The sequence below is a fragment of the Syzygium oleosum genome, unplaced genomic scaffold, assembly GCF_021117445.2.
Source record: "Syzygium oleosum isolate NSW1041296 unplaced genomic scaffold, Sole_v2.1 Sole_v2.06, whole genome shotgun sequence".
Taxonomy (NCBI): Eukaryota; Viridiplantae; Streptophyta; class Magnoliopsida; order Myrtales; family Myrtaceae; genus Syzygium; species Syzygium oleosum.
In genome coordinates this window covers 2332415-2404503 of record NW_026607490.1, presented here as the reverse complement: position 1 = coordinate 2404503, position 72089 = coordinate 2332415, and the positions used below count along the sequence as shown (strand labels likewise).

Genomic DNA, 72089 nt, shown 5'->3' with positions numbered 1-72089 from the left:
GCAAAGCCCAAAAATTCGTGCAAGTGAAGTAGTTTTTGTTCTTAAGAACGTGCTGAGTATCAAATTGAGTTCGACATTTTTGTCAGCCCTCTATGGGCAAAAGAACACTACAAGTGCCATAACTTGTGTACGGCGCTCACTTTGGTGCCATAAGTTTTTTTTGGATCACTTTAGTGCTAAAATTTTTGAAAAATGATCACTTAAGTGCTAAAATTTTTGAAAAATGATCACTTAAGTGCCAACTCCGGTGCCGTACACAATTTTTCGCCGGAAATCCGACGCGGCATTTTTTGTATTAATTTCTGAAGCTGACGTGGCTCGCCGGAGATTGGCACTTAAGTGATCGTTTTTCAAAAATTTTAGTACTTAAATGATCGTTTTTAAAAAATTTTAGCACTTAAGTGATCGTTTTTCAAAAATTTTAGCACTAAAGTGATCCAAAAAAAACTTATGACACTTAAGTGATCGTTTTTCCTCCGACTTGGCACCAAAGTGATCCGAAAAAAAGTTATGGCACCAAAGTGATCTCCGTACACAAGTTATGGCACTTATAGTGTCCTTTTGCCGCTCTCTATGTGTGACCCTTATGTTTCCATTGATAGTCTTCAATGGATGTTCACTTCATACTGGATGATGAAAGAAAACCACGAAAAGTGATCATACTTTTGAAACCCTCTCCCTTCTTTTTCCCATTTAAATCTTGGATGATCCAGAGACATCGACTTCAAGAAAATGCCGATGATGGGTTATGTGTGATGAAGTTGTGGAATCTGATAGAGGAAACTAGTATTAGAGCAAAGAGGCTTTTTTCACTCATTTTGGGGCGGTAAAGAGATTAGAAAGAGCCATCCAATACGGAGAGAAAAGTTCGAGGTTGAAATGGCTGCAATCGCTCATACTCACCACAAAAAATATATTACAATTGCTCCGCTTTTGCATGGAGAGCTCAAGGAAGCTTCTTGTACTCGAATATATGGAGAACGGATTACTCGCAGATCTACTGTTTGATGTTGAAAAAGCGGCCTCCTCGGAGAGAAAGAGTGAGAATTGTGTTGGAAGTAGCAAGAGGAATCCTATAATTGCACCAAGAGTGTGAGCTCCAAATAATTCATGGCGACGTCGCAACACAAAATATCCTCACGGATGAATCTCGTGTTGAGGAAAATTCCTATTGATTTTGAAGTTGACAAAACCTTCTATGTTATTGTAAATCTGATACTTATTCCGAACTATTTTGTTCCAGGTATGTATATATATATTCTGGAAGCTTAGAAGAAAGTTTTTCAGACTTTACAAGCTGGCAAAATAAGAAGTTCATATGTTATTGAAGATCCACACAATCTTAGTTCTGAGACGCAGACGCAGAAGTTATTTAGATGCAGACGCAGAATTTCTTCAGACGCAGACGTAGAATTTCTTCAGACGCAGAACTCAGAACGAAATATAACAGCTAGTGATTTGGCATGGACTTCACAGAAGGAAAGTTTTGATTGTCTCAATCTCAAACAAATTGATTGACAATCAAACACTACGACAAGTATGCATTACAACGGACAAAGCTCTACTTATGGAAACCAAGATTCTGATTGTATGGGTGATCAGAATCAGCGGGATTCAGACTCTGTCATCCAACGGCTACTCAATCATTTTTATACAAATCTGTTCAAAGTGAAGATTGGAAGATGATCCTCTGAAAGCTGTCCAACGGCTAGTTTGAAAGTTGAGGAGTATTTAAGGAGATCAACGAGCAGCAGAAGGAGAACAGAATCAAGAATCAACAAGTCCAAAGTCTGAGCATACTCCGATGATTTGTCTTGTCTTTCTGAGCCAAAAATTAAGATCTTGAGGGATACTTTGTAAGGGTGATTGTGTGAGATAGAGAGTCCTATCATACACAAGAGTGCTGTCACTCAGAATCTGTAAATTCCTCTTGATTACATAGTGAAATCCAGCCGGTAGGCTGTCAGCGTGGGAGAGTGGACGTAGGCTTACTATAAGCCGAACCACTATAAATCTGTGTGCAGTTTTTCTATCCCTTATCTCTTAATTTACACATTGCACATCAAGAGCACCGTCTATATAATCTGTCTTGAATCTGAAGTTTATTCAGACTCAACTGTATTTTTTCATTTCCGCATAATTTGACAAAAATTGTTTAAGATCACCTATTCACCCCCTTCTAGGTGATCCTTGCTAGCTACATTAATTGGTATCAGAGGAGGTTGCTCATTTATTGAAGTGTTTTACTTCTGAGTTAACGGCCTACATGGCTAGCTTTGGTGCGCCAGGGCTCATTGAAGGACAGAGCAACAACAGACCACCATATTTCGATGGCAAGGAATATAATGTCTGGAAAAATAAGATGAAGGCATTCATAAAGTCGATTGATCACATGCAATGGGATGTCATCATCAGAGGAGTCAATCCAAAATCTTCTAATTTAAAAGAAAAGGCAGATGCAAGCAAAGCAGCAGATCCTCCATTATCTCAAACTGAGATATCTAAAAGAGAAACTTTAGATTCCAAAGCAATTTATTCTCTCTACTGTGCTTTATCACCTATTGAATATAAAAAAATTGCTGCTTGTGAATCAGCTAAGGAAATCTGTGATACTCTCCATATTACTTATGAAGGAACAGATCGAGCCAAGGAAACTCAAATCAATCTTTTGCTTGGTCAATATGAATCCTTCAAAATAAAGCCTGGAGAATCAATTGCTAATTTATATGACAGGTTTACTGACATAGTAAACGGTCTTGCATATCAAGGACAACCGGTCCCAGATGCAATGAAAGTCAACAAACTACTGAGAGGACTGACAAAGCAGTGGGATAATATCAAAACATCTCTTCGAGAGACACAAAGGATCAAGCCTCTATCAGTGAATGAGTTAATTGGAACTCTTCAATCATATGAAACTGAGCAACGGAATGAGGAGAATGAATCCAAAGGTAATAAGTCAATTGCATTAAAAACTAACATTGATTCTGATGCAGATTCTGAAGATGAAGATGTTGACGATGAAGAACTAACTCTCTTTATAAAGAAGTATAAAAAAATAAAGATCAAAGGAAGAAACCTCAAAGGGAAGAAGCCTTTTGAGAAGAAGAAGTCTTTCGATGAAACAGAGAGATCAAAGGATGTTATATGCTTTCACTGTAAGAAACGTGGACATATTAAGCCAAATTGTCCACCTCTGAAAAAGAAGACCAAATTGAGAAAGCAAAGAAAGCCTTAAAAGCAGAAACCTTGAGTGATACAGAGTGCGAAGACAGTGATGAAGATATCTTAAATTTTTGTCTAATGGCTAAGTCAGACTCAGACTCAGACTCAGATTCAGATTCTGATCCTAAAGTGAAAATTGAGGTAAAGCATTCTGATATGCCTATTGAAGTATCAAATTACATTGATGAATTATGCTTTGAATTTAAAACTGCTCTTAAAAGAATCTCTTCTTTGAAAAAGGAAAATTCATCACTAAGGCAACAGGATGTTTCACAAAAAGAAAAAATCGATTTCATTCAAAAAGAATATCATCAAGTCAAGGAAAGTCGAGATTTTCTTTCCAAAGAAAATGCTGTTTTGAAAAAGAAAGTTTCAGAAATTACTTCCAAGTTTTCAAAAGGTTCAGAAACCTTGAAGCATATCATTTCTATCCAAATTCCTTACTACAACAAATTTGGTCTCGGATTTGTAAAGGAAAGTGATAGCTTAATTGATTTTCCAAAGGTCAAGGAGAGATTAAGACAAACACCTCCTCGACAAGCTTATAAAAATCATTTCAAAAGGAATTTTGTCAAAAAATCATTTCAAAAGGAATTTTGTCAAACATGTTGGCCGAAGTGCTCTTAAGTGCTCAAAATGTGGAGATCCACAACATTTTGAGAATGAATGTCCTAAGGTCTGGAGACCTATTCGAAGAGACTTTGTTAAGACAGCCTATACTAATACTCAAGAACCCAAACAAATTTGGGTACCAAAGAAAACTTGAGATGTTGTGACTTTTGCAGGTTACCATAAAAAGAAAAAGAAAGTGGTACCTAGACAGTGGATGTTCTAGACACATGACAGGAGATCCAAGCATATTCGTTGAACTACAAAGTCTGAATGGTGGAAAAGTTTCCTTTGGAGGAAGTAACAAATGAAAGATAGTTGGCAAAGGAACAGTTGAAATTGGAGGACTCACAATCAATGATGTGTCATTAGTAAAAGGACTCAACTACAACTTAATAAGCATTAGCCAACTATGCGACACAGGTTTCAGAATCAACTTTCAAGAAAACACATGCTCAGGAACAAGCAAAGATTCTTCTCAAACATTCACAGGAAGAAGACATGGCAATATTTATCTTCTAGATGTCAATCCAAACTCCACTCATTGCTTGATCTCAATCAAGGAGGATGAAGAACTATGGCACAGAAGATTGTGGCATATCAGTATGAAACAAATCTCAAAGATCTCAAACAAGAAATTGGTTCGAGGTCTGCCAGATTTGAAATACAAGAAAACAGCGTTATGCAATGCCTGTACTCTAGGAAAACAAGTAAGAAGTTCTTTTAAATCTATACATCATGTTTCAACTAATCGTGCTTTGCAGCTTCTTCATATGGATCTATTTGGACCAACCAGAACACAAAGTATTGGTGGTAAGAAGTATTGTTTAGTTATTGTTGATGACTTCACAAGATTTACCTGGGTGTTCTTCCTTGCTCATAAAAATGAACCATTTTCATACTTTTCAAAATTTGCAAAAAGAGTTCAGAATGAAAAGGGCTATACCATTTCCTGCATTAAAACTGATCATGGGGGAGAATTTGAAAATCAAAGTTTTTTAGATTTCTGTGAGGAAAATGGCTTTTAACACAATTTTCTACTCCTTATACACCAGAACAAAATGGTGTTGTGGAGAGGAAAAATCGTTCTTTGCAAGAAATGGCAAGAACTTTGTTGATTGACAGTAAGATTCATTTTCATTTCTGGGCAGATGCAGTTTTTACAGCATATTATATCATTAACAGAGCTTTTCTCAGACCTATTCTTGAGAAAACCCCCTATGAGCTTTACAAAGGTAGAAAGCCCAATATCTCATTTTCGTATGTTTGGTTGTAAATGCTTTATTCTAAAAAATCCAAATGATTGCCCTGGTAAGTTTGATGAGAAAGCAGATGAAGGATTATTCCTTGGATATTCTACTACAAGTAAAGCATACAGAGTCTTCAACAAGAATTCTCAGACTGTGGAAGAAACAATGAATGTAAGGTTTGATGAAAATATTCAGACTCACAAAGATGAATCTGAACCATCTCCCATCATTCAAGAGTTATCAGAAGCTCAACAAGAATCTCCAAAGATCGTAGAATCTGTAGAAGAAGGAAAAGAAGATACAATTCAGACTCAATTAGAACCTTCAGAGTCTGATAATATTCAGAAGGAAAGATTTGACAAAAACTGGAAACATAAATCCAGTCATCCGAAGAACCTCATCATTGGAGAAATAGAAGATGGCATCAAGACCAGATCTAAACACAACGAGAACATCAGCAACTTGGCATTGATATCAGAAATAGAACCAAAAGAAGTTGGAGAAGCATTATCAGATGAAAGCTGGATCGAAGCTATGCAGGAGGAACTTCAGCAGTTCATAATCAACGAAGTATAGGAACTTGTGCCAAGACCCAAAAATCATCCAGTAATTGGAACAAAATGGGTATTCATAAACAAACTAGATGACAAAGGGAAAGTCACAAGAAACAAAGCAAGACTGGTTGCAAAGGGTTATTCTCAAGAAGAAGGTATAGATTATGATGAAACATATGCACCTGTTGCCAGGTTAGAAGCCATTAGGCTACTCTTAGCTTATGCTTGTTTCCATAATTTTAAATTGTTTCAGATGGACGTGAAAAGTGCCTTCCTAAATGGATATATCAAAGAAGAAGTATATGTGGAACAACCACCTGGTTTTGAAGAACTAACAAGATCTGATCAGGTTTATAAACTCAAAAAGGCCCTTTACGATCTAAAACAAGCTCCTCGTGCCTGGTATGAGAGGTTAAGTAACTTCTTTCTACAGAATGACTTCATCAAAGGTAAGGTTGATACAACTTTATTTATTAAAAGAAAAGGTAAGGATTTCTTCCTTGTTCAAATTTATGTTGATGATATCATTTTTGGATCATCTAACGAACTGCTTTGCAAAGAATTTTCTAAGAATATGCAGATTGAGTTCGAGATGAGTATGATGGGCGAATTGATATTCTTTCTCAGCCTACAAGTAAAACAAACCAAAGGTGGTACTTTCATCAGCCAAGAGAAGTATGCAAAGGAGATTGTCAAGAAGTTTGGATTGCAGAATTGCAAGAAAACAGACATTCCCATGTCTCATTCATCCAAACTGGACAAAGATGAAAATGGTAAAAAGGTTCATCAGAAGGTATATAGAAGCATGATAGGTTCATTATTGTATCTTACTGCATCTAGACCTGACATACTTTTTAGTGTCTATATGTGCGCAAGATTTCAATCCGACCCAAAGGAATCACATTTTTCTGCAGTTAAGAGGATAATCAAATACATTGGAACTTATCCAATGTTAAGACTTTAGTATTCCAAAGATTCAGATTTTACTCTTACTGGTTATTCTGATGCTGATCTAACTGGATGTAAAGTGGACAGGAAAAGTACTACAGGTACATGTCAACTGCTTGGGAATATGTTAGTATCCTGGTACTCAAAGAAGCAAAACACGGTTGCACTTTCTACGAGAAGCGAAATATGTAGCTTTGGGAAGTTGCATGCACTGCATTGCAATGGATGAAGCGGCGATTGCGAGACTTTGCTATTGAAGATTCAAGTGTTGCAATCAAATGTGACAACACAAGTGCTATTAATCTGACCAAGAACCCAATTCTTCATTCACGTGCTAAGCATATTGAAATTAAGCATCACTTCATTAGAGATCATGTTCAGAACGGTGATGTGAATATTCAATTCATTGATTCTAAGAATCAATTAGCTGATATATTCACCAAACCTCTTGATAAGTCTTCATTTGAGTACATTAGAAATAAACTATGTATTACTTATCCATTTTCTTGAAGTATCTGTTAGACAGGAATTTTTTCAAACTCAAATGTTCTCAGTCTGAATGTCCTTTTCAGACTCACAAAGAAAGGTACGTCCTTCATTCAAATTTTGGCGGGTATATTTTTGGCATCTCTGGCAGGATATTTTCATTTTCATTACTTTAGGAAGCAAATCAGGTACGTATTCTAATTTATCTGATTAATTGTGCTTTCTATATTGTTATAATATTGACGTGATTGTTTGTGCTTAAAAAAAAATATTTCCTTCCTAAATATTTAATTCATTTTTTTTTTCTAAAAGTGTCTTTTCTTTCTAAAAACCATACTCTCCTTTTTATAAAACCCTATCAGTACGAACCTTTTCTCTTCCGACTCTCACCTTCTCAGAGCGGTCTCCTTCTCCATCTTCCTTCTCTCAAAGATCAAACCTTTATGTTCCAAAACACTCTCGCTCGATCATCCATGGCTTCCAAAAGACGGTCATCGAGAATTCAGAATAGAGTTTCACAGTACTTAGGACCTTCAGAGTTCATGGAAATCACTGATTCAGAGACAGAATCTGAGAGGCAGCCATCTTCGAATGACACTCCTCCAGCATCCTCTCAAAGAACTTCTGGTAAAACAGATTTCTTTTTCAAAGATCTGAAACACGTTTGGAAAACTTACCAAAGATTGAAAAGAGGTAATACTTCCGAATCTATTTTATTTGCCTGTTTAAAGGATAATGGTTTTAGGTCAGAATTGCAGCTTGTGGAAAAATATTCCTCTCTTCAGAATGTATCTACTTCTGAACAAACGAAAAGTTCTTCTGAAAAAGGGAAAGCAAAAATTGGTGAATCTTCTCAAAAGATCACTTCTGTCTCAAGCTCTAAGTCTCCAAGCCGATATTCTAGTTTCTCGAGAATAAGGGAGGACGATGACGCCAGGATTGTTCATCATTTTGAAAAGAAATTGGGGATTGCTTATGAAGTGAAAGGGAAAGGCAATCTTTTTAGGAATCGTCAGCATAATGATTTTTATAAATCGTTGCTGTCAAGAGGAATTATGAACCATCGAAGCGTTGATTTCGATTTTCTAGAAAAGTCTGGAATTTTTGTCAAACATTAGTTTGACAGGTTGGGATTGACTGAATTCTGTCGTCAGTCTGCGCATATGTATGCAGAAGTAACTGCATATTTCTACTCCAACTTATCCATTCTGTCCCCTGATTGCATTCAATTCTCTGTTGGGGATAAGAACTATAAACTATTCGCTGCTCAATTGGGTGATATCATTGGGGTTCCACATCGTCAGTTTCTTCCTATAGAGGTCAGTGAAGAAGAAGCCTCTAAAGCTGCCTCAGAAAACCCAAACTTTTCCAGAGGTTCGAAAATGATGATTACTTATCAAGATTTGACAAAGAAAACAGTGATCTTACATAAGATCATTATCAATTGTCTTAGGCCCAAAGCATCATCAAAGACTGATTTATCCAAATTTGAGGTCAAACTTATTTGGGCAATTCTGCATGCAGTCCCATTTTCTCTTCCACACACAATTATTCTTCATATGTATAGAGCTGTGCTAAAGGACAAAGGTCAGCTTCCCTATGGTGCATTAATATCCAGGATATTTGTTTATTTGCACATTTCTGTCCCTGATGAATTATACAAGACATTTGTCTCTCTAATGTTTGTTGGAGAAAAGATGTTGGCCAAAATGAATTTCCAGCAGTTTGCTGCCAAAGAAAATAGAGAGTCACCAGGACAAAGACCAAGAGAAACCCTTGGAGATCATTCTGAAGCATCATCTCCTCAAGGAAGACCAGCAAAGAAGAAAGAAGGTAGTTGCAAAGGAAAAGAGAAGGTCCAGGACGACTTCATTCCAACCAGATCTGTTCAAGTGTACAGAAAACGTCGAAAACTTCTCCTTATAGATGAAGAAGATGAATCAGAAAATCTTGACCTAGGACAAAATGCTTGCCAGGACTATGTTCAGAGGCAACTAGTTTCTTCAGAACCCGATGCTATTGTTTCAGAACCAACAACTGAAGACTCTAATCTGCTTCGGATAATTCCATACATTGCTCCACCGCAGACAAATGTAAGTCAATCTTCTCTTGATTCTGAAGAACATGCTTCTGCAGATCAAGCACCTTTTCAGGGGGAGATTCCATCAGAAGCGGAAACTGAGTTCGATCAGACTGAACAAGCTAATGTCCAAGAACAGCTCTCAGACAATCTGACCATCTTAACTCTTTTGCTCGAAATCAAAGATAAGCAAGCTTCACTTGAACAAGATGTGAAGAATCTACAGACAATTGTTGAGGAAAACAGCAAGACTCAACGTCTTTAGGCAGCAAAAGACAAAGCAGATCTTGAGGAAGCTATTGCTCTGTGCTCAACCAACATGGGCAAAGCTATGGGTGAATGCTCTTCGAAGATTGAGGAAGCTGTCTCCATATTGGAAAATTTTCAACTCATTCGAACCCCTTCCAAGAAATAGCCTGCTTTTTAACCATTTTTCTCAAAAACCATCTTTTTTTCACTTGGTCTGTAATATTTTAACAATTCTTATTGTTAAACTGTTTGGTTAATTTATATCAATGCTTCATTCTATCTATTATTTTTTGCTGATGACAAAAGGGGGGAGAAATTATATGCAGATTTGCCATGCTAACATTAATATGCAGATCATATACAGGTTATATACAAAGGAAGAAGAAGCTCACAGATCTCAATAGAGTTTGCTCTTTAAATTTCAATCTGTGCTTCATGCGCTTAATATGCTTATTTATTTCAAATTGATTCAATCTGCAATGAAGTTTTGTCACCATAAAAAAGGGGGAGATTGTTGAGGAAAACTCATATTGATTTTGAAGTTGACAAAACCTTCCATGTTATTGTAAATCTGATACTTATTCTGAACTATTTTGTTCCAGGTATGTATATATATATATTATGGAAGCTCAGAAGAAAGTTTTTCAGACTTTACAAGCTGGCAAAATAAGAAGTTCATATGTTATTGAAGACCCACACAATCTTAGTTTTGAGACACATACGCAGAAGTTATTCAGACGCAGACGCAGAATTTCTTCAGACGCAGACACAGAATTTCTTCAGACGCAGAACTCAGAACGAAATATAATAGCTAGTGATCTGGCATGGACTTCACAGAAGGAAAGTTTTGATTGTCTCAATCTCAAACAAATTGATTGACAATCAAACACTACAACAAGTATGCATTACAACGGACAAAGCTCTACTTATGGAAACCAAGATTCTGATTGTATGGGCGATCAGAATTAGCGGGATTCAGACTCTGTCATCCAACGGCTACTCAATCCTTTTTATACAAATCTGTCCAAAGTGAAGATTGGAAGATGATCCTTTGAAAGCTGTCCAACGGCTAGTTTGGAAGTTGAGGAGTATTTAAGGAGATCAACAAGCAGCAGAAGGAGAACAGAATCAAGAATCAACAAGTCCAAAGTCTGAGCATACTCCGATGATTTGTCTTGTCTTTCTAAGCCAAAAATTAAGATCTTGAGGGATACTTTGTAAGGGTGATTGTGTGAGATAGAGAGTCCTATCATACACAAAATTGCTGTCACTCAGAATCTGTAAATTACTCTTGATTACATAGTGAAATCCAACCGGTAGGCTGTCAGCGTGGGAGAGTGGACGTAGGCTTACTATAAGCCGAACCACTATAAATCTGTGTGCAGTTTTTCTATCCCTTATCTCTTAATTTACACACTGCACATCAAGAGCACCGTCTATATAATCTGTCTTGAATATGAAGTTTATTCAGACTCAACTGTATTTTTTCATTTCCGCATAATTTGACAAAAATTGTTTAAGATCACCTATTCACCCCCCTCTAGGTGATCCTTGCTAGCTACATCATCTCGGACCGCAAAAATCTCGGATTTTGGCCTAGCGAAGCTCTTAATGCCAAGTCAAACCGGTACTAAAAACTAAAGTCAGAGGTACAAGGGACCAATTGGCATCGGAACTGCAGAGGAAGGCCATTGTATCCGCAAAGGCGAATATTACAGCTATGGAGTCGTGCTGCCGGAAATAGTGTGCTACAGGAGCAACGCACGTTAAAGACGAACAAGCAAACATTAAAAGCGTCGAAGCAATGCCTCCGGTGAGGAAAGATCAAATCGCAGTCCTCTTCCGAACGGCCGCAGCAAGTCCGCCAGGAGCTTCCCTTCTTGTCTACGCCCCGTCCCTCCCTCCTCCGTCGCCATCACCATCCACGCCAAGCCTGGCTCCAAGTCGGGCGTCCGTCATAAGTGTAAGGACCCCGGGAGGCTATCACTGTGTAATATTATCCGATTTGGGCCCATTAACCCTCATGGCTTTAAAACGCGTTACACTGAGGAGAGAACTCCAAGCCTTATTACCTAGCCCAGGACTCCCCCCTCGGCAATGTGGGACAAGAGACATGCACTTAGCCTCGCCAAACTCGTATTCTTATCAATTAATCAAAAAACGATATCATTATCCGAGTAATAAATTATTCTAATGAACAACTTGACTAAACTACACTTATTCATCGACCAATTGATTCCTACTTGCTAATGAAGAAACTCATTTATAGCAAATGTCTATCTTTGTCCATTAAGCGTATTGCCCGCTATGTGTAGCTCGCACTCGAAACTTCAAAAATCCGTTCCTATCAAATCGTACATCGGAATCGATTTTCGTCCAACCTTAAAGCTCCACAGCACCCTAAATTATATTTTCCATATAAATCTACAGTTTAGTAACTCCAAAATCGAACTCCGTAGCTCATAATTCACATAACTCCAAATTTACGATCTAAATTCGAAAATTACACATATTAAACGAATAATGGATACGAATACTTATCGGGCGTCGAAATTCGGAGTTGATTCGGCTTGTCGGGATATTCGGTTCCGCTACGCACGAAGATTTTTCCTCTTTCCTCGTTTTCCCCCGTTTTTTTATTCCTGTTCATGGGACGAGCTCACTTTGATTTCCCCTTGTTTTGTCCGCTGAGTCCTCTTGCCCCATCTGGCATCTGCTGAAGAAGAAAGGGAAATGAGCTGGGGCTTGGGTCTTTAAGAGACTTGGGCTAGCTGGGCCCATTATTACAGACGGGGAGGCCGACGCAGCGCTTCTCGCGTGCATGAGCTCGTGTCGTGTTTTCTTTTATGCGACGATTCGGTCTCTGCGCGTGCTATTGCAATATACGAGTGAATATTGACGAGATAAAGAGCGATGTCGAACCTGAAATCTGCAAACATTGTTTTCATTTTCTATTGAAGATTTTCTCTTCTTCTTTTTTTTGTCCGTTCTTTTTATCTGAGGCAGGTTCTAGGGGTGAAGAGGAGGCAGGTTTCAATGGGTTCTGGCTCGAAATCAAGGGACAAGGTCGTGATCGGGGAGGAGGTGGCTGGGAAAGGCGTTTTTCGAGGCCCTCGCAAAAGCTGTAAAATGATGGCAATGGGTAGGTGGCAGAGGGATGACGCATACCCAGCTGACAGAAACAGGTATAGAAGAGATTCAAGTCTTCAAGAGCCCAGGACAGCATCAAGATTCAGGAGTTGCTGTGTCAAGGCCCTGTCTCTTTTGTCTACCATGTCAAGATCATAGTGCTTTCAACTGAACCTGAGTGCCTTTATCCATGTGCGATCACGTAGCAGAGTGCTTTTAACTAAATATGAGCGCTTTTTTGTTTAGGAAATTTCCTAATAAATTTTGTAGTTGACAAAACTATCCACATTAATCTTGTAAATCTGATATGTACTCTGAAGTATTTTGATCCAGATAAATATATTATGGAAGTGACAACTTTAATACTTCAAGAGAACTTAACTTTCTGGACGCTCAGACATTACGAGGTTCAGAAGGAAATCTCCAGACTCTACGAGTTTCAAAATGAGAAATTTAGACTCTACTGAAATAGATACTCAGATTTTACTGAAGACCTACGCTGACTCAGGTTCTGAATGTAAAGCAAAAACCAGAAATTCTTCAGACTCAGAATTTATTCAGAACGAAACATAACGGTTAATGATCTGGTGTGAATTTCACAAAAGGAAAGAATTGATTGACTCAATCTAAGGCTAATTGATTGACAATCAAACATTATGACAAATATATATCACAACGGATAAAACTCTACTTATGGAAATCAAGATTTTTGTTGTATGGGCGACCAGATTCAGTGGGATTCGGATTTTGTCAACCAACGGCTACTCAATCCATTTTATACAAATCTGTCCAAGGTAAAGATTGGAACATGATCATCTGAACGCTGTCCAACGGCTAGTTTGGAAGTGGAGGAGTATAAAAAGAGATCAATAAGGAGCAGAAGGCATAGAACCAAATCAAGAATCAACAAGTCCAAAGTCTGAGCACATTCCGATTTTATTACTTGTCTTCCTGAGCTAACTACTGAGATTTTGAGAGATATTTTGTAAAAGTGATTGTGTGAGATAGAGAATTCTATCATTCACCGAGTGATATCACTCAGATCTTGTAATCCCTTTAATCACATAGTGGAATCCAGCCAGTAGGCTGTCAGCGTGGGAGAGTGGACGTAGGCTTGATCTAAGCCGAACTATTATAACTTCTTGTGTGCAGTTCTCTCTACTCCTAATCTCTCATTATATTGTTTACACTGCACACTAGTATACTCAGAATCTGAATATTGTTCAAACTTTATTGATTATAAATCTTTTTCGTTTTAAATTCTTCAAAATCACTCAAATCACCTATTCACCCCCCTCTAGGTGATACCTGCCAGCTACAACACTTTTATTGATGTGAAATCATGTAGCCAGACTGATGCCCGAAGTGCACACCAGAAAGTGTAGCTGCATGGGGTCATCACAATGTTATGGTTTGTATAGACATGATCCCATAGCACAATTGATGGTTCTGAAGCTAATTGTTATATCTCAATCAGTCAGTGAACGTGCTTGCAGACTTATATTCTCCGCTTGATATCATCTCTTTGGGTCATCGATACAGTTCTTTCAATCGACACCTACTTGATGTCTCTGTTTTTTTGGTTCATTCCTTATCATTCATTGATAGTGTTAATAGGAATTTTAATTTTTTTTCCGATAAGGAAACCGTCACGAAAAGCGGCCACGCCTTTGAGATTCGACTCACGAGGTGTATAGAAGGCGATTATTTAGGATACCACCTTCTTAAATGTATGTGGTTCATGAGATTCGACAGGCAAGCTGGGGCACATTTTCAGCTTGGTGAGGAACTTAGGGGGAAAAATGGAAAAGGTTTTCCTTCCATCAATAACTCTGGGTTTGTATTAACCCAGTATACAAACAACTGAAATTGGAAAGTTTTCTCGACCTTTGTCGGGGGCAGCCAATGACTTAGAACAGCTTTGCAAATTTAAAATAAAAAATAGCATGGAAGGGAAATCAACTCAGATTATTTTATGTCCTACAAGAAAAAATAACATAGGAGGAAACGTATCATTTCTTCGCAAGAGTAAACCGAGATAAGTGCAGTACTTGATGGCGATGAATGCAGTTGTGAACAAAGTCTATATGTTTAGCCAAAACAAATGAAAAAAGAAACAAAGTCTAGATGGAGCTGAAGAACGAAGTTGGACAAGGAGGGATCGGAACGTTGACCGTGCCTTCAAGCATCAGCAGCACCTTTCTCATCGAAAGACGAAGTGATGGCCCTCCTAGGATGCACCAAGGTCCCGCTTTCACCATTCTCTCAAACTGTCTTCTGTCAATCAATCCATCATGTCCTAGTTTCTCCAGCTCACCGGCCAAGAACGGTTTCTTCATCGGGACAGTTCCAATCCACACTCCTTCGGCAGCAGATCTCCAGAAGCACGACTGCAGAGCTGGAAACGTCGGCTTTCCCTGTCACTGGTAGATTTTTGTACCACTCTTGACGTGACACACCCCCTCTTTCCTTGACGCTTGTGATTGTGTTGGTTTGATCTGGCTTCAACAGTTTTGATAACACAATATCAGATATTTTTGCCTGTCTATACTAATCTATCAGTATGTTCTGCGTCTTAAAGTGAATGATATGAGTTGTACACTCATCGGGGAGATAAAGGAGGCCTTAGCTATGTTCGAGCAAGTCCTATTTTCTCTTCCCAACATGGTTGCTCTTCAGGTGTAAAAAGTATATCTGCATTGACACATTGCTCATGTACTCGTACACCAAAAGCCTGTTAGGCCCATCTAGACAGTAACCTTGTAAACGGATGAGATCCGGGTGATGCATCCTCCTAATTATTTTCACCTCAGTTTGGATTTCTCTTTCCACATAAGATGAGATATTGTATACTTTCTTAACAGAAAAAACTTTGTAGTTATCGGCAGCCTTGCTTTGTAGACTTCCAAATGCTCCCTTGCCAATTTCTTCTGCAAAAGCTCCGCTTAACTCTTTTCATCTCTTCCTGAGCATACGATTTAGATGTGACATCCTCTAAGGCACAAGCACTCGTCATTTCGATCTTTGTTTGCACAGAACCCATTGAGCCTGGAGATGCCCTTGGGGCTGCATTTGTGGTCAGTGGATGACCACACAGTGGACAAATTACCCTTCTTGGTAGTGTTGTTCAAGCATACCCGCAAATTCCCATCTGCATCGATTCTCGTTAGATAGATCATTCCCTTCTTTAGGAAGCCCTTCTCTGGTGATACTCCTTACATTATGACCTGTGGTGTCGAATCATATGCCAAAAGCAAACACATTCTCCTTTACGAAAGATGCTTTTCGATCGATCAGCGGTGGAACTGCTCGAGAACATCTGTTCACCTGCTGATAGATGCTGGTCTGCCATAAGGCTATCCGTTGGTGAATCAAAACTCTACCATATTACATCCATCTTAGAGTTGTAAAGAACATAATTCCCTGTATCGAACGTAGGAGCTGAAACGGCAATATTTTTAGGAGAAACATAAGTCTCTTCTGCTAGCGCTGACTGCAGAGCAAACCTCCCATCAATAGTGAAACGTAGTGTTGGATTGGTTGGAACTGGAGGACTGTCTCCGTTGGCAGTCCGGACCACGGCTATAGCTCCTGCAAGGAAGACTCCGACTGACTAGCCACTGCCTCTCTGGTAGAATCCAAATGCAAAGAGACCGGAAGGTGAGGGCCGTGAGGAATTGGTGGTGGGTGTGAGAGAAGAGCCAAGGCTTTTCGTGGTCTGGTTTTGCGAAGTTACTGTTGGGAACATGAATGCAATGGGATGAGAAAGAAATGGGAACTGGTCATAACAGGTAAAATGCCTTTGAGTCGAGCTTGTCCGGTGAAGAATCTGATCTTGCTTATGCTTTGTAATGGTAACCATGTAAATGGGAATGTGTTTGCTTTTGGCATATGGTTCAATCAATAGAGAACTGAGAAGAAGTCTTTCAGCTGGTCCAGTCAATGCGCTCTGAGAAAGCATATGCGCTTGCAAGAAACGTTGCAGAAATAGGATGTTTATATTAAAATGACACGCAAGTAGCAAACTTCTTGAGGTTAAATACATTAATATGAAAACATAGGTGAAGGCCTTGATTTTGCATTAGTGGACTCAACAGATTTGAAGAAATGTGAAACGTGAGAAGCAATCTTGTATTCCAAGTTCTGAGAAGTAAAAGCTAGAGTTGAAAGGACTCCTCTCTCTGACCCATCTTTGAATAGCTCTGGACGAAATTAGTCTGTCCACCTGCGTATTATGCCGGCTTTATGAGCAAAGTAGTGGGCTACAATGATAAGTTAGCAGCTTGAAAAATCCTTTATTAACTACTGCAGATAGCTGCAGTAGGTACCTATGTCACTATTTATTCACTCTAAAATCATCTGTAAAAATGGACTTAGCCAATGCACAAATTGCAAAGAACCGTGTCTTTGAGGACTTCAAGTTCAACAACCTGCGTCAAGAAGCTGATTCACGAGTCAAAATCGGAGAAAGAAGAGAAGCTTCAAAGAGACTGCGAGAAAAAGTATTTGGAGTTTTGTCTTCCTTGAACAATGATGGGCCGTTCTATAAGAAGGGCACAGAGAGTAGGTTCGTTTGACCTCAGCTATGTGCAATTAAAAAGATAGTTAAAACAACCTGGAATTCCAAATTTTGAAGAGAAATTGAGCAGAAACTGTAAAGATGCTACATGGAAAGAGAACCTCCTTGGGTTTTCACTTTAGTAATTTGAGAGAACACGCTTAATTTCTGTGTTTGTTACTAATCAAAGAACGAAAATGTCAATGTATGTTGATCAACTGATATTTGATCTTCATTCTGAGATATGAATTGCATTAGTTAAGGAGAACAATCAAAAGGAATGAGAAGTTGTACCCTTTCTTGTATCGAATTTGAGTTTGATTCTCAATGCACTGATCATACTAGAGATGTTTGATATCCTCTGTAAGTATACAAAAAGCTAACTCATTTAGATCTCATATTGTCAACACAGTAAAGATGTGCGAATCCTGTTTAGGAGGGCAACAAAGAAACTCTGGCAAATTTTTCATGTCTCTGAGTATTTCTGAATTTCTGCAAGCCAGTTTAAGGTTGAAACATGGAAAGTTCTGTCGATTATTCACATGATGTCAGCTGATCGGTCAGAACAGCATCAAACAATTAAATGGGCAATTTGTCCATAGGCGAAACCTTGCTGTCTCCTCTCCCTCAATACGCATTCTATGGTCTTTTAATTTCATGGGCAACTAACAGGACCATACTGATAAACTTCTATCTGCCACCACAGGAAAGAAAGGAATTGTTGAAATGAACTCGGAGTTCTTTTACTTCCTGTAAGAAGGAAGAATTTTATAGGACCAATGCGCACTGATGGATGAACCTAGAGATACTTGAAATGCTTATAGTATAAATAACTTAATTTATTTCTGACCCGAGCAGCTTTTGGTGGTGATAAAGTGCATTTCCTAAGAAAATTCAGATGACACTAAGGAAGGAAGTAGGACAAGGAGGGATTGGAACGTCGACCGTGCCTTCAAGCATCAGCAGCACCTTTCTCATTGAAGGACGAAGCGATGGCTCCTCTAGGATACACCAAAGTGCGACTTTAACCATCCTCTCCAATTGCTTTTTGTCCATAGTTTGATAATCCACCAGCTTATCCAGCTTGCCAGCCAGGAAGCAGGAGTAAACCCATTCCTCGAGAACGACTTCCTCCTCAGGAAGGGTCCTATCCACATTCCTTCGGCCACAGATGATCTCCAGCAGCACAACTCCAAAGCTGGAAATGTCCGCTTTCACAGTCACTGGCAGTTTCTTGTGCCACTCCGGCGCAACGTACCCCCTTGTTCCCCGTATTCCTGTTGTGGTATTGGTCTGTTCTGGCTTCAGCAGCTTCGACAGCCCAAAATCAGAAATCTTCGCTTGCATGTAGTCATCTATCAATATGTTCTGAGGCTTTATGTCACAATGAATGATCGTCTCACACTCTTCATGTAGATAAAGAAGGCCTCTGGCAACATTCCGAGCTATTCCCATTTTCACATCCCAACTGGCTTGGTTTTCGGCTTTAAAGAGTACATCGGCAAGTGACCCATTGCTCATGTACTCATACACCAAGAGCCTATTCTCTTTATCATGACAATAACCTAGCAGTCGGACCAAATTGTTAAAATAAAAGTCACAAGACTCAGAAGAAAACAAACAGAGGAGAAAACGAATGCTTTATTGCCCTTAACCCCCTACTTCATCTGACACAAGCTCTTTATATAAGCAGAGCAGCAACGGAAACAGCTAAAACATAGCCAAAAAAATAGCAACAGAAGAGACTCACTAATGTGCAGCAACGTGCTGCAACAAACCCCTGAAGAATAGCAACAGAAACATTCTCCAGCTTATTGACCACGTAGAACATGGACAAATTCAAACATTGACTCATTCAACACAAATTCCGGTGATGAGTCTTTCCAATAGTTTTCACCTCAGCTTGGAACTCACTCTCCCCGTCGGATGATATCTTCTGTAGCTTCTTAACAGCCACGGCTTTGCTGCTGTCCAGATCCTTCATCAGCGTGCCTTTGTAGACTGTTCCGAATGCTCCCCTGCGAATCTCTTCCGAAAAATTTCCGGTCACTTTCTTCAGGTCTTCAAAAGTATACGCCGTAGGAGCAACATCTTTAATTGTTCTGAAATCCCTCCTTTGGAAGCATTTTGTAAACCCAGACACGATTCTTGTAAAGAATGAGTCCAGACACCGCCAGCATTAGGATTGCAAAAGCAATAGATGATGCAACTGCAATCAGAATTTCTCTCCGAGTATACTTTTGCTCACAGCCATTTCTTCCGTCTTCTCCAGATCCAGCATTACCTACCTTGACGTAAAGTAGTGAGTTGTTCCCGCCGATGAGTCTCCCCCCGAATCTTAGAGGAAGCTTCTGCTTGCTGCAGAACTGAGTGGCATTGTATGCAACAGCCTCGCAATTGCAATCCTGCCGACACGCCTCTACACATTCGTCCTGGGTCAGCGATGTAAGAGCGGAATACGTGGCGTCCTCCCATATGGTGATAGAAACAGGTTGCATGTCGTAGCTGGCCGGGGGGTTCTTGCAGCTTTCTGCGGTGAAGTTCCTCTCACACCCTGCATTCCCGTTGCTGTCCTTCACAGATGCGAATCCTGGAAGACACGGGCACGCATAATCCTGATCAATATTCGTACAAAACGCATTAAGCCCGCATATGCCCTTGGGGCTGCATCTGTCGATTGAGACATTATATTTAACGGGCCAATCGTCCTTCCTGGTTGTGTTATATGAGTATAGCCGGAAAAGCCCATCTGGGTCAATCCTCGCAACATAGATCATATCTTCTTTAGGACCTCCCGGGCTCGTGAAATTCGAAAGGTATATGCTTGGGGGTTTCAATAGGTAGAGAAACCCATCATCCTCGAGATGTAGCGTCACATTCGTACCATTATTAGGTCTACCTGAATCCCAGTAACCGTACGCGCCAGTGAATGGAGTACCCACAGGATATAACGCAAGAACTCCATCTGACTGCATGATTGCAAGAAAGAGACCCGTAGACGGATCTGTGACCGAAGCACTCGAATGCAACTTTTGTTCTGCCGATAGAGTTTGACCGCCTAAAATGGTATCCGTCGGCCAGTCGAAGCTCTGCCATATGACGCCCTGGCTAGAGTTGTAAAGAACGAAGTTCCCCGAATCGAGCATTGAAGCCGAAGCAGTTGTACCGATGGGAGTGGCGACATATGCATCTTGTGCTTGTGCTGACTGCAGAACGAGTTTGCCACTGCTGTCAAAACGCAGAGTGGAATTGCTTGGAAGCGGAGGGTTATCTCGGCCATAAGTCCAGACCGCGATTTTATTCGAAGTCCCCGGAAGGAAGACTCCCACGTAAAAACCGTTGCCTCTCTGGTAGAATCCGAACGCAAAGACACCGGAAGGTGAGAGCCATGAGGATTTGGAGGTGGGCGTGAGAGTGTCGGTGAGGCTGATGTTTTTCTGTCCCTGGGAAGTTGCTGTTACGAACAGGAATGCCAACGGGAGGAAAATCAAAATTGGAGCTGCCATAACAGGAGAGAGAGAGTGCCTGTGCGGTGAAATGGAAGTTCGGTGTACACAGCCTTGTGGTGTGAAGACTAAGCTCGTGGGTGTGCTTTATAGAGCTCAGCATCCAAATGCAAATATGTCGTCATCTCTGCTGACCGGCAGACCGATTGTTTGGTAGAAAATAATTTTCAGAAAAATCTTTTTCGGATTTTTCGGCATTCGATTCACAAAAAATAAACTAGTAAAAAAAAACATTTTCCACCGATGGAGAAAAACGCCTTCAAAAAGTGGGGAAAATATTTTTCGCTTTTTCCGTCAACTTTCTTTCACCTGTAGACCAAGCACTTTCTTTCACGAAACACATTTTCCTTTTATTTTTATTTATTTTTTATTTTAAAAATAAATCGAATTTTTAATATTTTCTTTTCTTTTCTAATTTTCCTTTTCTTTCTTTTTCTCTTTGCTTCTTCCTATGCCGGTCACTAGCCACGGCAGCGGCCGGCGACCAGCCTGTGGTGAGGCTCCACCTCGCCTGATCCAGCGAGGTTGAGCTCGCCCGAAGCCAGTGAGGTCGAGCTTGCTCGAGGCCAGCGAGCTGGGCGAGGCTCAAGCTCGCCTATGGCTGGTTGCCACCCGTCATCGTGGTTGACGATCGGCCGAGGAAGAAGCAAATAGAAAAAGGAAAAACAGGGAAAAAAAGAAAAGAAAAGAAAAAGGAAATTAATTAAAAATTTTGAATTTTTGGAAATTTTTTTCAGAAAATCAAATCAGATACTAAATGATGGAAAATATTTTCTAGTTCATTTTCAGGTTTTAGCCGAATATCGAAAAATATTGTCATTTTCCTGAATAATGCCTTCCTGGAAAATATTTTCCAAAAATCTCATATTTTTCACGAAACGAACGAAAACTAAGAAAATAATTCCACTTCGACATATATCAGCACAATGCAATTCCCTCTTTTTCTCTCCTCGTTGCTAAGTGTCTTAAGATTGATTGACAAAACTTGCTGACAAAATGATGTGAACTCTTAATGGATGCTTGAATATGACCCGTTATCGCGACCTAAATTTCTCAGGCTAATGGATTATTAAAACTAAGCCTAACTCGGGCCCTTCCAAACCTTACCAATTCGCAACTTAGAGTTTAAGTTTTTCATATACAAAAGTTTTCATACTTGGAATCGCCATTAATATATTTGTGGTAGGTCGATTAGAAACCTAAATAAAACATAAGGAGATATGTTTTATTCCTACGAATCAGAGATTCTAAGCTCGGGGACTTGGTTACATTAGATCTAGTCTAATGCCCTTTTGGTACCTTTTCTTTTCAAAAATGTTTATGCAGATAGTCTAGATCCATTTTATTACCTAATTATTAACATGTGAAGTGTTCATGCGGGTGCACAAACCACCAATTTAACACCCAAGAAAGCAATAAATAGATTGCAAGATTAGGAGAATGACGTACCTTAATGCAACGCAAGCATCTGCATTATTAGTAGAAAATCACACAGACAATCGTAATATGATTTCTAATTAACAAAGCAAGGCACTCAAGATGTTTTTTAGGATTTGCGCTTTATTAAAATGCAAACTAACCTATATACAATGATGTGCAAAAAATGACATGTGATTAATGCAACCTAGCATGCAAACTATATGTCATGCGACGACGTAACATAATTCTAATGACAGACAAATGATTTATTTTTGGCATTTTTCTCATAAAATTTGGAATAAAAAAATATCTAAATTAACATGCAATCTATCTTAATCTGTCCTAAAGTGACTCATTTTTTTGAGATTTTCATGGAAATTCGAAATCTAAATATCCTAAATAATCCACAAAGATTAAAACAATTTCTAATTTAAACTAGGAAATATGCTAGTCTAAATCCCAATTTAAATCGAATAATTATCTTACTCTCTTGGATATATTTAGGATTCTTTAAGTATGCAAACTTTTAATTTAAATTCTAACTAACATATTTTTGGATTTTCTTTATTTAAAAAAGAAAGCAATCAAATAAAGATAACAACCGCACTCAAACAATCCACGCAATCAGCAAGATTCTTCTTATCAAATTTGGATTAGGAAAAGAAATCAAACTAACGGTCATATCTATAGGGTTATAGATATCGACGGAAAGTAAATTGTTCGAATTTGGAAAGTGAATAAAATCTATTATCGTATCCAAGTGATTATGGATAAGATAACGATTTTCCGTATCGCCGCGTATCGTACCTTAGGGATAAGGTCGGATAGTCGTCCGGATACGTTGCCAAATTAGGAAAAATTCCTAATTTTGGGTATTTTAAAACATTGCGGATAAAGCAAACATTATCCTAAGGTATCTAGTCAATCACGTAATATTCACGTAATATTCAAAATATTCAAACTAAAAATTTAAATATTTTGAAAATATACAGGATAGAGATTTTTACCTGATTTGCGGATTTCTTTCCAAATTTTAATTTGCGGCGGATCGGGATCGTGGATCGGGACGGTGGCCGATGGATCGACGGTGGCAGTGACGGCGATGGCGGGCGTGACGGCAGTCAGGAGTGGCTCGGCTGGATCGCGGCCAGCAACTCGACTCGGGCTGCTCGCAATGGGGTGCTCACGACGGAGCTCGGCTTGGATCAATAGCTCGTCACCTTGGCATGCGGTGTGGTGCTCAGCCAAGGTGATGGTGTGGCCGACCGTGAGGCAGGCTGAGTTAACATCAAGGAATCTCCGCGTGACGGTGCAAGGCAAAGCCGAGAGCTGGATACCGTGGAATCGCCTAAGAAAATTCGCTTGTAATGGCAATCGATCACCGCGGAAGTTGCTGGACAAACGTTGAAGGCAGCATCGGGATTGGACTACAATTTGACTTGAGAAAATCTGCAACGAGAAAGATTCAGATGTGGCTAAAGCAGTGACTTGGCGAGGACAATATCGGACACATTGGGAAATTGGCGGGTGCTGGTGCTTTGCTGGTCGTCAGGGCTGGGTCTTCGGAACAAGTGAGCATGATGGCAAAAGGCACACAGTGGCGTGAGGCACAGCCACGATTTGAAGACCTGGTCCAGTTGCCAGGAGAACTTCCCGATTTTCCCTATAACTCACGGTGAGACAATCCAGGAAGAGGACAAAAACCAGCGCCTCCCTTTTCTATCTTGTTTTTTCTCTCGCTTTGTGGCCGTGTACGTAAGTTGTGTGGCCCTCTCTCTATACTCTCACTCACGATTTTTGGCCCCCTCCTGTTCCTTTGCGTATCACCCACGAATCACACAAAGGCTGATTGGCTGCTCTTCAAGGCTGAAGCGCTGCGGCAAAGGATGCTCGACCATGTTCAGCGATGCAGCGGCTTCTCGTCTTCATTAAGCAGCGGCCAGTGCAGCAAGGACGTTGGCGCGGCGGCAGCGACTGGTGTGACGCCGGGGACGGCACCAGTGGCGAAACAGCGGCGGCAACTCACGGCCACAGGTCTGGCCGTGAGCAGAGGGCGCGGCGTGAGGCGGCACGGACTTGAGCGGGACACGGGCACTCGCGACAGCGATTGGTGCGGCGGCCGCGTGGCACGTGCGGCTGTCTTCTCCTCTCACTCTTACTCTCGCTCACTTGTGCCTCTTTTGTTCTCAGAAATTGTGTTCACTAAAAATTATGAGAGCCCCCTTGATTGAGGGGTAAATTGGCCGGGCTTCCTAGTCCTAATGGGCTTAGGTTTTTATCCTTTAGTTTTTATTTAATTCCAAATGGGCCGAATTAATTTAGGTTTTTCTCTAATTAAGCTTGATGGGATGATTTAAGCTCAAATTAAGACAACCAAGGCCTTTTAGACTTGTGATTTTCGGCCCCCGTCTTCCGAGCGAGACGAGCTTTGTTCGGTACTCGAGCTTGATTTATGCAATGGATTTTCAACTTATTCACTGCCGCCGGTCCGATGTTGAATGCAATTAAACTATATGATCCTAAACAATATGCTATGTGATTTTGATATTTTTGTTTAGGGGTTAAAATTTAATCCCTAATTTTCTATGCAATTAATCACTAAATGCTTAGTCAAAATTTAGGTGTCAACACCCGTTTGTTTAAATACTGTTTCATGCTTTCTCATTCGAGGATTTGGAACATTAAGGAAAATTGTTCAATCTTGTCTTCGTGAGTACTTGCATGAGGTTCAGTTCGGCCACGGGTAAGTCAACACTTCTGAACTCTTAGATAAGGTGAAATCTCTCGTGAGGGTCTATTGAATCCAGCGATTCGTATACTTTCCATCTCGTGCCTAGTAGTAGGCCGAGGGTCGCCTTCGTAGGACCGATACGTGTCTTCCAATTCCCTGTGATGGCCAATCGGATTTAACTTGGGGAGTCCTCTTTGGGGACTGACCCGTTCAAACAAGTCTTTATTTATTCTTAAGTTGTCCGTGTGTGCTTGAAAGAGACATTGGCCAAACACCAAAACGATGTCCCGGGAAATCATTTCCGTCTGGAAGCCTCGTCAGTGTCCTGGAATGCGAAACAAAAACATGGGGCTAGGACTAGAATTGTCATCGGTGGACCTTTCGCATTATCGTTACAGTAGCATGAGTCGAAAGTGACCAGCACTACTGTATCCATCTTTTGATATATAGGATTCACATGATGGCAATCGAGCATTAAGATATTGATTGGTGGCAGCCGAGGAACCTTTTTTTTTTTTGGTCAAATCAGTCGAGGACTTGGAAATGAAGAGAATTGGAAGAATCTGAAGTGGTAGACCCCGTGGACTGGAAATCCTTGTCCTGAGTGGGGAAGGCCTTGCTGGATACAGGGAACCTGCAGAGCCCGCAAGTCACGTCGTAAAATCTTCTTGTGTATGATTTTTCTGTGGGAATCTTGACTAAAGTTTGTGTGGCTTATATCAGCCTAGATCCCGCGTTCGTCGCAATTGACGTCGCTCTTTGGATTGATCTTTTGTCACGATTGACGACCCTCTTTGGGTTGATCAAGGAATTTTATAGTGATTTTCATTCGGGTACTTGAGTTTTGAGTTTGAATTCCCTTGCATGGCATTGGCCAGGGTGGGTTACTGTTCATGCTCCTCTTTATATTAAATTAGGCCTAATATTGAGCAGGGGATGGAAGTGAGAGACATGGATGATTCCTGTCACATCTTTTCTCACTTGACTATATCACATGCAAAATTTGTTGGAGGATTTGCAGTTGTAAACTCCCTTTTGGTATGTTTCCTCTTAATAATGAAACGACAAATGATAAAGGGATTAGACTATGACTATAGATACTCGAAAAGTATTTATTTCTATTGCTAGCACAACAAGATATATTGATTACCCTTTAAATTTTATGAGCTTGTCAACGAACTTTCATCTCATGAAAGTAGGTTTTGATCCTTTCGATTGTATCTTTCTAAATGTAAGTCACGAAAAAGATAATGATTCCCGGTGGTGTAGAAGACATTATAACATACTCATCAAAAAGTGTATGCAAGCATGTTCAACATGGGCTTCTAAGACATTTGCATATAAGCAATAACGGGTTTGAGCTAGTTTTATCAACACCGAATGGGGTCATAGCCCAACAATTCATGCAACTGAAGCAGTATTTGTATTAAAATATGTCTTGAGTTTGAGCCCGAAGCGAAAATCTGAATTTTAGAAATTAAAAAAAAAAAGAAGAAAATCTACGGCAAGTTTCGGAAATTAGCTTCCCGAACGTGAGTTGGAGTCTTCGTCTACTGAAAAAGGGCAGTCTAAGTGAGTCTTCTTCTTTGACTCGGTCAACATGGGTGCAAAACAAAAGATAACGATCATCTATCGAAGTCGGGAAGAAATCGGTAGAATTGAGTCCGACGTTGGCCTAGAAGACTTTGACTGTGAAAGAGGTAATTGTGGACTTCTTGCCACGTGTGTCAGAGAAAGTTGGATCCGGAAAACGAAATAAGTATATTTGCATGGAGTCTACATTGACCGTGGAACCTAAGCATAAATACGGGCTGTTCTGTTTTTGGCCGCACAGAAGGGGTTCGTCGTTGTTGATGAAGAAGTCCTCTTGAAGTGCCGTTTCCTCTCTGAGTGCTGTGGGTCATCCATAGTTGCTGGGTACTTGGGATTGGGTTCGTGATTTTGTTCGTGAAATTACATCAAGAATTCAAGTGTTAATAGCAATTAAATCTTGTGATAAGATTTATGTACAATTTCTTTACGAGATTGAAAGATTATTTCGTGAGGAATTATGGGGCTAAATACTGCGTGAGCTATTGGGTGTAATTAGGATTTGAAAAACACTTAGAGTGTTTAAGTGACTCAAGTATGATTGTAATGTCTGTTGTATCGTTTGATCTATAGTGGAATTCCGTGCTGCTTTCCCCGTAAACGTAAGTCACTATGACTGAACCATGTAAATCTGATGTCCGATTTATTTTCTTGTTCTGTCAATTTTATTGTTTGATCGCTTGGCTTTCGCAACAATTGGTATCAGAGCCTGGCTTAGCTGAGTTAAAGCGAATCGATGGCAATAGAAAAAGGAAAAGTGAGAATCGACAAATTTGATGAGAAAGATTTTGGTTTCTGGAAGATGCAGATTAAGGATCATCTGAATTGCACTTGCCTCTATCTGGGGAGAAGCCAGAGATGATGAAGCAAGCTGACTGGGAATTGTTGGATAGACTAGCTTTGGGTGTTATTCGGCTGACGTTGGCACGTAACGTCGCGTTTAACATCGTGAATGAGAAAACTACTGCGGGTTTGATAAAAGCCCTATCAGACATGTACGAGAAGCCCTCCGCAATCAATAAGATCTATTTGATGCGACGTCTGTTTAACTTAAAGATGAGCAAAGTTGCGTCAATTGCTGATCAATGAATTCAATGTGATCGTTAGTTAATTAAGTTTAGTTGAGATTGACTTTGAAGATGAGGTAAGCGCTTTGATTCTATTATCCTCATTGCCTGATAGTTGGAATACTACTGTTACTGCTGTTAGTAATTCCTCTGGGTCAACAAGTTTGACGTTTGATGGCGTTTGAGATTTAATTCTGAGTGAGGACATCCGTAAAAGAGAATCTTGCGAACATGTATCTGCTGTTTTAGTAGGTAAAAATGGAGGAAGAACTGGTACACGTGTTAGTAGAAGCAGTATAAATATGAATAGACGAAGTTAATTTAGGACTAGTGGTATTGTCTGTTGGAGTTGTGGCAAGAGGGGGCATCTTAGAAGGGATTGCCTTAAGCTGAAGAACGAGAAGGGTAAAGGAATTAGAGTTAAGTCTGCGAATGATGTTGCAGCTATATCAAACAGCAATTCGAATAGTGTTGATTTTGTCTTGTCTGTCACTGATTATTCATCGTTTGGCGGATGGATTATGGATTTTGGTTGTTCTTTTTACGCTACACCAAACAGGAACTGGTTTAATACTTATCGGTGCATGGATAGTAGTAAAGTGCACTTGGGGAACAACGCTGAATGAGATGTTGTAGGTATTGGTTATGTTAGAATCAAAATGCATGATGGTATCGTGAGGACATTGACTGGAGTGAGGCATGTTCCAGAGTTGAAGAAAAATCTGATTTCCTTGAGTGCCCTAGATTCAGGTGGGTGTCAGTATTCTTCAGAATGTGGAGTTATGAAAGTTCTTCGAGGTGCTTTGGTAATAATGAAAGGAATTAAGCACAATGGCCTGTATGAGCTTCAAGGTGAGATAGTGACAGAATTCGCTGCGGAAACGTCAGATGCATTGGTTCAAGAGTTTGAATTGTGGCATATGCGTTTATGGCACATTAGCGAGAAAAGCCTGAAGGTTCTAAGTGAAAGGAATTTGTTATGTGGTTATGTTGCTGATGAATTGAATATCTGCAGGTGTTGTAACTTAGATCCACAGCGAAAAGTGCAATTTAGTGCGATTGTCAGAGAAACCACGGAAATTGCAAAATTAATTCACTTAGATGTTTGCAGGTTGTCGCGGTTTCCTTCGAGGAAGAGTGCCAAATTTATGCTAACAGTTATTGATGACTACTCGAGAAAGACTTGGGTGTTTGTGCTTAAACACAAGTTTGATACTGTTGTCAGGATCAAGAAGTTTAGAGTTTTGATCGAAAAGGAGACTGGTAAAACGATCAAGCATGTGCGGATTAACAATAGCATGGAGTTTTGCTCAGAGCTGTTAAACGAATTCTGCATGAAGAAAGGCATAGTGAAACACCGCACTAGTGTTAATGAACCACAACAAGTTGCAGAGTTGATGAGGAGAACATTACTAGAGACGGCCCATAAAATGCTCTCTAGTGCTGGTATGGCTAGGAGATTCTTGTCGGATGCACTTAGTACGACGAGCTACCTGAAGAATAGATCCCATCGACTGCGATTGGATGTCGGACTCTTGAAGAAGTGTGATCAGGTGACGTTGCAGATTATTTTGTTCTTAAAATATTTGGTTGCCCATGTTATGTTCGAGTTAATGATGGTAAGCTCGATGGCAGGGCAATGAAATGCATGTTCCTAGGTTATGCACAAGGTGAGCGGGGCTATAAGTTGTGGTGCTTGGAATTAATTTCACATGTTATCAGTAGAGAAGTTACATTTGATGAGTCTCCAGTACTTCTAGGTAGGAGTGTTTGTGGCAATATTCATATGGATCTGAACGGTGTTCAGCTTGAGGTGGAGTTGCAACTAGAAACTCCCGAGGTAGCAGATACTAGTGAGGTAATTGACATAGATGGTGCTTGTAGCAAGGTGGAGCCTATACAGCCAACAATTGTTGTAACTGCTGAAATTGACAAGGTGCGTATTCGGTTTCCTCGTAGATATGGATGCAATGATGGTTTTGCTTTATCTACGATTGAGGAGGTTGTGTCGAAAAATCTTTGTGGAGCAGTTAAAGGTGCATGTGGAGTTGGTGTTCTGATGAGGTCCACGGCTATGGCGAAGTTCAAGCGAGGCTTGGACTTGAAAGATATCTGTGGCGGTTGAGCCCATTGGGGCTATGAGAGAGCAGTAGCGAAATTCGGATTCTATCAAAGCGATTGTGACTTGGCTCAAACGTTAAGCCAATGTGGAGGTTATTAAAATATATCTCGAGTTTGAGTTTGAAATGAAAATCTAAATTTTAGAAACTAAAAAAAAAAGAATCCAAGGTAAGTTTCGGAAATTAGCTTTTCAAATGTGAGTTGGAGTCTTCGTCCTATGAAAAAGGAAAGTCTAAGTGAGTCTTCTTCTTTGACTCGGTCAACATGGATGCAAAATAAAAGATAACGATTATCAATCGAAGTCGGGAAGAAATCAGCAGGATTGAGTCCAACGTTGGCCTTGAAGACTTTGACGAAGACTTTGACTATGAAAGAGGAAATTGTGGACTTCTTGCCACGTGTGTTAGAGAAAATTGGATTCGGAAAAGGAAATAAGTATATTTGCATGGAGTCTACATTGACCGTGGAACGTAAGCATAAATACGGGCTGTTCTATTTTTGGCCGCACAGAGGGGTTGCGTCGTTGTTGACGAAGAAGTCCTCTTGAAGTGCCGTTTCCTCTGCGTGTGCCGTGGGTAATCCATAGGTGCTGGGTGCTTGGCATTGGATTCGTGATTTTATTCGAGAAATTACACTAAGAATTCAAGTGTCAGTAGCGATTAAATCTTGTGGTAAGATTTGGGTACAATTCATTTACGAGATTGAAAGATTATTTTGTGAGAAATTATGAGGCTAAATACTGCGTGAGCTATTGGGTATAATTAGGATTTAAGAAACACTTAGAGTGTTTGAGTGACTCAAGTGTGGTTGTAATCTCTGTTGTATCGCTTGATCTATAGTGGAATTTCGTGCTGCTCTCCCCGTGGACGTAGGTCACTACGATCGAACCACGTAAATTTGGTGTCCGATTTATTTTCTTGTTCTGTCAATTTTATTGTTCGATCGCTTGGCTTCCGCAACAGTTTGTTCTTAAAGACGTGCTTATTAGTAAAATAAGTTTTGACATCTTTGTCAGCCATCTATGCGCGACCCTTATGCTTCCATGGATACTGTTCGATGGATCTTCACTTCTTTCTGGATGTGGATGAAGAAAGAAAACCACGAATGGTGACCATCCTTTTCGAAACTCTCTCCCTTCTTTTGCCATTCAAATCTCGGATGATCCAGCGACGTTGACTTCAAGAAATTGATGGGTTATACGATTGTGGAGTCTCATCTTAGTGATGGTGTTCTCGTTTCGAGTGTTTGCAAACTGATAAAATTACAGTAATTAAGGTGAACGACCAAAGCGAATGAGGAGTGCACTAACTCGAGTTTGATATTCGATATTCTCTTTTAAACATACAACATCTGTTTAATCTATCCTTTAATGTGGTTGATAAGATCAACACTCAATATGGGGACATAGTCCGGAAGTGTTACTACATTTTTAAATTTCTATCAAGTTTCAACTTTTATCATTGGGTTAGCTAATCAATTCGAACAGCATTGAATGTGTAGATATGAATCGACTACGTCATTAATTTTTTGGTATGATGTAGAATTCATAGTGTTAAGAGGCAAAATCTATCTGCCCCTCCTTCCATGCACATTGGATGCGTTTAATCATGTACGATCATAAGAAAGGATAGCATAAAACAGAACAGAAAACTTATTTCTACTTATGGCAGTAACCATCTAATACATTTTGTCTCTATCGGATCAGTTTCTTGTGGTGATCGGCGCAGTTGTGGAGAGACTAGATGGAACTAAGGATTGAAGAAGGACAAGGAGGTAACGGAATGCCCACCGTGCCCTCATGCATCAGAAGCACCCTCTTCATTAAAGGACTAAGCGATGGCTCTTCCAAGATGCACCAAAGACCCCCTTTAACCATTCTTTCCGACCGTCTTCTGTCCTTTAAATCATGATCTACAATCTTCTCCAGCTCGCCGACTCGAAAATGGTAACAAATGGGCTTATATGAATAGAACGAAAATAAGCCCAATTGCAAGTCTCACTTTAGCCCAAAGCCCTCAGCCCATATATAAGCCTTCTTCTTCTTCTTCTTCATATTGCAGATTCGATCGGCGAAAAGGAAGAGAAACAGAGTGCATTGCCAAGGAAGAGAAAAGAAAGAAAGTTCTTGCGTACACGTTCCGAGCATCTCAATGAGTTAAACAACTCCATTTCGCAACGTTAGGTGAGGATTAAAGTCCTTTGTTCATCTAATCGGAGGAAATTTCTAAATCAAGCTGTGAATTTAGATATGTGCATATTTCAATTAAGTGGGTTCTATTTAAAGCTTGTTAAGCTGTGAAATTATATCGAAATGATAGTATAGGGTATTGTGGAGCCATGTGATATTTTAGGAATGATTCAGGGTTAATGTTTGATCGGAACAAACTTTAAAGTTTCATGCGTGAGCTGCACTTAGCGAACAATAATAAATGTCTACTATGAGCGAGTTTCTTTGTTGGCCCGCAGGAATTGCTTTGTCACTGAATAAACTTAGTTTAGTTGAATAATACTGAGGTAGCTTGTTACTTGATTTTTAATATCGTTTCTTGCTTAATTGATAAGATTTCGAGTTCGTCGGCTTGAGATAACTTTCATGGTTTGGTTTAGACTTTTCTAGGTGAGCAGTCTTACCTCTTTTTTGAATTTACAAATTCATGTCTTGAAAACTATAAAAATTAGATATGTTATGATTCACGAAATAGGCATTACATGGTTTGATATTTTGTTGAAGAGAAAAGTAATGTTTAGAGTACATTTGTTGCATACCTCTAAATTTTGATTATTTGTGAGTGGTTTGAGAAAAGCTTTGTCAAATGAACTGGGAAAGATTATAAGTACTGATTTATGAACCTAGTTTATAAAAACAATTTGTTTGATAAATTTGAATTGTGAAAGGTTATATGTTTTGGTTTGTGAACTTGATTTCTGAGATAGATTCTAGATGGACTTTATGGGTAGGATGATGTTAGTGGTCTAATGCTAATTGTTGCTATGTTCTAAACCCATTGACGGGTTTGAGGGGTATGCATATTGCCTATGTCGCGAGGTGTTAAATGAGATCATAATTAGATATTGAGCACTTGATTGATTAATGGTATAAACGATTGATGTTTGATTTAATATAGTTCATTGAATGAGTATTTCCATTATGTATAAAGCTTTATTGAAAAGATATAACTCTTTTTTTAGGGTCAATATCACGAAAAATTCCAAATTAGTACATATGCGACAAATTTACTACAAATTAATTTTTTGACCATGAAAAATTCAAAATTGGTACATCTGTGACAAATGTATCATAAACTAATTTTTTGACCTCTAAAAAATCCTAAACTGGTACATGTGTGACAAATTTACCCCAAATTAATTTTTTTATCACAAAAAACCCCAAATTAGTACACATGTGACAACTTTATCCTCCGTTAACCTTCGTCAAATTTGTTGATATGGATGACACATGATGATGTGGCATGGTGACGTGGCAAGTCCAGGTACAAATCCATAGAATAATACCACGAAAAACCCCAAATTGATACAATCAATTTGTCAGAGGCATATTAGAACTTAATGAAAGAGAGAGGGGATGAGTGAGCAAGAGAGTTTCTTAGAGAGAGAGAGAGAGAGAGAGTTCGTGGAGAGAATTTGCTTCGCTTTTTGTTTTCTCCATGAAGAACCGAATGAATATCCTTCCTGTTATAAGCGCAAAACAGATTTTGTTGTGAGCGTGTATGACTCAGCCTTCAAGAATCCTTTCGGAGCCACGTTTCCACGTTCTCTCTCCGTTTCTCCTCTTGTGTGTGTTTTTTTTTTTTAAATATATTGAAAGTCTTAAAACTTATCTCGAAAGTGCAATTGAGTCATAAAACTTTCAAAAAGTGCAATCCAATCCTAAAACTTGTTACGAAAGTGCAATTAAATCCTAAAACTTGTCAAATTGATCCAATCAATTCCTTCCGTTGATCCCGTTTTTTGAAAGTATTAGAACTTGATTGCATTTTTGTGATAAGTTTTAGGACTCGATTACATTTTTGTGATATGTTTTAGGACTTGATTGCACTTTTTGAAAGTTTTAGGATTCGATTGTACTTTTTGAAAGTTTTAAGACTCGATTGTACTTTTTAAAAGTTTTAGAATTTCTAGTGCACTTAATCCCTTTTTTTTTTGGCTTGCGCCGTCTTGAGAGAGCAAGAGATATAGAGGCAAATTGACTGTGCCAGCAATCAAAACAAAGTGAGATTGTGCAGATCTTGAGCCTGTCTTAACGTTTGAACTTGTTTTGTGTTGTGAAGAATCAGCTCTTTGTTTGTGCTTAATAGAGCTAACCAGCTAGATTGTGTTCACTCTACCTTACAAAGACATTGACTCTAGGAAAGTATATTTATAGAAGAAGTAGGATTTTGGCCAAGGTCATCTCAAGACTTCCGGTGTGTTAAGCACGGCAACGCAAAAATCTAGCGCTTGAAGACTTGGACTTCATCACGAATCTGCCGTGGAAAAGGAACCACATTTGTTTATCAAGGCAACTCTTCAATTGTGTCAAGATGATGAGGTTTGATTGAGCAATCAATGTCCAGTCGTGGATCCAGGATTCCAAATAAAAAGAAAGATTTTTTCGTCCGAGATAAGAAAAGTTGGCAATTTAAAAGATCTAAAAAATGTTGATAATTAACTCAGATAAGAGTTAATTACACAAAATTAATTGGACAAGAGAGTTGATAACTTAAAGAATCAAATAATCATTTATAACTCGGTCATGCAAAACTTGTTGGTAACTTAATCGAAGAAAGTTGTTAATTGGTAATTCTAAAAAGATAAACTTAACAGGTTGGTAAATAAGACAAATTAAAGCCTGAAATTAAATAGAAAAGTTGATAGATTTAGAAAATAAATCAAATAAATATTGGTAAGCAACTCAGATGAGAGTAAATCAAAACTAGTTAGTAAATTAATAGGAGAAAAGCAGATAAAGTTCACACAAAAAACTGGTTGTAAATTCATATGAGAAATGATTAAATCAAGGCATACGTAAGAAGGACAAATAAAAGTTGGTATTAATAACAAAAAATGATAAATTAAAAAAAAACCAAATAAATGCCGATACTTAAAGAAGAGTTGATAATCCAAAACTGAATAACAATTTAATTAGAAAAAGTCGATGAGTCGCTCAAATAAAAATTGGCAAATTAAAATGAAAATTGGTAAGTTTAAGGCATTGGCAAAAAAACACAAAGAAAACTTAGAAAAAAATTTAAAAAAATTAGTAATTTGAAAACTTGATAATTTAATAAAAGTGTCGGTAAATTACCCAAGTTACCGAAAATCGGTTGATGGGTAAATTTTCTTTTACCCACATATTTTAACACTAACTCCTTTAGAAATCTACCGGCACAAAAAACGTGGTCTAACTTTTTTAACAAAAAAGTAGAATCGTCAAATATTTTATTTGTAAACCCTCTCCTTCCATCGCATTCTTCGCACTCCAATCGTATCCGGTAGAATAGCACTAAAAGGAAACAGCGAACTTATGTTCATATCTGTCTCCACAGGGAAGCAACGAATTTGTCAAAATAATTTCTGCATTATTTTTACTTCCCACAAGAAACAATAGCAGAGAAAGAACAGAGAAATTAGTTTAATTCAAATGGCAAACCAGCATTGCGCCTCGCATGAATAAACCCCTCAGAATAGTTTCTACATATGGTATTGACAATCAAATGCACTTCTGTCGATGATTGTGGCGAAAGTCTAGATAGCACTGAGGAAGGAAGTAGGACAAGGAGGTACCGGAATGTCCACCGTGCCTTCCAGCATCAGGAGCACCTTCCTCATCGAAGGACGGAGCGATGGCTCTTCGAGGATGCACCAAAGAGCCACTTTAACCATTCTCTCCAACTTTCTTTTGTCGATCAATTCATCATCGACTAGTTTCTCTAGCTCGTGAGCCTGGAAACAGCTGTAGACCCATTCTTCGAGAACAGCTTCGTCATCGGGAAGGCTCCAATCCACACTTCTTCGGCAGCAGATGATCTCCAGCAACACGATGCCAAAGCTGTAAACGTCTGCTTTCACCGTCACTGGCAAATTCTTGTGCCACTCCGGCGCAACGTAACCCCTTGTTCCTCTAATCCTCGTCATCGTGTTGGTTTGATCTGGCTTCAGCAGCTTCGATAACCCGAAGTCGGATATTTTCGCTCGCCTACATTCGTCGATTAGTATGTTCTGTGGCTTGATATCGCAGTGAATGATCTGGGTTTCGCACTCTTCGTGGAGATAGAGGAGACCTCTGGCTATGTTCCGAGCGATTCCCATTTTTTCATCCCAGCAAGGTTGTTTTTCAGGCACGAAGAGTAGATCCGCGAGCGACCCGTTGCTCATGTACTCGTACACCAAAAGCCTGTTGTGTCCTTCAAGACAATAACCAAGTAATTGGACGAGGCTTCGGTGATGAGTCCTCCCGATAATTTTCACCTCGGTTTGGAATTCGCTTTCAACATCCGATGAGACCTCTAGTTTCTTAACAGCTACAACCTCGAGGCTATTCAACAGCGTGCCTTTATACACTGTTCCAAATGCTCCCTTGCCAATCTCTTCGGCGAAATCTTGGGTTACTCTCTTCAGCTCTTCATAAGTAAATGATCTCGGCGAAATATTCTCTATCATATTTCCATCCTTGGGAAGTTTTTCATATAGCCGAACGCGATACCTGTAAACAATGAATCCCGCCACTGCCAGTGTGACTAATGCGAAAGCAGTAGACGATGCAATTGCAAATAGAATGTCTCTCCGAGCAGGTCTTTTCTTTCCCTCCGGCATGAAGCCGTTCGTTCCATTCTCTTTAGATCCAGTCTCTCCTACCTTGATGGAGAGTATGTTCGCATTGCTGGGGTCCCTCCGGCCATATCTCAGAGGAAGCCTCTGCTTTTTGCAGGATTGATCTTCATATATCACGGCTTCGCAATTGCAATCCTGCAAACATGCCTTTTGACATTCTTCGTTGGTCGAAAAAGTAAGATCGGCATACGCAGCGTCCTCCCATACAGTGTTAGAGACCGGTTGAAAAGTGTACCTCGTGGCCGCATCCATTCTCATGCAACTCTCTGCACTGAAGTTCCTCTCGCACCCGGATGTCCAGTTCCCCGGGTTCACAGGTCCGAATCCTGGAAGACACTTGCACTCGGCAATTTGATCGTTCATGACACAAAACCCATTGAGCCCACATAAGCCCTTGGGGCTACATTTGTCCTCAGAAGACGACCACATTACGGACAATTCAGCATTCTGGGTTGCATTGTATGAGTACAGTCGGAAAATCCCATCTGTGTCGATTCTCATAAGGTAGAATATTCCTTCTTTAGGAGGTCCTATACTTCTGGTGATATTCTTTACATATTCACCTGTTGTGTTCAACAGGTAGAGATAACCATCATTATCGAGATATAGTGTCACATTGTTACCGACTCCGTCAGTGCCAGACGCCCAATAAGCGTACATGCCCGTGTCTGGAGTATCTACGGGATACTGCACGAGGTTTCCATCCTTTTGCATGTTGAGGCGAAAGATACCGGCTGATTGGTCGCTCTCGGAAGCGCTCGAGAACAACTGCTTGCCTGATGATAAATGCTGGCCTGCCAAGAGGGTATCAGTCGGCAAATCAAAAGTCTGCCATATGACGTCTCGCCTCGAGTTATACAGAACAAAATTGCCCGTGTCGAGAAAAGAAGCTGAGACCGCGGTCTCGCTAGAAATGACCACCACTTCCGCCGACCGCAGGACGAGTGTACCGTCGCTGGTGAAACACAGGGTGGAATTGCTTGAGACCGGAGGCTTGTCTCGGTTGGCGGTCCAGACCGTGGTTTTACGCGGAGTGCGTGGAAGGAAAACTCCAACCGCATAACCATGGCCTCGCTGATAGAACCCGAATGCGAAGGCACCTGAAGGTGAGAGCCAGGAGGAGTTGATGGTGTTGGGTGTGAGACAAGCACCGAGGCTTATGTTGATCTGTCTTTGTGCAGTTGCAGTCGTGAAGATGAATGGAAGTGAGAGAAGAAAGGGAATCGTAGCAACCATACGAATGAAGTGCCTGTAAAGAAGGGCAGAATCAGCCATTAAAGCAAACCGTGGTTTACTTCTAATGCTACGGAACTTGTTTTGTGGTGTGAAGAATCAGCTCTTTGGTCCATGCTTTATAGAGCTACATCAGCTACTAAATTGAAATAATAATTACAGGGTCCTTGACTCCAGAAGAGTCTTCTTCAATGAAAGCGTAAGACTTTGACTAACAAAAACTTCTATAGAAAGCGAAGTTGATCTTGACTCAGACATGGACGTTCAAATACCATGTTCCCAGAGAATTGTTTATTTTCATAAACTATCTTACGGGTGTTATGGTGATTGGAACCAATCTTATTGGGTCTCCACGCGATTCTCGCGTCTTAAACGGTGAACAGCTTGATCCAGTAGTTTAAGGATCCATTACATTCCACGTGAGCCAAGTCTCAAGAAGCAATACTGCCCTCTCGTCCCGAAAATCACTCCTAACTCCTGTTGGATGGCTTGAGTTTAGTCTATCCTCGAACCACACAATCTACTAGAAGGGGCTCCTGCTTGATTAATATCTATAACGACCTGACCTGACAATATCTAGAGTACTAAACTTTAAGAGGAGTATTCACGTATAAGGTAAAGGAGCACTAAAGGTGTACTCACACCAAGTGGGATCTTATACTTACGAATAACACAAGAAATTCCTTCTCATTTGATGTAAGAAATCGAGTGTCACAAATAATCTTAATTTATGTAATATCACAGAAAATCTTATACAAACCGCCTAATTCACTATTGATTTGAGGGTCTTAACCAGTCACTCCCTCACTAATCATCAAATTAAGAGCGAGTAAGATCATAATAAATGCTACTGTCTATTTTTTTTTACCCAAGTGGGCAAATTAAGCTCATTGCTGGAAAAACGAACACTCGCTCAATTTCTTTTTTTTCTTCTTATGTTACAGGTCTATATGTCTCGCATTCACATTCGTCAATGATATTTCACTTACGTAGCACGTGGCCCTTTTTCTTCCCTTCTCGTTTTTGACTTTGACCAGCAAGTAGTTCACTCCTGTCAATTTTAGCAGCCGGACCAACTTTTCGACAGGTCACTCCAATGACTTTAATAATAATAATAACAACGTGAGAGAGCTTCTTCTACGGTTGAGCCGTTCAACACGGGCGGGGAAGCACTATCAGTTTTTAAAGCTCCAACAATTATTAAGAAAACGTTTTCCAGATTTTTGGACATTCGTTTTACGAAAAATAAATTAATTATGAAAAATATTTTTCATTAATAGAAAAACATCTTTAAAAGTGAGGAAAATGTTTTCCCCTTCTTATTTCACCCCACTTTCTTTCACATAACGCATTTTATTTTTATTTTTTTTTTATTTTTAAAAACTAACTTTTAATTTTTTAATTTTTTCCATTTCTTTCTATTTTGTTTTCTTCTTCCTCGACCAGTCGCTGGCCATGGCAACAGCCGGCGATCGACCACAAGCGAGGCCAAGCAATGCCGGATTTGTCTAGGCTCGAGCCTCACTCGAGACCGGCAAGGCGTGGCCGAGCCTTGCCAGACCTGGCGAGGAGAGGCGAGGCGAGGATTGGCCTTGCCTGAGGCCATCAAGGCTCGAGCTCGCCGGCCTTGGGCGAGTGAGGCCAAGCCTTGCCTGTGGCCGGTCACCGGCCGCCACCATGGCCGACGACCAGCAGAAGAAGAATGAAAAGAAATAAAAGAGAAAAAAAGAAAAGAAATGAAATATTAAAAATTATTTAAAATAGAAATTCGATTTTTTTAAAAAAAATAAAAAAAAATATTAAAATGAGTGCAATGAGAATTTTCCATATCGAACGATGAAAAATATTTTCCAGTTCATTTTGAAGTTTTAGTCGATCACTGGAAAATATTATCATTTTCCTCGAAAATGACTTTTCGAAAATATTTTCCAAAAACGTTGCATTTTTCGCGAAACGAATGACGCTAGCCTTCTTTTGTTTTCTTCCACATGAGTAAGTCATTGTCTTCTTGCGAGAACTTCCGCAATTGCATGCTCGAACGCCTTTTATTCCTCCAATTTGCCGCAAATTTTACTATTCCACAAATTTACTTATAAATGAAAATAATGTGAATTGTAATTGTCACCATTGCTATCTTTTAACTATACTAAAGTGGTGTGCATTATTATCACCATTATGTTATCATTATCTATACTAAAGTAGTGGGGATAATTGTCCACAAAGTCCTAGACATATTGTACAGAGGATAATTCAGTTTTAAAAATTTTAATTACGTAAATTTAATCTTAAATCTTTAGAGGATTTGTCAATCTAGCTTTTCCAGCCAATTTTCCGATAGAAAATCGCTGACATGCATGCTGGTCATTTTATGTGGCACAACCAGCGCTAGCATAGATAATGCTACTGATTTGAGGGTCTTAACCAGTCACTCCCTCACTAATCATCAAATTAAGAGCGAGTAAGATCATAATAAATGCTACTGTCTATTTTTTTTTACCCAAGTGGGCAAATTAAGCTCATTGCTGGAAAAACGAACACTCGCTCAATTTCTTTTTTTTCTTCTTATGTTACAGGTCTATATGTCTCGCATTCACATTCGTCAAATGATATTTCACTTACGTACCAAGTGGCCCTTTTTCTTCCCTTCTCGTTTTTGACTTTGACCAGCAAGTTGTTCACTCCTGTCAATTTTAGCAGTCGGACCAACTTTTCGACAAGTCGCTCCAATGACTTTAATAATAATAATAACGTGAGAGAGCTTCTTCTACGGTTGAGCCGTTCAACACGGGCGGGGAAGCATTATCAATTTTCAAAGCTCGTTCGTTTCATGAAAAATAATTATTAAAAAAATATTTTTCGGATTTTTTGACATTCGTTTTACGAAAAATAAATTAGTCATGGAAAATATTTTCCATCAATGGAAAAAACACCTTTAAAAGCGAGGAAAATGTTTTCCGCTTCTTATTTCACCTCACTTTCTTTCACATAATACATTTTACTTTTATTTTTATTTTTATTTTTATTTTTTTAATTTAAAAAACCTAACTTTTAATTTTTCCCATTTCTTTCTTTTTTGTTTTCTTCTTCCTCGATCAGTTGCTAGCCACGGCAACAGCCGGCGATCGACCACAAGCGAGGTCGAGCAACGCCGGATTTGTCTAGGCTCGAGCCTCACTTGAGACCGGTAGGCATGGCCGAGCCTTGCCAGATCTGGCGAGGCGAGGCTTGACCTTGCCTGAGGCCAGCGAGGCTCAAGCTTGCCGGCCTTAGGCGAGTGAGGCCAAGCCTTGCCTATGGCCGGTTGCCGGCCGCTCACTATGGCCAACGACCAGCAGAAGAAGAAAGAAACGAAACGAAATATTAAAAATTATTAAAAATAAAAAAATTCAATTTTTTTTAAAATATTAAAATGAGTGCAATGAGAATTTTCCATATCGAACGATAGAAAATATTTTCCAGTTCATTTTGAAGTTTCAGTCGAGCACCGGAAAATATTGTTATTTTTCTCGAAAATGACTTTTCGAAAAATATTTTCCAAAAATCGTTGCCTTTTTCGCGAAACGAATGGCGCTAGCCTTCTTTTGTCTTCTGCCGCATGAGTAAGTCAGTGTCTTCTTGCGAGAACTTCCGCAATTGCATGCTCCAACGCTTTTTATTCCTCCAATTTGCCACAAATTTTACTATTCCACAAATTTACTTATAAATGAAAATAATGTGAATTGTAATTGTCACCATTGTTATCTTTTAACTATACTAAAGTGGTGTGCATTATTATCACTATTACGTTATCATTATCTATACTAAAGTAGTGGGGATAATTGTCCACAAAGTCCTAGACATATTATACATAGGACAATTCAGTTTTAAATATTTCAATTATGTAAATTTAATCCTAAATCTTTAGAAGATTTGTCAATCTAGCTTTTCCAGCCAATTTTCCGGCCGAAAATCACTAACATGGATGCTAGCCATCTTATGTAGCACGAACAGCACTGACGTAGATAATTTTTTTATATTTTTTTTCTTTCCTTTTCTTTTCTTTCTTTGCTTTTTCCTTTCTTTTCCTTTTTCCCTGTGGCCGACCACAGGCGAGGGTCGCTCTTGCTTGAGGGCACATACTGGTCCTATCTAGCTTACCTAAATTTCTTCTTCGCACATTGTTTTGGCTGTTTGACAGGGGTAAAAAGTAGTTTTGCGATTTCTCATGTCCTCATACACCAACAGTCCGTTCGGTCTATCAGGACAGCAACCATATTGCCTAACGAGATTCCGGTGCAAAATCTTCTGTCGCCGTAATAGTTCCTGCCATGGGAAGCATTTAATGTACCCAAAAAACAGTTCCAGGAAACAATGACTACAGACACCACGAGCATTAGCAATGCAAAAGCAATAGATGATGCAATTGCAAGTCCATTCTTTCCATTTCCTTTAGTCCAATCTCACCTACCTTGACGAAAAGTATGTTCAAGTCATTAAGGTCTCTCCTCCCATATCTCAGCAGAAGCTTATGCATGCTGCTGGTCTGATCTTTGTCCATGGCAGCTTCACAATCGAAATCCTGCAAACACGCTTCTTGACACGCTTCCTTGCTCGAAACCGTTAGAACGGAATACCAGTTGTCCTCCCAAACAGCGTAGCAACTGGCTGAGAGGTATATTTAAGTTCGGTGTCGATTCTCTGGCAGCTTTCTGCAGTGACGTTCCTTTGGCACCCGGGTGCCCGATTTCCCTTGCCCGCAGGCGCAAATCCTCAAAGGCCCAAGCATCTGGTCATTCAATCTTTATTTGCACAGAACCCATTGAGCCCGCAGATGCCTTTGGGGCTGCATTTGTCATCAGTAGATGTACGAGTATACCCGTAAAATCCCATCTCCATCGATTCTCATTATACGGATCATTCCTCCTTTAGGACACCCTCCTCTGGTGATCCTCCTTATATTATGACCTGTGGTGTTTAGTAGGTAGAGATAAGTGTCATTGTCAAGAGAAAGCGCCACCATTTGCATGTCGGGAGTATTTACTGGATATTGCAAGTGATTTCCATCTTCTTGCATGTCGAGACTATTGAAATTAAGTCTAATTGGTCTCTCCTTATATATTTAGGATTACGGTTAGGATTAGTTTAACTGTAGTTTACCTTAATTGTAATTAAGTCTAATTGCTCTCTCCTTATATATAGGGTTTTTGTACTCTTCATTTGCTAATGTACTAAATATTACATCTCTTTCTTTTATCACAAATCTTAACTTGGTATCATAGATATTATTGTTATTGGAGGAAGTGTCCATCAAATCTGTTGGTCATAAGGACGCCAGTCTCACCAGCTGCGTCACACACGTTTCTCCACTAATGACCGTAGCCTTCAATTGTCGTTCGGCATTCTTCTGCTACTCATTTTGGCTAACAGACACCAGCATCAAACTTGCCACTCTCGGAAGAGCCGGATCCTAAAATTGGACGCTGCCACACGCCTTTAAGCGCTGATTATAACATCTTCCACTGCTTTTTTTGAAAACAAACGACATCACCAGACTTGCCGCCCCGAAAATTTCACGTCAAACCAGTACACGCGCCCCAATGCGTCGTTGCAATTAATATATACACACGCTTCACATGCCCACTCAATGTGAAAATGTATAAAATTCAATTAGCATAATTAAAAGGTGGATGACCTCAGTCGATGTTCAATGTACCTTATGTAGGGCAAGTATAGAGAACACGACTCACCTTTTCTTTCAATGAGAATGGACAGGTAGCATCTTACGCAATATTCTTGTGCAACATGGGATCAGGCGTAATGTATGGGGATGGAATGAGGAGCTTCAATGGATGGTTAGAGCAACAAGAGGCAAAGATTTGGCAGCGAAACTCCTCAAAGTATCTTTCCTAGCGACTGTATATTGTACTTGGATGGAGCGCAATCATAGGCGGTTTCAAAACAATCCAATTGACATTCAGATTATTTTGGCGAAGGTGCGGAAAAATGTAAGAGGTAGAGCTTCGCTATACCAAAAAATCAAACCTTCGCAAGCTAACTTTGTTTTAGCTACTTTATGGAGACTTCCTACCTCCATATTCTCGAATTATTAGTACTAGTTGTAATGCCCGGGTATGCCCCTAAGCTGCTGTACATCATCTGTTGTATACTACTTACATTTTACACAAAAAAAAAATAATTAAAAGGTTTAGGACTAAATTGATATAAGTGCGATAAGTTTAAGACGTTTTTTTGTGATTCTAACCCACAAGTAAGCCCAACATGTCTGAACTTTTAATCTGGTAAATCTCTGGTGAGGTCTATTGAATCCAGCGATTCAAATATTTTCTATCTCAGGTCAAGTGTTGGGCCGAGGGTCACCAATGCGAGTCTTCCACTTCCCCGTGGCCAATCGGGTTGAACCTGGGGAGTGCTCTTTGGGAGTGGACCCGTTCAAACAACTTTTCAGAGTCAAGTCTTTCATTAAGTTGTCGACGTGTGCTTGAAGAAACGTTGGTCAAACACCAAACTGTGATCCCGAGAAATCATATTCATCTGGAAGGCCTTGTTATTTTATGTTGAGAGACTCTTCCATTGGTTGTGTGTCGGTTTCCTGCCGAGGCAAAATCCTGGAAAGTGAAACCAACAACATGGGCTACGATTGGAATTCTTATTGGTGGACCAGTCGCGTTATTAATAAAACAGCACGCGTTGAAATTGATTGCCACTTCTAAGTTCATCTTTTAATTGTATATAATTCGCGCCATGACAATTGAGGATTAAGATATCAACTGTAATATTTGTGTTTCAAGGTCAAAAGGTCAAAGGTGGAAAAAAAGAGAGTTGAAAAGTCAAAAAGCAAAACAACGGAAGCTTCAGCTCATTTAAGCCGAGAGCACGGCCGAAAAAGAGAAAAAGGAAACGAAAGAAAGAGAGGAAAAGAGAAGGAAGAAGAGGAGGGGTTTCGCACGTTCTCGCCACGACTCACCACTGGAGCCTCGCCAAGCCGCACTTACTTTGTATCGCAATGCCCAGATTACAAGATCATCTGTAAGTTTAGCCACATTGTTTGGTTTGGGACATTCTCAGGTAAGTGGTACTATTTCTTCTTTGGTTTTATAAAACATATATCTCGAATTAATTATGATTCGATATAGATATATATAGTGAACTAAGATGAGCACATTTGCTGCATAAAGCTAGATCAAGTGTTTACTACTGGGTTATAGTGAGATGGTTTGATAAACCTTTCTTGAAAGGTTATGTGTATTACTTTGTTAATTTGATTTACGAAATAACTCTTATAATGCTTGAACGATTATATGTTTTGCGTTTGTGAAACCAATTGTGATAAGGACTAATTGCTACAATGTAAATTTGTGGGAGCCACCTCTAGGGTCTTGTACCGTTGATATATGTTGATAAAGGACTAAGTGCTACACGATAACGTAAATTCGTGAGAGCCACCTCTAAGGCCTTGTACTGTTGATGTATGTTGATAAATGACTAAGTGCTACACAATAACATAAATTCGTGGGAGCCACCTCTAGAGCTTTATAGTCAAGGGCTAAGTGCTACAAGGTGACTCGAGTCATGTGGGAGCCACCTTTAAGGCCTTGTATTATTAATATACGTTGGTAAAGGACTAAGTGCTACATAATAACGTAAATTCGTGAGAGCCACCTCTAGAGCCTTGAGTTGAATATTGAGCATGGAATAGACCATTGATATGTGTTTGACGAGTTTGTATTGAATTGGACCAATGATACGTAAATTCGTGGGAGCCACCTCTAAAGCCTTGAGTTGAATATTGAGCATGGAATGGACTATTGATATGTGTTTGACGAGTTTGTATTGAATTGGACCAGTGATACTGGTTTTGATATTATGGATGAATGGGTATTTATGCTATGAATATAGTTATGTGGAAGTGATCTATAACTCATTTTATTCTTGTAAGTTTGTTATATTGTAGATTGGTATAAGTGAGTTATGACTTTGAGTTTTAAACATGTATCGTGGGGGCTCGATATTCATAGAAGAGATGTACTACTTACCGAGCTTTGGTTGCTCACCCCTCTCTTTCCCCAATCTTTTCAGGTTCCTCGGTTAGTGATTGTAGAGCGAGAGCGCTATCGAAGAGGACTTTTGGGAGTTGGCTTCTGACTTTAGTTTTAGGCTGCGTCCTTCGGGTAGAAGGACGGCCGTGTCATCCCTCATCTTGGTAGGTTACGGGGTGTGACATTAACCTATGGTTTAGCCGAAGACTTGGAAATTAAGAGGATGGCTCCATTTGATCTCAAAAGAATCTACAAGGGTAGACCACGAGGACGGGAAACCTTATCTGAATCGGGAAGGCCATTGCTGGATATAGGGAACCCGCAGCGCCCGAAAGTTACGTTGTAAATTTTGTTGGATATACGTTGGAAATTTTCATGCTTTCGTCCTGATTAACCACCCTCTTGGGTTAATCAAGGAATTTTAGAGTGATTTTCATTCGGGTACTTGAAGTTTAAGTTTGAATTCCCTAGCATGGTACTAGCCAGGGTGGGCTACTATTCATGCTCCTCTTTATATTGATTTACGCTTGATATCGAGAGGGAAATGGAAGTGAGAGACATGGATGATTCTTATATCACTTCTTCTCTCACTTCACAATTTCACATGCAAAATTTGTTGGAGGAGTTGCAGTTGTACACTCTCTTTTGGCGTATTCCTCTTAATAGCGAAACGACAGATGATAAAGGGATTAAACTAAAACTAGAGATACTCGACAAGTATTCTCATATCTCTCGATATTTCATTTACCTACATAACAAAACATAACGATTACCCTATAAATTTTATAAGCTTGTTCGACAAACTTTCATCTCATGAAAGTAGGTTCCGATCCTTTTGAATGTATGTTTCTCAATTAAAGTCATGAAAAAGACAACAACCATACGAATGCATTTCTGTCGATGACGATTGGCACAGTTGTGGCGAAAGTCTAGATAGCACTGAGGAAGGAAGTAGGACAAGGAGGTACCGGAATGTCCACCGTGCCTTCCAGCATCAGGAGCACCTTCCTCATCGAAGGACGGAGCGATGGCTCTTCCAGGATGCACCAAAGAGCCACTTTAATCATTCTCTCCAACTTTCTTCTGTCGATCAATTCATCATCGACTAGTTTCTCTAGCTCGTGAGCCTGGAAACAGCTGTAGACCCATTCTTCGAGAACGGCTTCGTCATCGGGAAGGCTCCAATCCACACTTCTTCGGCAGCAGATGATCTCCAGCAACACAATGCCAAAGCTGTAAACGTCTGCTTTCACCGTCACTGGCAAATTCTTGTGCCACTCCGGCGCAACGTAACCCCTTGTTCCTCTAATCCTCGTCATGGTGTTGGTTTGATCTGGCTTCAGCAGCTTCGACAACCCGAAGTCGGATATTTTCGCTCGCCTACATTCGTCGATTAGTATGTTCTGTGGCTTAATATCACAGTGAATGATCTGGGTTTCGCACTCTTCGTGGAGATAGAGGAGGCCTCTGGCTATGTTCCGAGCGATTCCCATTTTTTCATCCCAGCAAGGTTGTTTTTCAGGTATGAAGAGTAGATCCGCGAGCGACCCGTTGCTCATGTACTCGTACACCAAAAGCCTGTCATTTCCCTCAAGACAATAACCAAGCAACCGGACGAGACTCCGGTGATGAGTCCTCCCAATAATTTTCACCTCCGTTTGGAATTCGCTTTCACCATCCGATGAGACCTTCTCTAGTTTCTTAACAGCTACAACCTCGAGGCTATTCAACAGCGTGCCTTTATACACTGTTCCGAATGCTCCCTTGCCAATCTCTTCGGCGAAATCTTGGGTTACTCTCTTCAGCTCTTCATAAGTAAATGATCTCGGCGAAATATTCTCTATCATATTTCCATCCTTGGGAAGTATTTCATATAGCCGAACGCGATACCTGTAAACAAGGAATCCCGACACTGCCAGTGTGACTAATGCGAAAGCAATAGATGATGAGATTGCAAATAGAATGTCTCTCTGAGAAGGTCTTTTCTTTCCCTCCGGCATGAAGCCGTTCGTTCCGTTCTCTTTAGATCCAGTCTCTCCTACCTTGATGGAGAGTATGTTCGCATTGCTGAGGTCTCTCCTGCCATATCTCAGAGGAAGCCTCTGCTTTTTGCAGGATTGATCTTCATATATCACGGCTTCGCAATTGCAATCCCGCAAGCATGCCTTTTGACATTCTTCATTGGTCGAAAAAGTAAGAACAGAATACGCAGCGTCCTCCCATACAGTGTTAGAGACCGGTTGAATAGTGTACCTAGTGGCCGTGTCCATTCTCATGCAACTCTCTGCACTGAAGTTCCTCTCGCACCCAGATGTCCAGTTCCCCTGGTTCACAGGTCCGAATCCCGGAAGACACTTGCACTCGGCAATTTGATCGTTCATGATACAAAACCCGTTGAGCCCACATAAGCCCTTTGGGCTACATTTGTCCTCAGAAGACGACCATATTATGGACAAATCGGCATTCTGGGTTGCGTTGTATGAGTACAGTCGGAAAATCCCATCTGTGTCGATTCTCATAAGGTAGAATATTCCTTCTTTAGGAGGTCCTCTACTTTTGGAGATATTCTTTACATATTCACCTGTTGTGTTCAACAGGTAGAGATAACCGTCATTATCGAGATATAGTGTCACATTGTTACCGACTCCACCGGTGCCGGATGCCCAATAAGCGTGCGTGGCTGTGTCTGGAGTATCTACAGGATACTGCACTAGGTTTCCATCCTTTTGCATGTTGAGGCGAAAGAAACTGGTTGATTGGTCGCTCTCGGAAGCGCTCGAGAACAACTGTTGGCCTGGTGATAAATGCTGGCCTGCCAAGAGGGTATCAGTCGGCAAATCAAAAGTCTGCCATATGACGTCCTGCCTCGAGTTATACAGAACGAAATTGCCCGTGTCGAGCATAGAAGCTGAGACGGCGGTCTCTCTTGGAATGGCGACAAACGTCTCTTGCACTTCCACAGACTGCAGGACGAGTGTACGGTCACTGGTGAAACACAGGGTGGAATTGCTTGGGACCGGAGGGTTGTCTCGCTTGGCCGTCCAGACAGTGGTTTTACGTGGAGTTCGTGGAAGGAAAACTCCAACTGCATAACCATGGCCTCGCTGATAGAACCCGAATGCGAAGACACCAGAAGGCGAGAGCCAGGAGGAGTTGGTGGTATTGGGTGTGAGACAAGCACCGAGGCTTATGTTGATCTGTCTTTGTGCAGTTGCAGTTGTGAGGATGAATGGAAGTGAGAGAAGAAAGGGAAGCGTAGCAACCATACGAATGAAGTGCCTGTAATGAAGGGAAGAACTAGCCATTAAAGCAAACTGAGGTTTACTTCTAATGCTACAGAACTTGTTTTGTGGTGTGAAGAATCAGCTCTTCGGTCCATGCTTTATAGAGCTACATCAGCTTCTAAATTGGAAATAATAATTACAGAAATCTTGAGTCTGAAAAGTCCTCTTCAACGAACGCGTGAGACTTTGGCTAACAAAAACTTCACCAGAAAGCGCAGTTGATGTCCCGAGACATGGACGTTCAAATACCATTTTTCCAGATAATTTTTTTTCTTTTCATAAGCTAGCTTACGGGTGTTGTTATGATTGGAACCAATCATATTGCGTCTCCACGCGATTCCCGCGTCTTAAAATGTTACCTTGATCCAGTATATTCTAAGTCGCCTAAATCAATATTGCCCTCTCGTCCTGTAATCACTCCCAACTTTCGTCGGATGGCTTGAGTTTAGTCCATGCTCGGACCACACAATCTACGGGAAAGGTTCCTACTTTGATAATATTTATAACGATCTGACCTGATTACATCCATGGGGACTAAACTTCACAAGGAGTATTCGAGTACAAGGTAAAGGAGTACTAAAAGTGTAATCACATCAGGTGGGTTCTTTACTTATGAATATCTCAAGAAAATGTTTCTCATCCGCTGTAGGACTTTGAGTGTCGCAGATAAACCCAATTTATATTATAATTGCTTCCATTGTCACGAGATCCATTGGGTGCTTGCGGAAAAATTTTCAACAGACTTCTCACAGCTAAGGATGGACATACATAGTATAACTTTTAACATCACATCCTTTCGACGGAAAAAAAAAACATCACGTCCATATTTTCCATGGGAAAAGAGAAATATATTAAGGATATTTCATGATACATAGGACTTTCTATGATTCTATCCATAATTTATTTTAAGCATGTATAGCCAGTATAAAGAAAATTTTCTACAAACCGCCCAATTCACTATTGATTTGAGGGTCTTGACCAGTCACCATCTCACTAATCATCAGATTAAGAGTGAAAAAGATCATACTAATTACTACTCTCTATTTTATACCCAAGTGGGTAAATTAAGCTCATTGCAGGAAAAACGAACATTTGCTCAATTTCTTTTTTGTTTTTTCCCTCACGTGGTAGGTCTATATGTCTCGCATTCACATTCGTCAATGATATTTCATTTACGTACCAAGTTGTCCTTTCTTTTTCTCTTCTTGATTTAGCTTTGACCAACAAGTTGTTCACTCCTGTCAATTGATATTTCATTTACGTACCAAGTTGTCCTTTTCTTTTTTCTCTTCTTCTTTTAGCTTTGACCAACTAGTTGTTCGCTCCTGTCAATTTTAGCAGTTGGACCACTTTTCGACATGTCTCTCCAATAATTTTATTAAGGATTAATACCACAAAAAATTTTAAAACTCTACACTTATGATAAATTTACTCCAAACTAATTTTTTACCATAAAAAACCCAAAAATGGCATTACCTGTGACAAATTTACCCTTAATTAGCTTTCGTCAAATTTTACTGTTAAATTTGCTAACGTGAATGACACATGGTGATGTGATATAATGACGTGGCAAGTCCACGTGAAAATCCACATGGTTAATATCATAAAAAATCCCAAACTAATATAGTCAATTTGTCATAAGTGTACCGGTTTGAAGTTTTTGGTGATATTTAACTTATGGATTTTCACGTGCATACCACGTTACCATGTATCATCTGGATCAGCAAATTTAACAGTAAAATTTAACGGAAGTTAACGGAGGGAAAATTTATCACAATTGTACTAGTTTTGGATTTTTAATGATAAAAAAATTAATTTGGGATAAATTTGAAAAGGGTGTATAAGTTTGGAATTTTTCGTGATATTAATCATATTATTAAAAAGGAGAGAGAGCATCTTCTACGGTTGATCTGTTCAACGCGGGTGGGGAAGCACCGGAAGTTTTTAAGTCTTCTTTTGTTTTCTTCTGCATGAGAAAGTCGTTGTCTTCTTGGCGAGAACTTTCCTTGTGGAAATTGCATGCTCCAACGCCTTTTATTCTCCAATTTTCCACGAATTTTACTGTTCCACAAATTGGTGTAGCCCAAGGTCGACTATTTGAACAATAGGATCGGGAGAGTGACTTGCACACACGGAAACTCCGTCACAAAATCGATCAAAATCTCAGTTCCATGCTAGTTCGGGAACATGGTCATAACTTTGTTGATATAGATCGGATTCACCTGATTCTAAAGCCAAAAGAACGAAAACTTCTAAAAACACAACTTTTGTGCTTTGAGTTTTCTCAGATAAACATTGTAGAGCGTTCGATTTAGGATGGAAGTAGGCAGTCATAATTGGTCAGGATGCAGAAATGGATAGGAACTTCAGTGGTTGCTCTTCTAGGCCTCCAATGAAGTTAAAATGTCATCAATTCTTCCAGATTGATGGCTGCAACTCTTCAAGGACGGAATGAAAGCTCTTCTAGATTTTCAAAAGGGTATGAACTCTTCGAGGTTCAAGGATTGCACCAAGCAAATTTCATTAATCAAATTCAGTTTGCTTTTTACATAGACTTGATGGCCTTTTATACAAAAACAAAAGAAGAGCAAAAGACTAAACCTAGAAACCATAAGCTATTAAAATACATAGAAACTAGAAGCGCTTAGGAACTAGCAACTATTAAATGTACAATATTTCCAATGCTAGTGGTCATCTCAAGGAGTCTTGATACAAGCTTCGATGCATGAAAAATGACAAAGTCAAAGATGAGGCTTTTCACTTATCAATCTTATTGACGAGGCTCTTGGTGTTTGTTGATCTAGCCAATCTTTTTGGCTGAACGAGCCGGTCTAGAAGCCGGGGCTACATCACAAATTTACTTATAAATGAAAATCATGTGAATTGTAATTGTCATCATTGTTATCTTTAACTATATTAAAGTGGTGTGAATTATTATCATTATTATGTTATCCTTATCTATACTAAAGTGATGGAGATAATTGTCCAAAAAGTCTTAAACCTATTGTAAGGCTTATTTATTCCTAAGCCTTCGGACGACTTGTCATTATAGTCTTTCCGGCTTATTCTGACCAAAAATCGCTGGCGTGCATGCTAGTCATCTCATGTGACGCGGAGGTACTGACGTGGATAAATTTTTTTAAAATTTTTTCGGTTCTTTTTCTTTTCTTTTCTTTTCTTTCTTCTCCTTTTCCCTTGTGGCCGACCACAGGCACGGATCCCTCTCGCTTGAGCAACCGTTGCCCTTGCCAAATCTGGGCAAGGGCATTGCGACGCTTGCTGGCCACCCTTTGCCCAGGCTCGCCTGTGGCTGGTGAGGGTGACCCTCACTTGCAGTCAGTGAGTACAACCCTCACTTGTGGCATTGACGATAGGAAAAAAGGAAAAGAAAGGAAAAAAAAAAAAAGAAAGAAGAGAAAAGAAAATGAAAATTTTTTAAAAAATTTAGAAAATTTAAAATATTACAAATTTGTCCACGTCAGAGCCAGCTACGCCACATAGGACGGCCGACATCCACATCAGCGATATCCAGTCAAAATTGACCGGAATGACTACATTAATAAATCGTCAAAAGATTTAGAACTAAATTAGTACACTTGAAAGGTTTAGAATTAAGTTAGCCGTTGTACAATAGATTCATGACTTTTTGGACAATTTTGTAATATTTAGAAAATTTAAAATATTACAAAATTATCCACGTCAGAGCCAGCTACGCCACATAGGACGGCCGACATCCACATCAGCGATATCCAGTCAAAATTGATCGGAATGACTACATTAATAAATCGTCAAAAGATTTAGAACTAAATTAGTACACTTGAAAGGTTTAGAATTAAGTTAGCCTTTGTACAATAGATTCATGACTTTTTGGACAATTTTCACTAAAGCGGTTTATAGGGCCTTTACTGGGCAACTCATATCACTCCATAACAGGCTCCATATAGGGCCTATACTAATTGCCATTTTTTAATCTTTTAAATCTACTTATTTGATGTCGTTTTATTGTTCTATCTTTTCTGTTCATTGTACATTTTTCTATATCATACTGGTCCTATCTAGCTTACCTAAATTCTTCTTTGCACATTGTTTTGGTTGTTTTTCAGAGGTAAAAAGTAGTTCCATGAGCGACCCATTTCTCATGTACTCATATACACCAGCAGTCCGTTCGGTCCATCAGGACAGTAACCATATTGCCCAATGAGATCCCGGTACAAAATCTTCTATCGTTGTAAAAGTTTCCGCCATGGGAAGCATTTCATGCACCCAAAAAACAGTTCCAGTAAACAATGGCTACAGACACAACCAGCATTAGCAATGCAAAAGCAACAGATGATGCAATTGCAAGTCCATTCTTTCCATTTCCTTCAGTCTAATCTCACCTACCGTGATGAAAAGTATGTTCAAGTCATCAAGGTCTCTCCTGCCATATCTCAGCAGAAGCTTATGCATGCTGCTGGTCTGATCTTTGTACATGACAGCTTCACAATCGAAATCCTGCAAACATGCTTCTCGACACGCTTCCTCGCTCGAAACGGTAAGAATGGAATACTGGTTGTCCTCCCAAGCAGCGCAGCAACTGGCTGAGCGGTATATCTAAGTTCGGTGTCGATTCTCTGGCAGATTTCTGCAGTGACATTCCTTTGGCACCCGGGTGCTCGATTTCCCTTTTCCGCTGGCACAAATCCTCGAAGGCTCAAGCATCTGGTCATTCAATCTTTATTTGCACAGAACCCATTGAGCCCGCAGATGCCTTTGGGGCTGCATTTGTCATCAGTAGATGTACGAGCATACCCGTAAAATCCCATCTCCGTCGATTCTCATTATACGGATCATTCCTCCTTTAGGAAACCCTCCTCTGGTGATCCTCCTTATATTATGACCTGTGGTGTTTAGTAGGTAGAGATAACTGTCAATGTTAAGATAAAGCGCCACCTTTTTGCATGTCGGTAGTATTTACTGGATATTGCAAGTGATTTCCATCTTCTTGCATGTCGAGACTATTGAAATTAAGTCTAATTGGTCTCTCCTTATATATTTAGGATTACAGTTTAGGATTAGTTTAATTGTAGTTTACCTTAATTGTAATTAAGTCTAATTGCTCTCTCCTTATATATAGGGTTTTTGTACTCTTCATTTGCTAATGTACTAAGTCTTACATCTCTTTCTTTTATCACAAATTTTAACTTGGTATCATAAATGCCATTGCTATAGGAGGAAGCGTCCATCAAGTCTGTTGGTCGTCATGATGCCAGTCTTGTCTGCTGCATCGCACACGTTTCTCCATTAATGACTGCAGCCTTCAATTGTTGTTCGGCACTCTTCCGCTACTCATTTCGGATAATAGACACCACCATCAGACTTGCCACTCTTGGAAAAGCCCACTCTTGGAAGAGCCAGATCAAAAAATTGGATGCTGCCACATGTGCCGCCACTTCTCAGATTCGTTGAGCTGGCTGCCTTTGAGTGCTTGTTGACACCTAAATTTTGCTAAATTATTTAGGGTTTTATCTCATAAAAAATTAGGGTTTACTTTTTAACCCCTAAACCAAAAATATTTTCAACAAAATTGCATGGCATATAGACATTAGGTGCATTCGCATTAATAGGGCCTATTAGGACACCAAACAAAAAAAGAAAGAAAGAAAGAAAGATTTCCGGACCAGGTTCGTCGGCCTATTCCTTTTTTCCCCCTTTTTTCTTTTATTCCGCGCGGCCCATGTTTTCTCTCCTCTATTTTTGCGCGGGCCGGCCCATTTCCCACGGCCCGGCCCGCGCACTGTTCAACCTCCCCCTCCCCAGTCAACATTTCTGAAGCGTATGGGGAGGAAGCAAAAACAGTGCATCAGAACGCAGAAGCCAGAGAGGCGCAGAGAGCCAGAGAGGCGCAGAGAGAGAGCAGTGAGGGTAGGTTGATCAGTGACAGCTTTGAGCTGAAAATAGAAAGAAAAACAGCTGGCTTCGTTGACTGACTTGGGACCGTTTTGGAGGGACGCCAAAGAGAGGACTGGCGGGGATCTAAAAGGAGGAGGCTCGGCGAGAGAAACGGGGAGTGGAACGAGAGAAACAGAGAAGAAAGAAGAGTTGGAAAGTGAGCGAAGGAGAACGAGAGGAGAGAAAGAGGAGACAGAGAGAGAGAGTTGAGGGGAATCGGAGAGGTCCAAGTCTCGCCTGCTCGCTGGAAGGCCGCTCGAACCGACGCCGGACCCCCCAACCGTCGCGCCTCGCTCCAGTTGGCCGTGAACCAGGTGGGTCTCTCTCAGCCTTCCGCTGTTTTGGCCTTGCCTCCCCTGCCTCTCGGGTGCCGGGCACACCGAGTCTATTCGGTGATCGCCCGGCACCACAAGATGAGGAAAATGTTTCTTTGCACCTCCAGGATGCGTTCTTGACCGATCTCTACCAAGAAGAACCTTTAAACCCCACTGAAATCGACCTAGAAACCCGTAGTTTTAGTCGCACAGCACCTGCTCGGTAAAATGCCCAAGTGAGATCCGAGATGAACTCCATGAAAATCGATACTCTGGAGTGTTGATTTATGCACGATTTGCTCTGTTATTGTCACTGACTTCAATTCTCCTTTGTTTTTCATGTGGTTTTGTCGCGATTCGCACATTGTCCGAGTTGGCCGCGCTTGCATCTCCCCTCAGTCAGAAAGTTTTTCGTCGCTGGTGACGCCCGCGGTTGGAGGCCGCCACCGTCAGTTCACTAATTTATATTCTATGGCGTGTGTGCCCGGTTGTTTAGGCTTAATGTTTTTTTTAGTGGCGGTGAGGTTGGTGGCGGAGAGTGAGTTTTGATTGCCGGTGTCGTTTTGTGGTGGGAGTTACCCGATGGTTCGGTGGATTTGGTGGCCGCGGTTGTTATGGTCGGTGCTTGGATGTACACGGTGGGTTGGTAGTGGACGTGGTGCTTAGCGTGGCCATGGGGGCGGTCGGAAATGGTGACGATGGCCGGAAAAGGAGATCTCGGTGAGCCCCTGGGGAAGAAGCAAAGGGAAGAAGCATTCTGGGCAGAAGGTGACGCGAAGGAGGGGATGAAGAAAAGAAGAAAAAAAATAGAAAAAGAAAAAGAAACAAGAGAGAAAAGAAAAGGAAAAGAAAAAAAAGAGAAAAATAAAATAAAATATAAAATCAAATTTTGGAAACTCGGGCGGGTCGGTAACCCCGGTCGGGAAGCCGGGTCGGATCGGGTCGGGAGACCCGGTCCGGTTTTTTCTTTTATTAATATAAATATTCGGAAATTCAAAAATTCCAAAAAAATTCGAAAATGTTTAAAAATCCAAAAAAAATTAATTAAATATTAAAATATTAAAAAAATTTAGAAACTATTAAAAAATTAAAAAATTCAGAAAAATTCGGAATAATTCCAAAAAAAATCAGAAAAATTAGGAAATGTTCAAAAATCACTTTTTGGGCTTGATTTCACTAGATATTAGTTTTAATTTCATTTTGGGCTTAGTTTAAAATTCGTAAAAATTGAGAAAATCCTTTAAAAAATTCTCAAAAATCGGACAAGCCATTAGGGCTCTACCTTGGGGCTTTTGATTGCCTTTTCCTTTCTAGATACGATGATAGATCGCTGGTTGTTTATTTTGGTTGTGCACTTTAAATACATTGGTTGTTATTTTCCATTTTTAGCATGGTTAGGACGAGCTTTAGGCTTTTCGATAGGCTGCCCGGTACGTTAGTTTGCGAACGTTCAAGTTTAGGTACCGAAAGGGCACTAGTTAGATCTCTAGTGTAATCAAGTCCCCGAATTTTGGAATCTCTAGTTTTCGCACGCATCGAGACGACGCTCCCGCGTCTCGATTAGGGTTTCTAGCCGACCCTTGATCATGGCTAGTGGCGACTCCATTCAAATGCGTAAATTAAAAAATTCTCGCCGCACGAGGTATGAGGCTTGGGAGTGCCTTAGTCTTTGGATTAATGAACCATTTGGTTTGTCTTTCGAACGAATCAATCGTTGTTCACTTCCATCGACAAATACCTATTGGCCTAACCTTTTGGGACGGGTAGGTCGCGACAGCTTGGCGACTCCGCTGGGGACTTGAGGAATTAGGCCTAGTATAGCTTGATTGCTTGTTAACTAATGTGGTCTTATGGCAGCGCATCTTGAAGGCTAAGGTAAGTCCGCTAACAAAGTGTTAAATGGTTTTGTAGATTAGGAGTTATAAAGGGTGGAGTAATTGTTGACTCTTTGTTTTACAGGTTTGGAGTTTGGGAATGAATGTTTATTTTTTCGGATGCTTGAAGCATTGTTTGCTTATAAACTGTTGTGCATGCTTTAAATGTTTTAGCACTACACTGTTGCACACACAACTATGCTGCTTGGGACCTGGGCTGCACTAGGAATGTTTAGGATGGTATTGAGTTGGATACGACTTCGACCGCGAGGCCGCGTAGTAGAGGTTGCCCAACTCAATACCGAAAACTTCTTTCTTGGTGTCGAGGATGCTTACCTTTACCCGTGAGGCCGCGTCGCATTGGGTATCATTCTTGACTGAGCCGGAGTTACGAGGACTTGGCTTAGTACGCGAGGCCACGACTAGTCATCCCACCCTCGTAACTCCAATTTGTTGAGCCATCTAGAGTAGAAGTCGAGCCGCACGTTACATTCGCACGTTTATGTGATTAAAAGTTTGTCATCCAATGTAAGTATGGTTTCTCTCTTTACTTGTTCACTTTTGGTTTAAACTTTCATTTTTGAAATTTGTGGAAGTCAATCGAATGCCCTAGGTGATCTAAGCTTATAATTGAAAATTTCAGGCAATCACTCTTGTCAGTAAACCTTGGGCATAAATCTCAAACACCTTTGATTTGGCCCTACCAAAACAGATGGTTTTGTCTAAACTTTCAGTTATAGGCTTAAAATCACATTTTTTGTTCAGAAATTCTTTCAAGTCAAGATTGTATTTTGGGGCATAAAATTGAAATCACATTTTCAATAAAATTCTTTCTTGTTCGTATTTCGGAATCAAAATTCAAATCACTTTTTGTGTATTAATTTTTTAAATAGGAATCACCTCATTTTTGAAAAAGTGAAATCGCAAATCAGTCTTTCAAATTTGATATGCCGCATTTTGCGATGAAACTTTTGGAATAAAAAGGGCGCTTGATTGATAGCCGCGATTTGATCTTTTAATGATGTCTCTACTTACGATGAAATCTTGGTGAAATACTAAATGCCCACAAATAGGAACCATGGGGGCATGTATTGTTGCCTCGCTTTCGTCATAAGAGGCAGCATCAGTGAAAGACCACTTTTTCATTCACATACTAACGTTGTCTTCCTTTTGCAGGTTATGCGTAACAGTCATCCCTTGGAATTCTCTTGCTTAATCATGCAAGGAAGTGTACTTTAGAGTTAGAACGGGAATTGTTTGTTTGCACTCCTCTATTCAAGAGTTTTTCAAACTTTATCCTTGTTTTTATTCTTATTGGGAACCAATGTTTTCTGATTTGGGTTTTAATTGTGAACCCAATCGATATTTTTGTAAATCACGCAACTCACATCTTTGAGTAATGAGGTTCTAATTTAGATCATTGTCCTTTGAAAGTAATTGCAGTACTTCCAATTGAGTCATCGAGTTAGGCTTTTATGCCTTACCTTCAAAATGTTTTGAAATTGAGTTTCAAGAACGACTTGCATAAAATTGTATCTCTTCACCTGGCCAATTTTGCAGGTTGATTTGCAAAAGGACATCGTGAGATGGTAACTCTGTAATCGTTCCAATAAGAACTCTTTGTGCAACAACTGACTCGTTCATTCATTTTTGTCAAAACATGTTAAGAGAAATACTTCTTGTCGTTCAATTGCTATGCAATTTCTTCAACACTCTTTACAATGAGCTATGATGGATTCGGATGAAGTAGATAATTGCAAAGTGGGCAATACCAAAGCGTGAGATGACACTTGAAGGACTCTAATGGCGCAGTTGACTTTCAAGAAGGTGTATCACTCCAGTAGAACAGAAACGACAGACAATCGCCCAACCATAAAAGGGTGTATCTCGTTCCTCGTTTTAGTTCATGTCATGATTTGTTCCTCATGATAATTGGAGTCCTGATAAATGTGATACTCTCCTTTCTATATGCAGGAATAATGAAAAATGAGTGGAGTTCTGCAAGCAAACATGATAAGTCATTGCAATGCCAATTTTCCCCCACAAAAAAGAGAGCACTTAATAGGGAGATAATGTGGCCAAAACGGAGATTGGAGGGGCACAATATTTCAAGAAATTCTCAAACAAAGCACGATGGAATGACAATGGAGATGGATTGAGGACCGGATGCCAAACTTCATCTAACTCGATGTGAAGCATTTGACCAAAGGGCAAAGTCTTTCCTTCCCCCCACCAAGCAAGCATGATGGGGCAACATATGTAGAACAAGGCCTCTCACCAACAAGTCATGATAAGACATCCAATTTAGCACAAAAGGATGTATCGTTCCTAAATTAAGTTCAATCGAGAGTGGAGATAACATATTCCATTTCCTTTTTCAGGGTGGCAAACAGGACAGGTCACTCAAAGGGCAATAACTCTCACCCATGATGCACGATAAAGTGGAGTCATTCGATTCAACACAAAAAAGGTGTATCATTCCTAAATTAGTCAAATTAAATTTTGGGATTGAACTACCATGTCTCCTCTTTTATAGACAAAGGCGCACATTGACCGTGGAGGCGACACCTTCTACCAAGGAAGCATGCAATAGATGGGGCAAAGCATCCAAGGGACAATGCCCTTAAATATCGAAATAATGTCGAAAAGTCAAGGCGAAGAAGGCGGATGAAGGGAGTTGTCAAACATATAAGAAACAAATTCGAATGAAGGGAGTTGTCAAACACCCGAGAAAGTGAATTCAAATGAGGGTAAATTGTATCGTTTCCAATTGTCCATTTTGATTCCATTTTTGATGTGATTCTTTCTTCCCTTGATAGGAAGCATCAAAAACATGAAGGACAAATGTAAGCGAAGGGTAATGATGTGTTGTTTCCAATCTTTCATCTATAAAGATTCATGCACTAACACATTCTTTTTTATTCTTTACAGGGTTACCAAGTCGCCATGTCGCAGGTAAGTACCCTTCTTCCAAAATTCGAATGAAAATCAAATGAAAATTTTCTTCATGAAAAAATGGGGGAGTTTCTGATGTATTTGAGAAAAGAGCACAAAAGTAGAATTGTGAAAGCAAACTTTTCACAAAAAAATTGAATATCGTCTTTATCCAAAATTGCCTTGGTGTTTGACGGATCATTCATTTTGCATCAAAATTCCCTGTGGAGATTAATCAATCCGTGATGATCTCGACAAAATGAAAGGGAGATGTTATTCATGCCAAGTGAGAAATACTTAGAATGAGGAAAGGCAAACTATTCCCAAACACGTCCCATAAACAATTTGAGAGTTGAGCGGAAAAAAAAAAAACAAACATGTGTTGTTTAAGGACAATAGATTCATTCGCAAGTAGTACATAGATCAAAGTGAAAAGAGGCATTTCTTTCGTCTATCCTATACACTACAGGTGACCATAGTCAAGCTCCTTTGAGCCTTTACAAGTGAAGAATTCACAAAATACCCCTGTCAAGAACCATCCCACAACGGGGCAAATTTGGAAGTTTTTGTTGACATTCTTTGGAGGAAAAGATGAGAAAGACTTCTTTGCCTTTACTTGTATTAATCTTTTTGTGATAACTTCAGGTGAGTCCTTATGGAAGCTTGAAACATCCCAAAATAAAGAGGAGCATTTCTTTCTCTATCCAAACACTCATACCCTTTGTTCAGCCAAGTTGAGCCTGAATATTCATTTCTAAAGCCCGAATGGTGATTATCTCCCTACACTGGGGCAAAGCACGTGATTTATCAAGACAATTGGTACTCATGAGACAGTGTGAAAAACATCTCGAAAGTTTTAAAAGCTCAAAAAATGAAAAGAGCAAAAGTCAAATGAAAACTAGAGGGCATGAAAAAGCAGTGTACCTGGTAAAAGCAAGGCCAATGCCCATTGTAAAAAAAAAGAAAAAAAGAAAAAAAAAGGGGAATCTCAAAAGCAAAATGCTTGCAAAGAAAAAATCATTGCAAATGCAAAAGTCATTAGAGAAAAGAGCAAAGTTCTTACATTAAAATGATTAGTTAATGGACTTTCGAGACAAGTTGGATTTCAAAAGTTGAGTGCCTTCAAAAAGATTGGATGATATGGTAATAATGCCATGATAATCACCAACTCCTAAATCCCATTTGAGAATTTCTGAGCCTTTCGAGACTTTCACCGAACCAATATTACAACCATTTCCCAAAGTCTCTTCTGATTGGGATGATTCAAGTGAAAATAAGGACTTTACAAAGAAGCTGTCGCTTGAAGAAGTGGAGGCAAGATTGTCTTATCTTATCTAAAGATTTCTTGACTTGTAAACCTGGCGAAAATGATGATCAATGATTATTTCATTTCTTAGCCGTCAATGCTTATCCGTTGTTGAAACCATGACCAAGCCCTCATTATAGTCCTTACAAAAGACCTCTTGGATTGGTCAATATGTGCTTATTGCGAATGATTCTTTAAGCCTCCGACACTAATAATGTGAGGTATACAGAGAGATTAGATTTACTTCCCACGTTAATGGATGGGATCGAGCTGCCTCCTAGAAGAGTATGTAAGAAGTCTTTTCCGACTAAGGAGTTCTCATTTGGCATATTTAACAAGCCCTTTTCATGAGTTAAGATCATTTTGACAAAAGAGTTTCTCCTAAGGAAATTTGATGATTAATGACGTCTTTCAAGCCTAAAGGCAATTTTGCGATATTGAAGGATGTTGAATGCTTTCCAAACAATTGAATCCATCCTGAATTGCTCATACGATCAATATTTTCTCATGGATGATACCCTTTTGATATTGTCTCTCATGACATGTAATTAAATGTCATTGATCTCGCCTGGTATGCCTTCATTACCAGAGCATTTGGTATAACACATTCCATTAAATGTGCAGTATCCATTTTGGAATCTTTTGATTGACAGGAACGGCAAGCTCTAACAGCCCGAAACCATTCTTACATGAGAAGTCTTCCCCACGTGAGATCGTGCTTTCTGAAGGTTTGTGCGTTTGTCCTTAAATCACGTAATGCAAAGGTTTATGCATTTATTGCATAACACCCCGATTCCAAAAGTTCTGGGTCTTTCTTTAAACCCTGATTTCAAAAGGTTCGGGGTCTTCCCACAAACCCCGATTTCAAAGGTTCCGGGTCACTCCTAAAATCCTGATTTCAAAAGGTTTCGGGTCTTTCCTTAAACCCCGATTTCAAAAGGTTCTGGGTCTTTCTTGAAACCCTGATTTCAAAAGGTTCTAGGTCTTTTCCTGAAACCTTGATTTCAAAAGGTTTCGGATCTTCCCTTAAACCCCGATTTCAAAAGGTTATGGGTCTTTTCTTGAAACCCCGATTTCAAAAGTTCAGGGTCTTTCTTTAAACCCTAATTTCAAAAGGTTCCAGGTCTTTCCACAAACCCCGATTTCAAAAGGTTCCGGGTTTTTCCTGAAACCCCGATTTCAAAAGTTCTGGGTCTTTCTTTAAACCCTGATTTCAAAAGGTTCCGGGTCTTTCCATAAACCCCGATTTCAAAAGGTTCATGGGTCTTCCCTTAAACCCCGATTTCAAAAGGTTCTAGGTTTTTTCCTGAAACCCCGATTTCAAAAGTTCTGGGTCTTTCTTTAAACCCTGATTTCAAAAGGTTCCGGGTCTTTCCACAAACCCCGATTTCAAAAGGTTCCGAGTTTTTTCCTGAAACCCCGATTTCAAAAGTTCTGGGTCTTTCTTTAAACCCTGATTTCAAAAAGTTCCGGATCTTTCCACAAACCCCGATTTCAAAAGGTTCCGGGTCTTTCCTAAAACCCCGATTTCAAAAAGTTCCGGGTCTTTCCTTAAACCTCGATTTCAAAAGGTTTCAGGTCTTACATTGAACCCCGATTTCAAAAGGTTCTGGGTCTTTCCTGAAACCCTGATTTCAAAAGATTCCGGGTCTTCCCTTAAACCCCGATTTCAAAAGGTTCTGGGTCTTTTCCTAAAACCCTGATTTCAAAAGGTTCCGGGTCTTCCCTTAAACCCCGATTTCAAAAAGGTTCCGGGTCTTTTCCGAAACCCTGATTTTAAAAGGTTCACCGGTCTATCTTTAAACCATGTTTTTTACAGCATAAAGTCCTAAGTGAAAACTTTAGGCACATTAAAATCCTGAGTGAAAAACATTAGGTATTTCAAAAGCTTGAGTGCAATTTCCTGTTTATAGGGTTTTAGTCCCTAGGCGTACTTTCAGGGTTTTAGTCCCTAGTTGTTCCTTCAAGTTGTTGTTCCTATTGCCGTTCATAGGGTTTTAGCCCCTAGGCGGGATCTTAGCTGTTCACAGGGTTTTAGTCCCTAGGCAAACCTTCGACGTTCTTAGGGTTTTAGCCTCTAAGCGTTCCTTCAAGCTGTTGTTCCTATTGCCGTTCATAGGGTTTTAACCCCTAGGCAGGATCTTAGCTGTTCACAGGGTTTTAGCCCCTAGGCGGAATCTTCGACGTTCATAGGGTTTTAGTCCCTAGGCGTTCCTTCAAGGTGTTGTTCCTATTACCGTTCATAGGCTTTTAGTCCCTAGGCGGGATCTTAGCTGCCTATAGGATTTTAATCCCTAGGTGGAATTTTCGACGTTTACAGGGTTTTAGTCCCTAAATGTCAATCCAGAGTCTTTTTCTTTGCACGGTGAGCTTTTGTAGCCCGTAGCATTCCTTCGACCTGGCGATCTTTCACAGCCCAGAGTCCTTTTCTTTGCACGGTGAGCTTTTGCAGCCCGGAGCACCCAATCGATTTGGCGATCTTTCGCAGCCCAGAGTCTTTTTCTTTGTACGGTGAGCTTTTGCAGCCCGGAGCACCCCTTCGACCTGGCGAGCTTTCGTAGCCCAGAGTCATTTTCTTTGCACGGTGAGCTTTTGTAGCCCGGAGCACCCAATCGATCTGGCGAGCTTTCGCAGCCCAGAGTCATTTTCTTTGCACAGTGAGCTTTTGCAGCCCGAAGCACCCCTTCGACCTGGCGAGCTTTCGCAACCCAGAGTCTTTTTCTTTGCACGGTGAGCTTTTGCAGCCTGGAGCACCCAATCGATCCGGCGAGCTTTCGCAGCCCAAAGTCTTTTTCCTTGCACGGTGAGCTTTTACAGCCCGGAGCACTCCATTGACCTGGCGAGCTTTCGCAACATAGAGGCTTCTTCCTTGCACGGTGAGCTTTTGCAGCCCGGAGTTTCCTTTATTTCTCTTGTAAACATCAGGTAAGTATTTTTACCCTCTTTAAAAATAAAAAGAAAAAGAAGAAGAGAAGAGAAAAAAAAAAGAAAAAAAGAAAAATAAGGCCTTCACAGGTATGTCCCTGAGCCATGCTCCTTATGTCAAATCCTTTGTGAGAAACTTAGACACCTCAAGTCCTTCGTGAGAAACTTAGGCACAATCTATCAAATCCTCGAGTGAGGAACCCCGTATGCTCATTCATCGAATCTTTTCAAGCCCTATTGGCGAGGATCCACCCGGCAATCCATCAAGTCCTTGGGTAAGAAACCATAGGTGCTCATTCTTTGAGTCTTTTCAAGCCCTACTAGCGAGGACCCATCAGACAATCCATCAAATCCTCGGGTGGGGAACCCCGAGTGTTCATTCACTGAATCTTTTCAAGCCACGCTGGCAAAGAGCCTCTGAGCAATCCGATCCAACCTACAGGTATGTAAACCCAGGTACGCATCAAAGGTTTGTGGTCCAACCTTAAACCACGCTTCAAAGGTTCGTGGTCCAACCTTAAACCACGCATCAAAGGTTTGTGGTCCAACCTTAAACCACGCTTCCAAGGTTTGTGGTCCAACCTTAAACCACGCATCAAAGGTTTGTGGTCCAACCTTAAACCACGCTTCGCATCAAAGGTTTGTGGTCCAACCTTAAACCACGCTTCCAAGGTTTGTGGTCCAACCTTAAACCACGCATCAAAGATTTGTGGTCCAACCTTAAACCACGCTTCCAAGGTTTGTGGTCCAACCTTAAACCACGCATCAAAGGTTTATGGTCCAACCTTAAACCACGCTTTAAAGGTTTGTGGTTCAACCTTAAACTACGCTTCAAAGGTTTGTGATCCCACCTTAAACCACGATTTCCAAAAGTTTGTGGTCCAACTTTAAACCACACTTTATTCATCTTATTTTATTTTACTTATTTTATTCTCATCTTATTTTGTTTTGTTTTGTTTTATTTTATTTTATTTTTTTCTCTTGCGTAAAGCCAACTTTCGCTTGCCTTTCGCTGACAAATTTAGGTGTCTTTTATCTTTGAAGGGAACCTCTTCGAGCTCCCCTTCAAAGAGGGGCAGCTGTTGACACCTAAATTTTGCTAAATTATTTAAGGTTTTATCGTATAAAAAATTAGGGTTTAATTTTTAACCCCTAAACCAAAAATATTTTCATCAAAATTGCATAGCATATAGACATTAGGTGCATTCGCATTAATAGGGCCTATTAGGACACCCAAAAAAAGAAAGAAAGAAAGAAAGATTTCCGGACCGGGTTCGTCGGCCCATTCCTTTTTTCCCCTTTTTTCTTTTATTCCGCGCGGCCCATGTTTTCTCTCCTCTATTTTCGCGCGGGCCGGCCCATTTCCCACGGCCCGGCCTGCGCAGTGTTCAACCTCCCCCTCCCCAGTCAACATTTCTGAAGCGTATGGGGAGGAAGCAGAAACAATGCATCAGAATGCAGAAGCTAGAGAGGCGCAGAGAGTGAGCAGTGAGGGTAGGTTGATCAGTGACAGCTTTGAGCTGAAAATAGAAAGAAAAACAGCTGGCTTCGTTGACTGACTTGGGACCGTTTTGGAGGGATGCCAAAGAGAGAGGACTGGCGGGGATCTAAAAGGAGGAGGCTCGGCGAGAGAAACGGGGGGTGGAACGAGAGAAACAGAGAAGAAAGAAGAGTTGGAAAGTGAGCAAGAAGAGGGAGAACGAGATGAGAGAAAGAGGAGACAGAGAGAGAGAGAGTTGAGGGGAATCGGAGAGGTCCAAGTCTCGCCTGCTCACCGGAGGGCCGCCCGAACCGACGCCGGACCCCCCAACCGTCGCGCCTCGCTCCAGTTGGCCGTGAACCAGGTGGGTCTCTCTCAGCCTTCCGCTATTTTGGCCTTGCCTCCCCTGCCTCTCGGGTGCCGGGCACACCGAGTCTATTCGGTGATCGCCCGGCACCACAAGATGAGGAAAATGTTTCTTTGCACCTCCAGGATGCGTTCTTGACCGATCTCTACCAAGAAGAACCTTTAAACCCCACTGAAATCGACCTAGAAACCCGTAGTTTTAGTCGCACAACACCTGCTCGGTAAAATGCCCAAGTGAGATCCGAGATGAACTCCATGAAAATCGATACTCTAGAGTGTTGATTTATGCACGATTTGCTCTGTTATTGTCACTGACTTCAAATCTCCTTTGTTTTTCATGTGGTTTTGTCGTGATTCGCACATTGTCCGAGTTGGCCGCGCTTGCATCTCCCCTCAGTCGGAAAGTTTTTCGTCGCTGGTGACGCCTGCGGTTGGAGGCCGCCACTGTCAGTTCACTAATTTCTATTCTATGGCGTGTGTGCCCGGTTGTTTAGGCTTAATGTATTTTTTTAGTGGCGGTGAGGTTGGTGGCGGAGAGTGAGTTTTGATTGCCGGTGTCGTTTTGTGGTGGGAGTTACCCGATGGTTCGGTGGATTTGGTGGCCGCGGTTGTTATGGTCGGTGCTTGGATGTACACGGTGGGTTGGTAGTGGACGTGGTGCTTAGCGTGGCCATGGGGGCGGTCGGAAATGGTGACGATGGCCGGAAAAGGAGATCTCGGTGAGCCCCTGGGGAAGAAGCATTCTGGGCAGAAGGTGACGCGAAGGAGGGGATGAAGAAAAGAAGAAAAAAAAATAGAAAAAGAAAAAGAAACAAGAGAGAAAAGAAAAGGAAAAGAAAAAAAAGAGAAAAATAAAATAAAATATAAAATCAAATTTTGGAAACTCGGGCGGGTCGGTAACCCCGATCGGGAAGCCGGGTCGGATCGGGTCGGGAGACCCGGTCCGGTTTTTTCTTTTATTAATATAAATATTCGGAAATTCAAAAATTCCAAAAAAATTCGAAAATGTTTAAAAATCCAAAAAAATTTAATTAAATATTAAAATATTAAAAAAATTTAGAAACTATTAAAAAATTAAAAAATTCAGAAAAATTCGGAATAATTCCAAAAAAAATCAGAAAAATTAGGAAATGTTCAAAAATCACTTTTTGGGCTTGATTTCACTAGATATTAGTTTTAATTTCATTTTGGGCTTAGTTTAAAATTCGTAAAAATTGAGAAAATCCTTTAAAAAATTCTCAAAAATCGGACAAGCCATTAGGGCTCTACCTTGGGGCTTTTGATTGCCTTTTCCTTTCTAGAGACGATGATAAGTCGCTGGTTGTTTATTTTGGTTGTGCACTTTAAATACATTGGTTGTTATTTTCCATTTTTAGCATGGTTAGGACGAGCTTTAGGCTTTTCGATAGGCTGCCCGGTATGTTAGTTTGCGAACGTTCAAGTTTAGGTACCGAAAGGGCACTAGTTAGATCTCTAGTGTAATCAAGTCCCCGAATTTTAGAATCTCTGGTTTTCGCACGCATCGAGACGACGCTCCCGCGTCTCGATTAGGGTTTCTAGCCGACCCTTGATCATGGCTAGTGGCGACTCCATTCAAATGCGTAAATTAAAAAATTCTCGCCGCACGAGGTATGAGGCTTGGGAGTGCCTTAGTCTTTGGATTAATGAACCATTTGGTTTGTCTTTCGAACGAATCAATCGTTGTTCACTTCCATCGACAAATACCTATTGGCCTAACCTTTCGGGACGAGTAGGTCGCGACAGTGCTAATTATCACAACTTCTGCTACTTTTTTCAAAAAAACAAATGACACCATCAGACTCACAGCCCCCAAAATTTCGCATCAAAACAACACACGTACCCTGATGCATCATTGCAAGTAACATATACACACACTCCATATGCTCACTCAATCTGAAAAAAGTTTAGGACTCGATTGGGACAATTAAAATGTTTGTGACTAAATTGGCACAACTGTGATAAGTTTATAACATTTTTGGTAAAGGGCGGCGCTATTTCCACTCCCATTTTGGCTAAGACACTCATTTTTTTCAGTTAAATGACTGAAATACCCTCCTCTCTCTTCAATTTATTGTTTCTTTTTTTATCAAGCTAATAAAAAAAACTGCCTAAATTTCTATCATTTCTCTTTTGAGTTTCACAATACAAATGCTCCATTATACTCGACAGAATATCATCTTATCATGTATTATTTCACTTTACAAGGAGAAAGTTATTAAATTTATTTTTTTGTGTTATATTTTTAATCACAAAAGTTACATATATGACGGCTTATAAGCACACAATTATTTGCCTATTTTTAATCAAATAGTTTAAGACTATATTTCAAAGTTGAAGCTTAAAATTCATCTAATTATCTAGCTAATTTTGATCAACAACGGAAAAGAAAAATTGATCAAAATATGGAAAAATAATCAAATGTTAAATATGTTTATGTTTAGATCATATGTAAATATTAAAAAAAATAAGCACAAAAAGGAAAAAAAAAAGGGAACTTCTTGTTGCTCTACTCCTACCATGAAGAAAGTAAGTAATATTGATTACAAATTCAATCTAATAGTAAGTGGATCAAAATTTTAAAATTTGTTCATGTTTAAAACTTTCATTTATAATAAGCTGATGTTAGCTTAAAAGTAAAGAATGTGTAATAAGATTCTCAACCCCATCTTGAAATACAAATTAAAATGTTTAACTTTAAAACTCCACAAATTTATTACAGAAAACACCTACAAGGTCAAGATTGGCTAGATATATAGATTGAATTTTAATTTCCAACTTTGAAATAAAATGTCGCTCAAATTATTTGATAAAAAATAGGCAATTAATTATGTGTTCATATGCCTTGTAGCCGTCATAAATGGAAATTTATAATAATCTATGTAGCTTTTCTAATTAAAAATATGAGATCATATATTAAAATTAAAAAACTTCTCCGGGCAAAGTGATAGCAAAATGCAAGATAAGATGATATCTTGTTGAGAATAATTGAGTTTTTGTATTGTGAAACTAACAAAAGAAATGACAGAAATAAAGGCAATTTTGTCGGTTAGTCTAATAGAAAAAGAAACAATAAATTGAAGAGAGAGAGAGAGGGAGAGAGGAGGGTATTTTTGTCGTTTAACTAAATAAAGGAGTGTTTTAGCCAAAATGGAAGTGGAAATAGTGCCGCCCTTTGGTAAATCTCCCCGCAAATAAGCCCAACAAGTCTGAACTTTTAGATCTGGTAAATCTCTGGTGAAGTCTATTGAATCCAGCAATTCAAATATTTTCTATCTCGGGTCATGTGTTAGGCCGAGGGTCGCCTTCATAGGACCAATGCGAGTCTTCCACTTCCCCGTGATGGCCAATCGGGTTGAACCTGGGGAGTACTCTTTGGGAGTGACCCGTTCAAACAACTTTTCAGAGTCAAGTCTTTCATCAAGTTGTCGATTCGTGCTTGAAGAAACGGTGGTCAAACACCAAACTGGGATCCTGAGAAATCAAATTCATCTGCAAGGCCTAGTTATTTTATGTTGAGAGACTCTTTCATGGGTTGTGTGTCGGTTCCCTGCCGAGGCACATTCCTGGAAAGTGAAACCAACAGCATGGGCTAGGATTGGAATTCTTATTGGTGGACCAGTCGCGTTATTAATAAAACAGCACAAGTTGAAATTTATTGCCACCTCTAAGTCCATCATGTAATTTTATATAATTCACGCAATGACAATACAGAATTGAGATATTAACCTATGGTTTAGACGAAGACTTGGAAATTAAGAGGATGACTCCATTTGATCTCAAAAGAATCTGCAGGATTAGACCACGAGGACGGGAAACCTTATTTGAATCGGGAAGGCCATTTCTGGATATAGGGAACCCGCAGTGCTCAGTTGTAATTGCTGGATATATGTTGGAAATTTTCATGCTTTCGTACCTATCAACCACCCTCTTGGGTTAATCAAGGAATTTTAAAGTGATTTTCATTCACATACTCGAAGCTTAAGTTTGAATTTCCTAGCATGGTACTAGCCAGGGTGGCTTACTATTGATGCTCTTCTTTATATTGATTTAGGCTTGACATCGAGAGGGAGATGCAAATGAGAGACATGGATGATTCCTATATCACATTTTCTCTCACTTGACAATTTCACAAGCAAAATTTGTTGGAGTAGTTGCAGTTGTAAACTCTCTTTTGGTGTATTCCTCTTAATAATGAAACGGCATATGATAAAGGGATTAAACTAAGACTAGAGATACTCGACAAGTATTTTCATATCTTCTTTAGCAAATTAAGTTTGACTTCTTTGTCTGCCATCTATGCGTGACCCTTACGCTTCCATCGATAGTGTTCAATGGATGTTCACTTCTCACCGGATGATGAAAAACACCAGGAAAAGTGACCATACTTTTTGAAACTCTCTCCCTTCTTTTGCCATTTGAATCTTGGATGGTCCAGTAACATCGACCTCTTCGTCAGACTTTCATCTTCGATGGAATGGAATTCCCCAACAGGTGAATGCGTTAAGGTGAATGTAGATGCTGCTGAATTAGATAATGTACATGGGTCTGATTGCATTGCCCGAGATAGCGCAGGTTATCTCGTTGCAGAGTCTCATGTCAGTAATGGTCTAACGATTTATTCTCGTTTTGAGCGTTCGCAAATTGGTAAAATTGCGGCAAATGAGGGAACGATCAAAGGGAATGAGTAGTGCACCTACCGGTATTAAACTTGAGTTTGATAATTGATATTCTCTTTTGAAATGCACAGCATTTGTTTAATCTATTCTTAAATGCGGTTGATAAGATCAACACGCAAGATGAGGGCAGAATGTCAAAGTGGTACTGAAGTTTGAAAATTCTTTCAAGTTTCCACCTTTATCATCGGGTTAGCTGATCAGTTATAAAAGCTTCGAACGTGTAGACATGAATCGACTGCATCATTAATCTTTTGGTCTGATGTAGAATTCATAATGTTAAGAGGCAAAATCTGTGTGCCCTCTCCTTCCATGACCATTCAATGCGTTTAACCATATCCGATCATAAGGAACGATAGCATAACCAGAAAAGAGAATTTATTTCCATTAAATGGCAGCCAAGCCTTGCACCACGCATGTATAGAGAGACCTAGAATGGTTTCTACATATGGTATTAGCAATCTAATACATTTTTTTCTCATATCGGAGCAGTTCCTGATGGCTATCAGTGCAGTTGTGGAGAGTTTAGATGGCACTGAGGATTGAAGAAGGACAAGGAGGTATTGGAATGTCCACCGTACCCTCGAGCATCAGAAGCACCTTCTTCATTGAAGGACGAAGTGATGGCTCTTCCAGGATGCACCAGAGACCCACCTTAACCATTCTCTCCAACTGTCTTCTGTCCATTAATTCATCATCTACAAGCTTCTCTAGTTCGCCGGCTCGAAAATGGCTGTAGACCCATTCTTCGAGAACGGCTTCCTCATCAGGGAGGTTCCAATCCAAACTCCTTCGGCAGCAGATGATCTCCAGCAACATGATTCCAAAGCTGTAAACATCCGCTTTCACTGTCACCGGCAGTTTCTTGTGCCACTCTGGTGCAACATACCCTCGTGTTCCTCTAATCCTTGTCATGGTGTTGGTTTGATCTGGCTTCAGCAGCTTTGATAACCCGAAATCGGACATTTTCGCATGCTTATGTTCGTCAATTAGTATGTGCTGTGGCTTTATGTCACAGTGAATGATCAGGGTTTCACACTCTTCATGTAGATAGAGGAGACCTCTAGCTATATTCCGAGCGATTCCCATCTTCTCATCCCCACGAGGTCGTCTTTCAGGCGCAAAAAGCAGATCTGCGAGGGATCCATTGCTCATGTACTCATACACCAAAAGCCTGTGGTGTCCATCAAGACAATAACCGAGCAGCTTGACAAGATTCCGATGATACGTCCTCCCAATAATTTTCACCTCAGTTTGGAATTCACTATCCCCATCAGATGCGATCTTCTCTAGTTTCTTGACAGCGACAACCTCGAGGCCATTGGACAACGTGCCTTTGTACACTGTCCCAAATGCTCC

General features: G+C 40.1%; 4 protein-coding genes and 1 pseudogene across 5 annotated transcripts; all 5 read right to left on the bottom strand.

The window, feature by feature from the left end:
- Window positions 1-17806: 17806 nt before the first annotated feature.
- LOC115688749 (G-type lectin S-receptor-like serine/threonine-protein kinase LECRK3) lies at window positions 17807-18609 on the bottom strand. Its single transcript, XM_030614656.2, has one exon. It carries the CDS (start codon window positions 18607-18609, stop codon window positions 17983-17985), a length of 627 nt encoding a protein of 208 aa, XP_030470516.2. The 3' UTR covers window positions 17807-17982.
- Window positions 18610-19181: 572 nt separating this feature from the next.
- On the bottom strand, window positions 19182-20594 carry LOC115688796 (G-type lectin S-receptor-like serine/threonine-protein kinase LECRK1). The gene has a single exon (XM_030614718.1). It carries the CDS (start codon window positions 20592-20594, stop codon window positions 19182-19184), a length of 1413 nt encoding a protein of 470 aa, XP_030470578.1.
- Window positions 20595-33753: 13159 nt separating this feature from the next.
- Window positions 33754-37691, bottom strand: LOC115688759 (G-type lectin S-receptor-like serine/threonine-protein kinase LECRK3). Of its 2 annotated transcripts, XM_056312098.1 has the most exons (2): window positions 35307-37691; window positions 33754-34047 (listed from the first exon to the last, which is right to left on the bottom strand). In XM_056312098.1, the coding sequence occupies exons 1-2, from the start codon at window positions 37626-37628 to the stop codon at window positions 33952-33954; spliced, it is 2418 nt and encodes an 805-aa protein (XP_056168073.1). In that variant the 5' UTR covers window positions 37629-37691; the 3' UTR covers window positions 33754-33951. The 2 variants fall into 2 exon arrangements, with proteins under 2 accessions (XP_056168073.1, XP_030470529.1); XM_030614669.2 differs by lacking the exon at window positions 33754-34047 and having other exon boundaries at window positions 35081-37690.
- An 8822-nt stretch (window positions 37692-46513) lies between these two features.
- LOC115688801 (G-type lectin S-receptor-like serine/threonine-protein kinase LECRK3) lies at window positions 46514-49006 on the bottom strand. The gene has a single exon (XM_030614726.2). The coding sequence runs from the start codon at window positions 48925-48927 to the stop codon at window positions 46552-46554; it is 2376 nt and encodes a 791-aa protein (XP_030470586.1). The 5' UTR covers window positions 48928-49006; the 3' UTR covers window positions 46514-46551.
- A 22217-nt stretch (window positions 49007-71223) lies between these two features.
- The window catches only part of LOC115688758 (G-type lectin S-receptor-like serine/threonine-protein kinase LECRK3), a 2356-nt pseudogene continuing 1490 nt past the window's right edge, over window positions 71224-72089 (bottom strand).

Bases quoted from the DNA above. Each gene is read 5' to 3' on its own strand.
- LOC115688749 (XM_030614656.2), bottom strand. From the start codon at position 18,609: ATGAGCAATGGGTCACTTGCCGATGTACTCTTTAAAGCCGAAAACCAA.
- LOC115688796 (XM_030614718.1), bottom strand. From the start codon at position 20,594: ATGGCAGCTCCAATTTTGATTTTCCTCCCGTTGGCATTCCTGTTCGTA.
- LOC115688801 (XM_030614726.2), bottom strand. From the start codon at position 48,927: ATGGCTAGTTCTTCCCTTCATTACAGGCACTTCATTCGTATGGTTGCT.
- LOC115688759 (XM_056312098.1), bottom strand. From the start codon at position 37,628: ATGGCTGATTCTGCCCTTCTTTACAGGCACTTCATTCGTATGGTTGCT. The intron at 34,048-35,306 runs GTACCTCCTTGT...ACACAATTGAAG, and splicing joins AAGGCACGGTGGACATTCCG to AGTTGCCTTGATAAACAAAT.